The sequence below is a fragment of the Phalangium opilio genome, unplaced genomic scaffold, assembly GCF_054372755.1.
Source record: "Phalangium opilio isolate 3A_F unplaced genomic scaffold, DU_Popi_V2 ptg000209l_1, whole genome shotgun sequence".
Taxonomy (NCBI): Eukaryota; Metazoa; Arthropoda; class Arachnida; order Opiliones; family Phalangiidae; genus Phalangium; species Phalangium opilio.
This window is the reverse complement of record NW_028324217.1, coordinates 16,145,406-16,217,147: the sequence shown is the minus strand read 5'-3', so window position 1 is coordinate 16,217,147 and position 71,742 is coordinate 16,145,406. Positions and strand designations below refer to the sequence as shown.

The 71,742-nt window shown below is 37.2% G+C and overlaps 3 protein-coding genes and 3 long non-coding RNA genes across 8 annotated transcripts; 4 read left to right on the top strand and 2 right to left on the bottom strand.

Annotated features, from left to right (window-relative positions):
- Positions 1–11,203: 11,203 nt before the first annotated feature.
- On the top strand, positions 11,204–13,629 carry LOC149620860 (non-structural maintenance of chromosomes element 3 homolog). The gene is made up of 6 exons (XM_089854399.1): positions 11,204–11,488; positions 11,552–11,615; positions 12,242–12,416; positions 12,483–12,565; positions 12,631–12,851; positions 13,399–13,629. The coding sequence occupies exons 1-6, from the start codon at positions 11,360–11,362 to the stop codon at positions 13,528–13,530; spliced, it is 804 nt and encodes a 267-aa protein (XP_089710525.1). The 5' UTR covers positions 11,204–11,359; the 3' UTR covers positions 13,531–13,629.
- Positions 13,630–22,338: 8,709 nt separating this feature from the next.
- Positions 22,339–32,444, top strand: LOC149620859 (LYR motif-containing protein 1). Of its 3 annotated transcripts, none has more exons than XM_089855702.1 (4): positions 22,339–22,668; positions 28,875–29,066; positions 30,062–30,122; positions 31,887–32,444. In XM_089855702.1, the coding sequence occupies exons 2-4, from the start codon at positions 28,881–28,883 to the stop codon at positions 32,042–32,044; spliced, it is 405 nt and encodes a 134-aa protein (XP_089711828.1). In that variant the 5' UTR covers positions 22,339–22,668; positions 28,875–28,880; the 3' UTR covers positions 32,045–32,444. The 3 variants fall into 3 exon arrangements, with proteins under 3 accessions (XP_089711828.1, XP_089711829.1, XP_089711830.1); XM_089855703.1 differs by lacking the exon at positions 22,339–22,668 and adding an exon at positions 25,078–25,605 and having other exon boundaries at positions 28,873–29,066; XM_089855704.1 differs by lacking the exon at positions 22,339–22,668 and having other exon boundaries at positions 28,860–29,066.
- Positions 32,445–39,844: 7,400 nt separating this feature from the next.
- Positions 39,845–40,666, top strand: LOC149620858 (uncharacterized). The gene is made up of 2 exons (XR_016375316.1): positions 39,845–39,980; positions 40,213–40,666. It is a non-coding gene; the product is annotated as an uncharacterized LOC149620858 (long non-coding RNA).
- Positions 40,667–40,865: 199 nt separating this feature from the next.
- LOC149620857 (uncharacterized) lies at positions 40,866–41,756 on the bottom strand. Its single transcript, XR_016375315.1, has 3 exons — positions 41,641–41,756; positions 41,480–41,567; positions 40,866–41,355 (listed from the first exon to the last, which is right to left on the bottom strand). It is a non-coding gene; the product is annotated as an uncharacterized LOC149620857 (long non-coding RNA).
- Positions 41,757–42,976: 1,220 nt separating this feature from the next.
- On the top strand, positions 42,977–45,438 carry LOC149620856 (uncharacterized). Its single transcript, XR_016375151.1, has 4 exons — positions 42,977–43,088; positions 43,149–43,208; positions 44,740–44,786; positions 45,259–45,438. It is a non-coding gene; the product is annotated as an uncharacterized LOC149620856 (long non-coding RNA).
- Positions 45,439–47,122: 1,684 nt separating this feature from the next.
- Positions 47,123–67,041, bottom strand: LOC149620855 (uncharacterized). The gene is made up of 9 exons (XM_089854630.1): positions 66,952–67,041; positions 65,650–66,843; positions 63,941–65,590; positions 63,521–63,824; positions 63,290–63,475; positions 63,033–63,223; positions 61,934–62,409; positions 48,176–48,252; positions 47,123–47,199 (listed from the first exon to the last, which is right to left on the bottom strand). The coding sequence occupies exons 1-9, from the start codon at positions 67,039–67,041 to the stop codon at positions 47,123–47,125; spliced, it is 4,245 nt and encodes a 1,414-aa protein (XP_089710756.1).
- Positions 67,042–71,742: the final 4,701 nt, after the last annotated feature.

The following is a 71,742-nucleotide window of genomic DNA, read 5'->3' as shown; positions in this document are numbered from 1 at the left end:
CGACACCTAACCTAACCCAACCCAACCCAACCCATCCCAACCTAACCTAACCTAACCTAACCTATACTTATCTAGTTTGAACGTTAGGACATTTCTGTACTGGCCTCGCAATTAGGCCACTTAGGACACCTAGTTTAAAGGCCGATGTGATGCTTCCATTTCGTTTTTAATATTTATTCACGAACGGCAAAGTAGCCGACGATAAAAACATAGATAAGAGACCCATGTATTGTCCCTAGTTTAATTTTGCGTGTTTATTCTCTACTGGCCTCTCAAGTAGGCCACTACCAACGCCTACTTGAGAGGCCCGACATGGAATTTCACCCGCCTCGCCTAAACCTAACCTGGTCTAATCTCGTTTGAACGTAAGGGCATATCTGTACTGGCCTCACAATTAGGTTAAAGGCCAATGTATTATTCCAACATTTCGTTTTGCATGTTCATTCTGTATTGGCCTCGCAATTAGAACACTTAAAACGCCTTGTTAAAAGGCCAGTGCATTACCCCATTTCATATTTCCTGTTTATTCACGAAAGGCTAAGTATGCGCCTCTTTACACGGAAAAAGACATTAATATAGCAATGTTTTGGAAAAGGCGGCAATTTATGGTTAGTGAGAAATAATTTGGAAAAGGCGGCAATTTATGGTTAGTCAGCAATATTTTGGAAAAGGCGGCAATTTATGGTTAGTCAGCAATATTTTGGAAAAGGCGGCAATTTATGGTTAGTCGGCACAATGTAGCAATTCATACTATTTTCTCCTTCATAGGTTCCGCTTTTCCTCGTAGGGGGAATACTACTATTTTTACTACCATCCTACTAAAAATTTTACCACTATGGAAAACGGCCTCTAAAATAGGAATGACCCCAAGATTATCTTAAATATTAAAATGAATATAATTAATATTTAATATTTTCTTCGTTAGTTATTCGCCTTATTGAACGTTACATCGTTTTAAAAAAGAACAATTAAACATTCTTGAGAGACTTGACTAATATTGGCGTTTGAAATGAAGCATACGCCGGTTGCTTCGCCTTATTCAAATAGGTAGTATATAAGGGTGTCGAACTACAGTTAAAAGCAAGAACAACCGCAATTGCGAAAACCTTTGGTGGACAACCCACCCTAGGGAGGCTAGACGTTTCTCGTAACCCTAGCTGATCGCCGCGAATGTCTTAAACCAAACGATGACGATGGAGTAGAAGCCAGGTGTGCAGACTGGTGTCCATGTGGGATGGACAAAAACAAAGACCAGAAGATGGTGGTGTAGAAGCCAGGTGTACAGACTGGTGTCCATGTGGTATGGACAAAAACAAAGACCAGAAGATGGTGGTGTTAGAAGTCAGGGGTACGTTCAGTAACGAAAATCTCAAGGAAATCGCTGTTTTCTTGATGTGTGGTTGATGGGCTCGAGACGTCACAGTGACGTAAAAGGCTGTTGAACGGAAAAGTGACACTTTAAAGTTAGCGCTGGTTTAGAAAATGGAGTTGGGGAAAGGTCTTACTGGGCCTCAAAACGTTACGAAGCACAAATGGCTCTTTTTACCTCTCCGAGTGACGTATGTCACGGAGAGGTATTACACCGGCCGTGTCTGTCTGTCTGTCTGTGTGTGTGTGTCTGTCTGTCTGTCAGACCCCACGTGACCGCGTTCGCAGTTTACAAATCGGAGCAAACAAATACCCGATTTCCGGAACGCGTTCGCGGTTCACGGAAATTTGGTCATTCATCTACCAACACCAGTCTTTACTAACTGGCTTCTAAGGACCACAATCTGCTAGTCTTTGTCCATCCCACATGGACACTAGTCTGTACGTGCTTGCTTCCAAGCACCACCAACTTCTGTTCTTCGTCAATTTCACCTTGACTCCAGCTTCTATGCACCACCATCTTCTGCTCGTCGTCAATTCCACATTGACACCAGCTTCTATACACTACCATCTTCTGTTCTTCGTCAGTTCCACATTGACACCAGCTTCTATGCACCACCATCTTCTGTTCTTCGTCAATTCCACATTGACACCAGCTTCTATGCACCACCATCTTCAGGTCTTTTGTCCATTCCACATGGACGCCGGTCAGTACATTCTGGCTTCTTTTCCACCGTCATCGTTTGGTTTCAAGATATACGCGGCGAGCGGCTAGGGTTACGAGAAACGTCTAGCCTCCCAATGGCAGGGCTTCCACCATCGGTTCACGCGAATGCGTTTTTATCTATTATTTGGTTTTAAGATATACGCGGCGATCAGCTAGGGTTACGAGAAACGTCTAGCCTCCCAATGGCAGGGCTTCCACCAAAGGTTCACGCGAATGCGTTTTTATCTATTATTATAATGGAAACGGATCGTATATATACCCCAAAATTTGAAGAAAGCGGGCAAGAAGGGTACCCTTCACTTTAAACGTCAATATTAGCAAAGATTCGAAAGATATTATGAACAACTTTATTTTAAACGATTTAACTATTTTTAAAGTTATTTACTGGCGATTAAAATAATTAAAAATAATTATATTTATTTAAATATTAAAGATAAACCCAAGTACCGAAGTCGTTAAATCATTGCCTCCTATATCTATCAAGGCCCGTGCATTGCGTTATGTTTCCTACATTGCCTCCTCTATCTATCAAGGCGCGTGCATTGCGATATATTTTATTCATTGCCTCCAATATCTATCGAGGCCCGTGCATTGCGATATATTTTTGAGAACAACAACCAAAATGGGAAGCTCCTCTCAGAACCATAATAATTTGTTTTCTCAGTTATATGAAATGAAAATATGGATAATATTTTCGGCAATTCGATTTGAATGGCTCTTTCTGATGTATCATTCTCTCAGCACTGTTCATAATGGACAGGAACGTAGAGATTCGAGACACTAGGAATTACGATAGTGTTTCAAATCCTCTGTATTGAGGGCTTAAAGGCTTGGAGTGAGTCGAAAGATAAATACACATCCTATTTTTTAGTTGTACCATGCGTACCACAATGTTGCCAGGCGTTTATTGAAGGATGCTTGGGTACTTGGTACAGACTGTTACGTCTACCAAGTTTCCTAGCATCCAAGAATAAATAGGATTCATAGAAGACAGTGTTAAGGGCATGTCATGGGTCAAGTCGTTAAATATATCGACGCAGTTAAATAGCTGATGGCATTATTTTATCCACTTTCCCATTGCCTTCGAGTGGAAGTTCAACTTTGGCACGGACGACAGATGGCGCTCCTAAACTTCTACCCCCAAAAATCGTTGTTGTCTGCTCGTTTTCCCCTTCCGCGTTTTTTCGTTATAAACTTATGATTTAACGAACTGTTAAGATAAAATTTCATATTTCCTAAGACAGATAAGCTTCTACTCCTTTCATATTACTCCCAGTTAGATTTAATGCTTAAAAAATATATTTTCAATAAAAACACCGCTTCCACTAGTGGATTTTTACTCCTTGTTAGATTAGTGTAGGTGTAGAGAGTAATCATTACAAACGCTAAAAAATATATTTTCAAAAATGAAGAACATAGAACATTTATTCTATATCAAAAAATATTTTGGTGGTAAGATTGCTTTAGAAAAATCCAAACGGCTAGATATTGGTAAAAAAAGACATGTGTAAGCTATTTGTAGATGAGATAATTGTTTTACATGTTTTAAATGAGACTAAAACTTCCACTATTGTGTCTAAAAAAGTGTTGGCCATGTATATTTTTTAAATATGACGGAATTGCGGTTGATATGATAGCGCCCTATTTGCGAAAAAAACCTTTTTTTAAACAGTTGAATCATTCTTTGATAGAATTTCGAAGGAAGAAGTTAAGTGTTAGATTTGCTCGATTAATTTTGTTCGGCAAATAATATAATTAAGCCTTACGTATTACTGAAGGAGATTGATTTTGCCAACCTTTGTGAGTATTTAACTGTTTAATAATTATTTTGGTTAAGTGGGAGCCAAGCTTATGTGTGATTGGGTTGTGGCTTCCATGATTTGGGCACATTTGCTTTTTGTGTGGTGAGGTATGATTCAGCTTTGATATGGACAAATGTTACAAATCATACTGGTAGACTAAGAATGCGGTTGAGGTATAGCGAGAGAGTAGAGTTTCCACAGCAATTGAGAGATATTGAAAAGGCTTGAACAATAGACTATTTTAAAATTCAATTCCTGCACTTGCAAAGAATTAAAAAAAGCGATAGATGCATATATTTAGGTTGTTTAAGGGGTAGTGATAGTCATCTCCACTCGGAGAGGTAATATTTTGGCTTTCCCAACTTGTTAAGTATAAACGAGCTTACAAATAATGAAATTGTTTAAGAAAATTATGTCTATTTGAATGGTAGAAGTAGTTTTGTAATGAAAACTAATACAATTACTGTAGGAATAACATTATTGGAATTTAATTTTTAAATCCCGCGCCAACTTTTCGTCTGTCAAGTGTTCATCAGTCAAACGCTACGTCACGCCATCAAAAAAACCATATCGATTAGTTGGTTTTTTTGATGGGCAAGCGCTGAGCATCATGACGTCAAAACCGGAAACGCGAAAAAGCGTACAGTAGGAAAAATCTCACATCGCTTAGTAAGCGCTGTCATCAAAGAGGGTTACTGAACGTACCCCAGTGTTTACAGACTGGTGTCCATGTGGGATGGACGAAGGCCATAAGATGGTGGTGATTAGAAGCCAGTAAGTACAGATTGGTGTCCGTGTGGGATGGACCAAGACCAGAATCTGGTGGTGTGAGAACTCAAATAGAGTAGCCATTTCCGTGACTGTGAAAACAGTTCGGAAATGGCGAACACGTTTGCTCCGATTTGGAAACTGCGAACGCGGTCACGTGGGTGTAACAACAGACACACACACAGACACACACGATCGTTACAGAACCTCTCCGTGACATACGTCACTCGGAGAGGTAAAAATAGTAGTATTCCCCCTACGAGGAAAAGCGGAACCAATTATGGAGAAAATAGTATGAATTGCCGACTAACCATAAATTTTCGCCTTTTCCAAAATATTGCTGACTAACCATCAATTTCCGCCTTTTCCAAAATATCGCTGACTAACCATAAATTTCCGCCTTTTCCAAAATATCGCTGACTAACTATAAATTTCCGCCTTTTCCAAAATATCGCTGACTAACCATAAATTTCCGTCTTTTCCAAAATATCGCTGACTAAGCCTAAATTTCAGCCTTTTCCAAAATATCGCTGACTAACCATAAATTTCCCCCTTTTCCAAAATACTGTTGATAACCATAAATTTCCGCCTTTTCCAAAATATTGCCGACTAACCATAAATTTTCGCCTTTTCCAAAATATTGCTGACTAACCATAAATTTCTGCCTTTTCCAAAATATCGCTGACTAACCATAAATTTCCGCCTTTTCCAAAATATCGCTGACTAACCATAAATTTCCGTCTTTTCCAAAATATCGCTGACTAACCATAAATTTCCTCCTTTTCCAAAATATCGCTGACTAACCATAAATTTCCGCCTTTTCCAAAATACTGCTGATAACCATAAATTTCCGCCTTTTCCAAAATATTTCTGACTAACCATAAATTTCTGCCTTTTCCAAAATATCGCTGACTAACCATAAATTTCCGCCTTTTCCAAAATACTGCTCATAACCATAAATTTCCGCCTTTTCCAAAATATTGCCGACTAACCATAAATTGCCGCCTTTTCCAAAATATTTTTGACTAACCACAAATTTCCGCCTTTTCCAAAATATCGCTGACTAACCATAAATTTCCCCCTTTTCCAGAATATTGCTGACTAACCATAAATTTCCGCCTTTTCCAAAATATCGCTGACTAACCATAAATTTCCGCCTTTTCCAAAATATCGCTGACTAACCATAAATTTCCGCCTTTTCCAAAATATTGCTGACTAACCATAAAATGCCGCCTTTCCCAAAATATTGGAATTTTGGAAATAAGTTAAAACAAAATCAGTAGTTTACTTCTTTTGGTTTAGGAACATTGTTTGCAATACCTTTCACTCTTGTGAATTATACTTTTGCATTATTATTGAAGATAATCTTTGGATTTGGGCTTCCGTTTACCTTTACTTCTAAATGCCTATTATCTGGGGGATTTTCAATAAAATGATCCTTTCGGTAGGATTTTGTTGAACAGTTTTCCTTTTGGGGTTTTTGTCCTGGACGTTTTCTCTGGGGGGATTTTGTACAAACACGTCTAAAATCGGGGGGAAAAAGTCTTGGCAAATCCAAAATAGGGGGATTTTGTCCGGGGGGATTATGTCCAGGGGGATTATGTACGAGACCCATACTAAGCATGGCCTGTTGCACATACTACATATCATGCGAGAATTTCTTAACGTGAGACTGAAGAATGGGGAACTCATGAAAGACTACTTAGGACGTATCATGGACTTTCATAGAAAATTAGAAGCATGTGGCTATGGTTTTAACGATAAAGAGTTGGCAATGATAATGCTCTTGGGCTTATCTGAGTCGTACGAAGCCTTAATTCAAAGTATCGAGCATGATCCAGCTGCTCTAATAACGACGCTGTTAAAATCCAAGCTATTAGTCGAAGAGAAGCGAGAGAACCACCAAGCTAAATGCAAAGACGAAGAATCGACAAGAGAAAATCAACAAGCCTTATTTATCAAAAATCAGAAGATGACGTCAAAATCAAAACAATATCAGCATACTCAAGCAGATCACAGAAGATCGGGATATACCCATAGACGACCACAACGAGACGTAATTTGCTATTCATGCGGCAAATTGGGACACATTGCTAAAGAATGTGAAACTGTTGAAGAACTGAAGAGAGAAGAGAAAAATCGAAAAGAAAGCGAAAGTCGATCCAAAGCGAAAGTGGCTCAAGAAAGTCAACCAGTAACAGTAAATCGAGCTTTATTAGCCAAGAAAAATGAAAAAGAAGAATCTATAACATGGATTCTAGACAGTGGAGCGACAGATCATATGACTCCATATAAAGAAAAATTGCGAGATTTAACGACTATTTCATCATTGGCAGAAACGGCAAATAAGGCGCAGATGAAGGCTATCGGGAAGGGGAAAGTAAAGTTCAAAGTCCGGCAAGAAAACAAAGAAACGAATATCACCCTAGGGCAAGTTTTACTAGCACCCGAGCTAGACTGTAATCTGTTGTCAGTAAGCCGAATGCTAGAGAAGGGCCTTATCGTCACCTTTGATGAGGACGAGGCGAAAGTGTTCGACAAAAACGCCTCCCACCCGTTTAAATAGCTAAACGACGAGACGGACTTTTTATGATAGAGGAGGGTCAATTTATTAACAACGGCACCGACTCAAACCTGAAGGCTATGAAAACGAAACAAGACGAAACATCACTATGGCACAAAAGACTAGGCCAACTTCATTTAACAGCTGTAAAAGATTTAACAAACGAGAAGAAACTTTTTGTGAAGTCCGACGACGAAGAAGATAAAAATGAAATACCAATCGAAGAAGCATGCTCCACCTGTATACGTGGCAAAATGAAACGTAAACCTTTTCCAACTATAAGCTTTAAGAAAACGGAAAAAGCTCTTGAATTAATTCATTCTGACGTATAGTGGGTCCCATAAATCCTATGTCAAAAGGAGGGTCAAGGTATTTCGTGACATTTGTGGACGATTGGTCGAGATATATTCGAATCTATCCTATGAGACGCAAAAGCGAAACCTTCGAAAAATTCAGAGAATATAAGGAAGAAGTAGAGCGATTTCACGAAGGAAAAATAAAAACATTAAGAAGCGACAATGGCGGAGAATATTGCAGCACCGAGTTTGACCAATATTTAGTGGAAAACGGAATTAAACATCAGCTAACCGTACCAAGAACCCCGCAACAAAACGGCATAGCTGAGCGATTCAATCAAACATTGCTCGATATGACAAGTTGTCTATTAATAGAGTCAGGCATTCCGAATACCTTATGGGCTGACGCGGTTTCAACTGCGGCATACTTACGAAATAAATGTCCATCAAAGGGAGCAAATGGATCAATTCCGGAAGAACTGTGGACCGGTCAACCTCTTAACGTTGAACACTTGGATTGTACAGACAGAAAATCTTTCAACGGATACATCTTCACTCTGGGTCAATCAGCCATTAGTTGGAGTACCAAGAAGCAAAGCATGGTAGCCTTATCAACCGTCGAGGCTGAATACATTTCGATGTGCTACGCCTCAAAAGAAGCCATTTGGATGAAGAACTTTATGACGGAAATCGGGCAAGAACAATTTGTCGAAGACCCTATTAAAATTTCCGTGGATAACCAAGGAGCGATTTGCATCGCCAAAAATCAAGTCACGTCGGAAAGGAATAAACATATAGACTTGAAGAAATTCTTTTTGCGGGATCTAGTCGAAGCAGGGAGAGTTAAGTTTCAATATTTGGAAACAGCGAAAAATCCAGCCGATTTGTTGACGAAAACATTGAATGGAAGGAAGACCAAACAGCACTGTGCTTCAATTGGAATCGAGTGAACTATTTTCAATTTGGTTACGAAGTGTATTAATCTATTCGACAAGGGAGAGTGTTAGAAAAGACAGACATATATAGAAAAACATAGAATGCCGAATAGATTGAAGTTATTAACTTTATGAAATATAGTATAGATGGCACCTATGTCGCGTACTTTATAACTTTCAACTGTATGTATGCGTCATAAATAAAAGCCAGTTCTCTTTTTGTTCTTATAAGAAAGACTGCGTAGTTTTTGCCTCCCGTTAATAAATAACAGCGCGCAACCAATGTAACTAGGTGCGCCTGCACGAATCTCCCATCGGAGAGGCCGAAACCTGAGCTCTAAGAACGGGCAGTCGAAGACTCCTTCACCCCTATATCCTCCTAGCTTGAATCTAGTTCGGCCGTCTACCGCCGCGAGCGTCTCACGTTTTGGAGGGGAAATTCTGAAACCGCCACTAGAGGGCCAACCGTTGGTGTGTTATCAAGAATATTCACTTTTGCCGAGTGAAGAATTTGGTTAGCTCAGTACTTCTAGTCTCATCTCACTTCTGGTCTTACCAAACGAAACAAAACCTAAAAAACCCAACCTAACCTAGCCTAACCTGACCGTATACTATTTAGTTGAACTAATCAGCTTTAACCTAACCAAATTATTCATATCTGACCTAGTTTTTTTTGAGTTCATATAACCCAGCTAGGCCAGCTTACACCATAATAAACAACAACCGTTTTTAGCTAGGTGTGGTTATATAATCACGAGCTTGTACCCTGCCCGTGCGAATTTTTGTGACATAAATCATTAATGTGGTTGAAATCGAATTGCCTTGCCCAAGGCTACAGTGATATGACCTCTTCCATGAGACTATATTTTTAATAGGTATACTGTATTTATGGTGTGACATATTATTAGGAAGTTCCATATAATTAGCTTCGCAGCGAGAAGTTGATAATAACCATTACCCCTTAAAACCTTTAATAGTTTATCCTTGTCAATGAACTTCTAAAGACTTGGTGGCTGATTCCAGCCATAGCCTCCGAGTCCTAGAGTCCTAGATCACGCGACTCCGTGAACGCAGGTAATACCATTGAGCGGAGGCTCCGCATTGAGATACAAGAGGAACAGTTGAGAGTCAGTTTTGTGACGGTTTTAAGGCATTCGCCCCTTCGCATGTGTGATGGGGTGAAAGGCTGGTGGCACCCCTACACGCTAAACTAAAAATACGTTTTCAAAAATCCAGAAATTGCAACTTGGATTTCCCGCGCTTTAGTTTTTTTTTTTTATTTAATAACTCCTTTGCTCGTCGATAGGGAGGTGCCACCAGTCAGTCATTTACCCTTTCACACATGCGAAGGAGGAGAAGCGAAATATCCGTCACAAAAACGCTCAAGTGTCGCTTTCCCCAATAGTTTGTCTAGGCTTTAATACATAGTTCCCATGATAGGAGGAACCATACCATTTTCAATAGGAGGCCTGGCTTTAGCCTCACCTAGTGAGGCAGGCCTCCTTGTGTAGCACCATAGATATAGTAAAACTATATATATATATCTATGGTGTAACACCTGAAGCCTGGCCTCCCTGTGTAAATGGTATGGATCCTCCTAGCATGGGAACTATGTATAGTATGTTATAATGTCTATAGGTAACACTTAACAGTCAAGGTTAGTATGTTTAACAGTAGCCACGTCAGAATTTTAAGGCAGTCTGCTGAGTCGCGTCATCTATGAGGCCACGATGAGATAGGAGCAGCTGCATAACATTTATGTTCCTATATCTATGACAGCGCCCTCAAACTCACAAAATCAACAGAAAAATGCAAAAACTGGTTGCGAATACCAAATAATTTGGTCAATAGACTTTTAAAAACATTGACTTTCAAATTTTTTTTATCCACTATAGAATAGTCGGTTTTTCGAAGCTCATTATTTGGTATTCTAGAATTTTGAAAACCATTATTCGATTCGTCGCAGTCGTCGGTGCGAATTATAGTAAACGTCAATTTTGACCAAATTATTTGGTCCGACCGTCCGACCAAATCTCGGACCAGGGTTGTTCCTTTGGAAAGGTACTTTCCCCAATAGTAAAATTTACTGATCCAATGGGAAGCTTTTTACAAAATGTACTTTTCCCCCCTGGGGGTAGGAAAATTTCCATCCCCCCTCAACGAAAGGCTTTTGGCGCCACCTAGTGGCGAAATTTTCGTCCCATAGACGCTAATGCTAAAAATGAAATTTGAAAATGTACTTTAAACAGGCCAAATGTACTTTCGGTACCGAAGACCTTAAAATGTACCGAAAAGGTACAATTGTACTACTCAGAACAACCCTGTCTCGGACCAAAGTCACCAAATAGTAACGAATAGTCTGCACGGCCCTATCTGGTAAAGTGGTAAACTGAATTTCTCTTACCATGGAGTAAAAGTATGGGAGACTCCAGCACGGAGCTGTATTGTAGTACAGCTCCGTGACTGCAGTAAAACTACTCTTATTTTAGTAGAACGGTATATCATTATGTCACTGGAACCATACTGGTGTCTCACTAATAATACTTATTATTGAACCGGATATATGATTAAATTCTTCATTATAATTTAAATATTCACAATAAAAAGACAAACAACTAATACTCAATTTCAAATCATGCTAATTTCCAGAATTTTCCAGAAATACTTATTTACAGTCCTAATTCCTCCATGATGGTCTGCTAGAAGAATTCCTGGTCCTTTAAATTCTGGCGCCTTTTTCTGGCGTATTACTCACGGGAGGCATGTGGATGATTAAAAGCTAACTATTGCAATTATTACTTGTTTAATTATCAGTAAGTTTAAGATTTACCGCGAAATCCAAGGCCCGTAGTTTTGCGGTACTAGGAATATCAAAATTAATTTTCTCTAATTTCCTGATAATGAGTCAAAGAAGGGGTCGAAGTCAGTCTCAAAGAAGTCAGAGCCAGACTAATACTCAGGATGGCACCCAACTTTCACAATCGGAACCTTCCACAAGTGGATACGCGAATCAAAGAATAAAATTTTATGTAAGATAACAAACTTTCATATTATTATGGAAATGAAACTGTCCATTTTCCCCATAATATAAGGCCCAAGATTGTGTGCGTTTCCTTTTAATCGCTGATAAGGAAAAACTACCAATTAAGAAGCCTGGTTAGTAGACTGACCCTTGTTTCTACAGCAGAGCTGTGCTAATTAATTAGTTAGCTAATTGAATTTCTAATTAATTAGCAACATTTACTAATTGAAAATGGTAATTGAATTTTAGTTACCTTAGTGCTAATTGAGAAGTAATTCTAATTAATTAGTATGCATCAAAAAGGTAATTATCTAATTAAATTTTAATTAGATTTAGGATTAACTAATAGCCAATTGGATTTTAATGTCCAATTGCTAATTGGCTAATTAATTAGTTCATAAATATTTACCTAATTGCTAATTGGCTAATTAATTAGTTCATAAATATTTACCTAATTGCTAATTGGCTAATTAATTAGTTCATAAATATTTACCTAATTGCTAATTGGCTAATTAATTAGTTCATAAATATGTACCTAATTGCTAATTGGCTAATTAATTAGTTCATAAATATGTACCTAATTGCTAATTGGCTAATTAATTAGTTTATAAATATTTACCTAATTGCTAATTGGCTAATTAATTAGTTCATAAAAATTTACCTAATTGCTAATTATAATTCAATTATTTGTCAGCTAATTAGCACAGCTCTGTGAATCTACAGTAGTTAAATAATTGTTAATTACCCGTTTTTTACTTAGCTATTGTGAAAGCTATTTTTAACGATAGAGCCACTGAATTCCCCGCTGTTATCAGCGAAGCTGAAAATATCTTGCAAACTGTATACGGTATTAAATTGGAGAAACTTCCCGATAGTAAGGGTTACATATTAGTAAATAATACACCCGTGCTTCATACGGAAGCGGTTCCTTTCTGGTTAGTAAAACAACCAACAAGGCCTAATTTGATCGCACTCTTAATTAATAATTCCGTGTTTTATAGGGATCCATTGGAATTGTCGAAAAAAGGCGTTCTCATGATTGTCTTATCAATTATTTTCATGAAAGGGGGCTCGATCGCTGAGAGTTTGTGTTTAAAATTTAATTACGAACTTAATTTTAACTCTATTTTGATTAAGTTCACGTTATAGATGATCTTTGGCTATGTTTAAAAAAGTTTGGAATTACTAAAACGGGATATCACGAAACATTAGGCAGTGGTAAAAAGCTTATCATGGATGAATTCGTGAAACAACTCTACTTATCCTACGTGCTAACTGGCTTAAGCGAGGAGAAAACCTACGAATTCCAGTGGGGTATTCGAGCAAATTTGAAAGTTAAGAAGAGGGACGTTCTCAATTTTGTTTGCAAGGTAAAATCATGGATAAAGAATGCGCGTGAGGAAATTTGTTTTCACGCTATAGGATCGGCAACTCCCTATCTCGGGCGACAGCTTATTCTGTATATACTCTGTTACAACATCGGTTGTCAGCACGCGTAAAGCTAAGTCTCTATGTAATCTAGCCTTGCGCGTGCTGACAAGAGACAAAAAATCTTCAGGATTTAAAATTTCCTCGAGTTTTTTTGGCTCGAGTGCACGGACCTCTAGGCCTTAGTTTCAAATAGGTGTGAAATTACCTACAGCCTTCTACACGTACTTGAAACTAAGGCCTAGAGGTCCGTGCACTCGAGCTAAAAAACTCGCGGATATTTTAAATCCTGAAGATCCTGAAGTTTTTTGTCTCTTGACAGCACGTACAAAGCTACGTTCCATAGAGAAATATATTTGCGCGTGCTGACAACCGATGTTGTAACAAAGTATATACAGAATAAGCTGTCGCCCGAGATAGGGATTTGCCTATCCTGTAGAGTGAAAACAAATATCCTCACGCGCATTCTTTATCCACGTTCTTAACCAGGTTTATGGTAACGGAATGAAACCAGAGTCTTGGGAGGAACAGTACAAACTGGTGGAAGAGGAAGGGCCAGCTCCTCCTAACGATGACGTCACTATTGCCAGTGATGATGAAAATATGGAGGACTCTGATTAAAATCATAAAATGTCTTATTTTATTACTTTTTAATTCTATAACTATTTTTCTTTTCAAATGTAATAAACATTAAAAAAAAACAATTTAGTTTTTGTGGTTATTTTAACATTTGTGACAATGGATTAATGATATTTGGGGGAAAGCATTGAGTTGAGAAAATTACCCCTAGAGTGGCCTTTGCTCTAACCTGCCTATTGAGGAATTAGTGGTGCTTGGGACACTTTTGAAAACATTGCGGGATGGACAGCTTCCAAGTTTATCACGCGATGGTGTCGCCATCTCGAAGCCTAGATAAGAAATGTATAATTACATGTATTCTTGAAATCAGTCAAATTTCCCGCCTTTTCTTTTAGTTTCCTTGGTTGAACCGGGATGGCGCCACAAGCGCGTGATATAGTTAATTGGGTCTTCCCGCCTTTTCTTTTAGTTCCCTTGGTTGCGCCGGGATGGCGCCACAAGCGCGTGATATAGTTAATTGGGTCTTCCCGCCTTTTCTTTTAGTTCCCTTGGTTGCGCCGGGATGGCGTTACAAGCGCGTGATATAGTTAATTAACTTAATTGGGTCTTATATCGTAGCGGATGGAAGACCACTCTAGTGGTAATTTTCTCAACTCAATGGTTTCACGTGACCTAATTTAGCCAATCATATTATCACAATACATACGTGTCGTCTGCTTCGCATCCTAATTTCCTAAATCATAACTGCGTGCGTCTCGGCTCTCTCGGCTCTCGCGTCTCCAGTTATTTTTGTCCATGCTTATTTCTTGAATGATGATTCTTAATTGGGTCTTATATCCTAGCGGATGGAAGACCACTCTAGTGGTAATTTTCTCAACTCAATGGTTTCACGTGACCTAATTCAGCCAATCATATTATCACAATACATACGTGTCGTCTGCTTCGCATCCTAATTTCTTAAGTTCTTAACTGCGTGCGTCTCGGCTCTCGCGTCTCCACTTATTTTTGTCCATGCTTATTTCTTGAATGATGAAATAATGAATGCGATTTCTCTTGTGTATTCTGCTGCATTGTCTGCTAACGGCGTGAGACGTTTTTGTAGGGCACTCTTATTTTAGCCTTTAGGGCAATCCCTAAATTACCGCCAACTTGGAATCTGCCGAAAATTGCCGAAAGTAAAATAGTACTTTTCCGACTATGCGTCGTCTGCTAGAAAACACCCTTTGGCTAGATTGACTTGGCTTTCGACTTAGGCGGTAAAATAGAGTAGTAATTCGGCAAATCAAAAGACTAGGCGGTAAAATCCAAAAAACCATGATTAAAGCTAAATAACGACTTCATTTGAATATAATAACGCAAGACCATCTAAATACGTTTAAATATTACAAATCAAAGTAATTAAAACGTTTTCTCTCAACAAAAAAGCCTGCGAAACACGGTACAGTAGTGTGTTTATTTTCGGCATTTTTCGAAACATAACAAAATTAAAGCTAATTAACGACTTAAACAAGTTTAAATTAATCTTATAATGCTCTTGCAAAATTTTCGGACATTCAAACATCACTTAAGTGGAAAAACTATACTTAAAATCCAATAAACTCCTCCATTGTCTAACGCAATGCCATTTAAACACGTTTAAATAATACTAATCAACGTAAATTCGAACGTTTACTCTCATAAAATAACAGCGCGAAAACTTAGCGGTAAAATTGTCCCTTCATTTTTGGCATTTTCCAAAAGAAAGAAAGAAAAAACACTAATTAAAACTTCTATTGGTTCTATCGAACCATTTAACGCAAAAAAAAATTAAATTTTGGCAATTTCCAGAAAAACCGTATATATAGCTAACTAACTAATTAAGTAAATTGTTTTCAAATACCAAATCGTTTTGCCTGTTGTACCGAACCACGTAGCACATCAATTGACAACAATGACCATTAAAATAATTTTATAATTAACTTTAATCATTATTAATATTCCAATTTAAACATCAATTCAGTAGAGAATTCGCTTAATACCGATTAAGTTTCATCATCTTCTAATGCAAATGTAAAGACACACCTTTAATCATTAATTACCAAAGTTAATTATACTTAAATGACTTCGTTACGATTTATCTCATTCAAATTACCCGCTACAACAACATGGCTGTCCAAACCAGGCGGTAAATTAGTGTATGGACACTTTCGGCATTTTACAAAAATCACGTCAGTTGCCTACTCTAGAGCCTAGATGGCAACCCCATCCCCAACGCCGTGAAACGAATCAATAGAAAAATGGCTCTCCAAAACCAGGCGGTAATTTAGTGTATGGCCGCTTTCGGCATTTTACAAAAATCACGTCAGTTGCCTACTCTAGAGCCTAGATGGCAACCCCATCCCCAACGCCGTGAAACAAATCAATAGAAAAATGGCTCTCCAAAACCAGGCGGTAATTTAGTGTATGGCCGCTTTCGGCATTTTACAAAAATCACGTCAGTTGCCTACTCTAGAGCCTAGATGGCAACCCCATCCCCATCGCCGTGAAACAAATCAATAGAAAAATGGCTGTCCAAAACCAGGCGGTAATTTAGTGTATGGCCGCTTTCGGCATTTTACAAAAATCACGTCAGTTGCCTACTCTAGAGCCTAGATGGCAACCCCATTGCCATAAAACAATACAAAACAATGAAAAAATTGCTGTCCAAAACAGGCGGTAAAATATGATATCAACACTTTCGGCAATTTCCAGAAAAACCCTATTTAAAGATAACTAACTAATTAAGTAAATTGTTTTCAAATACCAAATCGTTTTGCTAGTTGTACCGAACGATGTGGCGCATAAATTCACAACAATCACATTTAAAATAATTTTATAAGTAACTTTCTTCTATCTCGGCATTTTAATTTCCTAATTTAATCATTAATTAAAATGAGAAACCCCTTAAAACCGATTATACTCTATCATTGTCTAATGCAAAGAGCTTTAAATGCGTTTATTCATCACTTATTAAATTTAATTTTACTTTAAAGTCTTCATTACGATTTCTCGCATTCAAATATCCCACGGCCACTAATGGCTGTCCAAAACCGACGGTAATTTAGTGTTCGGTACTTTACAAAGGGACCTAAGTTACTGTAGAGTCTATACATGGCAAACACTTTGCTGTAAAACAACTCACAAGAAAAATATTGCTGTAGGAAACAGGCGGTAAGATAGAGTAGAACTATTAAAAATATTTGGTGTTCCAAAAAAAACTTACTTAAATAGTTTTTAGGTTTAATTAGGGTGTCTTATGAAAATGCCGAAACCAGGGATAGATTTAATTTTAGAAGTAGGAATGGAGAACGGAGTAATGTGGGCGCGCGTCAAAGTCCCGGACCCCCTTCCACGGGACTGAGGGGTATGAAAGAAGCTAGGCGAGTCATAGTGACAGAGGTAAAAAGGAATTACGTATTTTTCGCCGTCCACGTCAGCAACGTCATCAAAACGTAGTTTAAGTGAGTCAATAAGAAAATTTAAACTTTTCGTTACGTGCTGGAGGGAGGGGCTCTATACTGGGCTATGAGTCGGATAGAAGTAAATACTAACCGTTCTCCATTCCTACTTCTAAAATTAAATCTATCCCTGCCGAAACTATCTTACTGCCTTGTTTGGACAGCCATTTTTAGCCACATCGTTCATTGAAGGGAGAGTGAATGGGAGAGAATTGTGCTGAGGTGATATTTTCCTTTCGTGTATTTTAAGAGGAAATAATAGAATTTTAAGCATAGCATTTAATTATTTTAGTATGTTTAAGTATAGCATTTAATTGCTCTATTAAGGTTAAGCATTGTGAATTATTTTTTACGTTTGCTTAAATGGAAGGTTCAATACTCCCTTTAAAATTCTTGTCACCCGTCAACAATACGGGTTTAACGCTTTCAATCCCGCTCCCCTATTTCAAAATTCAAAGAAATCGAGGAGAATTTTTAAAGAGCAAAAGTAAGTATATTCCGACGTTGGACCCGCGCTTTGATTTAAGGCGGTGTTTAGTATCGGAAGTTGCGTCTATTTTCCCAGAAATCGAGAAACATTTTAAAAGCAAAGGAAAATATTAGGGATATATCGGTATCGGCATCGATACTAGGGATATATCGGTATCGGCACCGATACTAGGGGTTTCCCGACAGTATCGGATCGCTTGGTTTAATATGATTCTAAACCGATACTCGTTTAAAATACGTAATATGGCGCTACATGACATTCTTAGGTCTTTCAGTAATGTATTGATGGTGATATCTTATTTCTATGAATGTCAATCGTGATGATTTCTCATTTAAATAAAAAGCACCTGAATTTAGATTATCTAATAACTAAGTTTAATAGAAGTTTAACGATAAAAGGGCCTCTAGTTAAACAAGACGACCCAAGGGCTCGTAATATTGGCTACATCGTACGAGTGAATAGCCCCTCTATACCCTACCCTAATGAGTGGATAGCGCTATCTTTTACAATGCTTAAATGATTTACCGTGCATAAAATCAGAGTGAATAGCCCCTCGATGTCCAACCCTAAACAGTGATAAAAATTTTACCCTTATAAATTTACTTATGCTGTAATTGTAATATTCCGGCGAAAGAACTCAAGTTGGGTGTTTTACCAAATTCTTTCTCTTTCAAACGCTTCTGGGCATAAGTTCATGTTATAAATTTATAAGATGCGATAAGTGTGCATCGGCATAAGTCTATGCTGTAAACTCATAGAGGGGATAATCACTAAAACTATCCGTTCTTCGATTCCCCGGAATATTACAATTACAGCATACAACAAAATATTAATTGGCACGCACGCGATTTGTCGAGCAAAATTTGTGAGCGAGATAAGATAAACAATGTGCGCAATGTGATAATCGTGGTGCGCGATACTGAGCGTGGCTGAAATAATTTTAGCAGGACGTTACACGATTAGTCGAATCGGTCGGACGTGCTGCCACTGATTAATCGATGAAATGTGAATCAATTTTGATTTTTAAAATCGTTTCGAGATATTTCTTATAAATATTAGGAGAATAAGTTAAAAATTCACTTGATTTTCCTCTTCGCCCTAACTTTTCGAGACTGATTATTGAAATTTTTAAGTACTTAAATCGGTTTGTATTAAAAGATAATAGAATGTAATGCGTTTTAAAATGATTTCTCAACTTAATTGATATTTAAATTTCAAAATAATCAAGATCATAACGAAAATTTAAGTGGTATTATGTTTTGATCTATAATTCGCGACACGGGTAGAGCTTAGTATTAAGTCGTTAACTAGCTTTAATTATTTTCAGGGGCGTGTCAACCACGGGGGCAGCGGGGGAATCGCCCCCCTCTGGTGACTGAGTCTAAATAGTAAAAAATTTCATTGAAAGTGAAATTTTCATTACCCAGTGTATTATTGTTGTGAGAGGAAGTCAGTTTTTGGAAGTGATTAAGAAAATACAGGTCTTAATCATTAACATGTTCGTAATATTTATAAATAAATTATTTGAAGTTCATCAATTTTTACTCCGTGGAGTTATGTAATAACCAATGGAGTTTGCGCTGATGCCCAGTTATTTAGTGTGATGCATGCGAATAGATTCCATAAATATTGCAATCGTAAAGGGGATTGGTAAAAGTGACAGCTTTGATAGTTCAAAAATCGTCGCTCGAGGACGGTTTTGAAGTTCAGTATTAAGCTCAGGTTGTCGTATCTTTGTAGAAATGTAGAATCATTTTTAAACTAGTCCTGGAAATGAAGAATTTCGCATTGTTTGACAGTCTCGAGAATGTGTCGTTCCTGACTTCCACCATTTTTTCTTTACACATAACATGTATACATATAGCAACCACGGCTTTCTATACAGTATAGTGTTGCAACTCTTTCGCATATAACCGTGGCTAATCATAGAGCTAATTAACCCAAGAGAGAAAGGGTGTAGCCGATAGTGCTTCAAATTATTGTAGCTATCAACTTTGGGAAAGAATAGGTAGGCTAAAGCAGAAGTCCATTAAATTAGCCTAGGAAGTAAACAATTACAATAGCTGGTATAGCGTACGTCTCTGCTGGGGTAAGAACTCCTTCTAACTCCATGCATAGGGGGTTAAATTTTCCCCCTTTCCTAACACTGTTAGAAATCTCCTCTCTAGGAAGTCTTTCTTGACGTGAGCGGGGCGTGACTCCTTCAGTCCATGAACGCTGGATCTCTAAAGGGTAGATTGTTTGCTTTATAAAAAAAATAATAAAAGGAACGGCCACGGTCGTTAAATAGTTTTTTTTTCAATAGGTTTATGAAGAGTCATAAAAAACTGAATGACCTTGACTGTTCCTAAATTCACACCCCCATCCTAAGACCATAAATGGTCTTAGCCCCATCCCTTCTCCTGATTCTATGCTAAAGAGGGCTCGGTTTTACAGTGGAAGGGGGTGTTTTCTGTTCCTTTTAGACATACATTGTTCATTTTCAGCCAATAGTTTTTTCTCTCTCGATAGTCGATAGGGCAAATTGTGTCGCCCTTCTTCAGTATTGCTACACAAGAGAGGGGAGTCCCAAACCCTGCTTTTGGTTACTTCCTAGGCTAATTTAATGGACTTCTGGCTAAAGACATATTTTCTTTGCGTTTTTACTATTTTCTACGATTTACGAAAAGAGAGAAATGTATGCTACTCTAGAAATGGCACCTTATAGAATCGTGGCCACTGTATCCCACGAGTATTGAATTGGCCAGGCATTAAATCTCACGTTCATGCGGACCTCTTCGTAACTTTACAGTGCATGCGAGATACTGTATAGCCTTAGATCATTGATGAGTGCTGAACAACATTGAAGTACTGCAAAATAATTTTTGCTCTTGTATGAGTTTGGAAAGAGGTTAAGGTTGCTCAAAGTTGTTTACACAAGTGCAAAATTTTTGCACAACTTTCTCTACCAGTGTAGGATTTTGTCCCCGCTCCAGTAAAAAGGTTGGCACGCCCCTGATTAACATCTTACCGCCTGTTTCCTACAGCAATATTTTTCGTGAGTTGTTTTACAGCAAAGTGTTTGCTCTACAGTAACTTAGGTCCCTTTGTAAAGTACCGAAAAGGTATAGAACACTAAATTACCGTCGGTTTTGGACAGCCATTAGTGGCCGTGGGATATTTGAATGCGAGAAATCGTAATGAAGACTTTAAAGTAAAATTAAATTTAATAAGTGATGAATAAACGCATTTAAAGCTCTTTGCATTAGACAATGATAGAGTATAATCGGTTTTAAGGGGTTTCTCATTTTAATTAATGATTAAATTAGGAAATTAAAATGCCGAGATAGAAGAAAGTTACTTATAAAATTATTTTAAATGTGATTGTTGTTAATTTATGCGCTACATCGTTCGGTACAACTAGCTAAACGATTTGGTATTTGAAAACAATTTACTTAATTAGTTAGTTATCTTTAAATAGGGTTTTTCTGGAAATTGCCGAAAGTGTTGATATCATATTTTACCGCCTGTTTTGGACAGCAATTTTTTCATTGTTTTGTATTGTTTTATGGCAATGGGGTTGCCATCTAGGCTCTAGAGTAGGCAACTGACGTGATTTTTGTAAAATGCCGAAAGCGGCCATACACTAATTTACCGCCTGGTTTTGGACAGCCATTTTTCTATTGATTTGTTTCACGGCGATGGGGATGGGGTTGCCATCTAGGCTCTAGAGTAGGCAACTGACGTGATTTTTGTAAAATGCCGAAAGCGGCCATACACTAAATTACCGCCTGGTTTTGGACAGCCATTTTTCTATTGATTTGTTTCACGGCGATGGGGATGGGGTTGCCATCTAGGCTCTAGAGTAGGCAACTGACGTGATTTTTGTAAAATGCCGAAAGCGGCCATACACTAAATTACCGCCTGGTTTTGGACAGCCATTTTTCTATTGATTTGTTTCACGGCGATGGGGATGGGGTTGCCATCTAGGCTCTAGAGTAGGCAACTGAAGTGATTTTTGTAAAATGCCGAAAGCGGCCATACACTAAATTACCGCCTGGTTTTGGACAGCCATTTTTCTATTGATTTGTTTCACGGCGATGGGGATGGGGTTGCCATCTAGGCTCTAGAGTGGGCAACTGACGTGATTTTTGTAAAATGCCGAAAGTGTCCATACACTAATTTACCGCCTGATTTGGACAGCCATGTTGTTGTAGCGGGTAATTTGAATGAGATAAATCGTAACGAAGTCATTTAAGTATAATTAACTTTGGTAATTAATGATTAAAGGTGTGTCTTTACATTTGCATTAGACGATGATGAAACTTAACTGAATTGATGTTTAAATTGGACTATTAATAATGATTAAAGTTAATTATAAAATTATTTTAATGGTCATTGTTGTCAATTTATGTGCTACGTGGTTCGGTACAACAGGCAAAACGATTTGGTATTTGAAAACAATTTATTTAATTAGTTAGTTAGCTATATATACGGTTTTTCTGGAAATTGCCGAAATTTAATTTTTTTTGCGTTAAATGGTTCGATAGAACCAATAGAAGTTTTAATTAGTGTTTTTTCTTTCTTTCTTTTGGAAAATGCCAAAAATGAAGGGACAATTTTACCGCTAAGTTTTCGCGCTGTTATTTTATGAGAGTAAACGTTCGAATTTACGTTGATTAGTATTATTTAAACGTGTTTAAATGGCATTGCGTTAGACAATGGAGGAGTTTATTGGGTTTTAAGTATAGTTTTTCCACTTAAGTGATGTTTAAATGTCCGAAAATTTTGCAAGAGCATTATAAGATTAATTTAAACTTGTTTAAGTCGTTAATTAGCTTTAATTTTTTTTTGTTTCGAAAAATGCCGAAAATAAACACACTACTGTACCGTGTTTCGCAGGCTTTTTTGTTGAGAGAAAACGTTTTAATTACTTTGATTTGTAATATTTAAACGTATTTAAATGGTCTTGCGTTATTATATTCAAATGAAGTCGTTATTTAGCTTTAATCGTGGTTTTTTGGATTTTACCGCCTAGTCTTTTGATTTGCCGAATTACTACTCTATTTTACCGCCTAAGTCGAAAGCCAAGTCAATCTAGCCAAAGGGTGTTTTCTAGCAGACGACGCATAGTCGGAAAAGTACTATTTTACTTTCGGCAATTTTCGGCAGATTCCAAGTTGGCGGTAATTTAGGGATTGCCGAATTTGGCGGGTTTTGCAAGACTAGGTAATAGTAAGTATTGATGATTTTCATTTTTTATTGCCAGGATTACGAATAAAAAAGTTTTTTTCTGTTAAATTTTTGATGAAACTTGAGTTAGTAATGTTACTGATCAGATACATGTTTTTGCTTTTGATGTCATGTCAGGCATTCCATTCCCATATAAATTTGTTCTAACTTTTAAAATTGCTTTTATCTCAGGCATTCCATATAATTTTGTTCTAACTTTTAAAAATGTTTAATTTAAAAAGTTTTATTAACACGAATATTGAAGTTAGGCGTGGCGAAATATTTATATGGATACACTGGTGTTTAGAATTTAGAGATTCCTCAGCTGATGCAAATAGTTTAACAGCTCTCTAGGACCGAAGCACCATTTTATAGAGTAATGGCACCTACTTGCCTTTGACTGTATTAAGCTCTATGGGTAGTTAACATGGAGTGCCACTACTCTATTCTTTTTATTTTGGTTTCTGGGCCAGGAAACCTAGGTGCAATGTGCCATACAGGGTGCAAGAGCAGCAAGACAAGCATAATGTATCAATTAAGTTAAATTGAGTTTGTTAAATAATTAAATTAAAGATGGAAATGGCATAGTTATATTTTAAATATGTATAGATGACTGGACTTTGTGAAGAAATGCATTCCACTTCAATCCTACCCCCTATAAGCCTGGAATAGGGACTTGGCAGTACTACGTCATGCACCGTCAGGCTACCTTCCATTAGTGCTTAAAACATACCAGGGGGAGGGGCTTATATAGCTTTCATTCCGTTAAAAAAACATACCATAATGGCGCTGGGGGCGGAGTCAAGCCCGAATTGCCAAGTCCCTATTGGTGTTAAATTTTTAACAATTCTTCATTCAATACCGTTTTTTCAATTCAGGGGTCTTTGCGCTTCCACCAGCAGGGTTGCCACGGGTTAGGGAAAAGTCAGGGAATTTGAAAATGGGCCGAAAAGTCAGGGAATTTAAAAAATTTCAGCAAAGTCAGGGAATTTGATTTTAGTGGGTAAAATTTCTGGGTATAAGTCTTTATTGAAAGAGTAATGAAAGTTTTCTCCTCATCCTCTCTTCTTAACACAGAGTGAACTCTTGAGCAATCCTTAAAAATGCTGTCTGGAATTGTTTTTGTAAAGTAAATCCTCTTTAAAAAAATCTCTTAGACTGTTATAGTTAAAATGTTTCTTAATAATTTTGGCGCAAATAACCTTGATAAGTCAGGGATATGGAAAATAGGGGAAAACGTCAGGAAGTTTTTCCTAAAAAGTCAGGGATCTCGTTTGGTATATCAAACCATGCTTCGAGCAATGTTAAATATGAGACTGGTGTGATGAAGTGGGCTCCTTAAACACCTTAAAATGGTCAGGGATGTTGCCAAAATTTGGTCAGGGATAACCTGGAAAAGTCAGGGATTTTCAATATAAAAATTTCGTCCGAACCCTGTTGCTTGGCAAACTTGGCTATCTCAGAGGGTGTATTCACTAAGCCCAGGCGCCAGGCTTATTGAAATAAATCTCAATATAGAAATGTTTTTTCAGAAATAGTACCCTTTTTATTGGATGGCTGGAGACATGGCAGTTAAAGTTTCACCAGCCATAAATATAGTTCCTGCTCTAGGCACAATTAGCTGGCTTGAATCTATTTCAGCCTGGAAATTGAGTTCAGTGTTAAAACAAGTCTTGGCTGTGTAGAGAAGGCATCTGAGGGTTATTTAATGTACATCATAGTAGAAGTCCATTAAATTAGCCTAGGAAGTGAACAATTACAATGGCTGCTATAGCGTACGTCTCTGCTGGGGTAAAAACTCCTTCTAACTCCATGGATAGGGGGTTAAATTTTTCCCCCTTTCCTAACACAGTTAGAAATCTCGAGCTCCTCTCTAGGAAGTCTTTCTTGATGTGAGCGGGGTGTGACTTCTTCAGCCCATGAACGCTGGATCTCTAAAGGGTAGATTGTTTGCTTTATAAAAAATTAAAAAAAAGAACGGCCACGGTTGTTAAAGGGAGGGTGAAGTAGAAAATCAAGTGGTTTTTTATCGATTCTTCTACTAATTATAAAAAGGCAGGGGGTTACGCGATTGGTCGGACCTCCGTATTTAAAATTATCCTTTAAATCTGAACCTAATTTGAATTTTAAAATCATTCGGAAGTATTTCCTGAATGTTTGATTATGCAGACTGGTCTTGTAATTAGTAGAAGAATCGATAAAAAATCACTTGATGTTCTACTTCACCCTCCCTTTAAATAGCTTTTTTTCAATAGGTTTATGAAGAGTCATAAAAAACTGAATGACCTTGACTGTTCCAAAATTCACACCCCCATCCCTTCTCCTATGCTAAAGAGGGCTCGGTTGTACAGTGGAAGGGGGCGTTTTCGGCCAATAGTTTTTTCTCTCTCGATAGGGTAAATTTTGGCGTATGAGTCGCACTTAAACCGGAGATCTGAGAAAAATTACCGCAAGGTGGCGAATGTGTCGCCCTTCTTCAGTATTGCTACACAAGAGAGGGGAGTCCCAAACCCCGCTTTTGGTTACTTCCTAGGCTAATTTAATGGACTTCTGATCATAGGCACTAGGCCTGTGCTGGTAGTGATTTTTGTATTTCGGGTCGGGTAAGTTTAGTTGAAAAACTTTCAATCGGGTCCGGTACCCGGATTTCTAAGGGGTACACGAATGATTAGCCCTAACAAAACTACCATTATTCGGGTGCTTTTCGGGTACCAAAAACTCTTCCTTGAATTTCTGTCTGGCTGTATCACTTAGTTCTTCTCTAAACTAGTGGCTTTGTTCAGTTCCAGTTGGAAGAAGAAAGAAAGGCAGGCGCCTGGCGCCCTCACTGGTGGTTTTACGCGCACCTTACCCCTCCTCCTGGGTGCCAAACCAAAACCCGACTGTCCTAAGCCTTGTCACGAGTAATAAGCAGAAAAATTTAAATATTCGAATAGTTCCGGGAACTAAGAAATTACGTTTTCGGGTTTCGGGTAGGGTACCTGACCGGGTAATTGTCGGGTACCGGGTACTCGCACAGGCCTAATATTCACGTGACTGAAGAAAGACGTGGTTCAAAGAAACTTAGTTTTTGTTTTATTTTGAAAACCAGCAGTTTGGGGAATTTGTGGTGCAAACTCTTAAAATACAAGGACTCCATGTGGGGTCTTTGTATTTAGGCGTTACGTGTTGCCTTTATAGTCGCTTTAAAGGACGCCACCAGAGGCTTGGGAGAGGTTTATTTCAACACGCACAAATGGCGGACCTCCTTTTACTATTGTGAAAGTTACAGTGCTAACAAGCCTCTGGTGTCACCCTTTAAACAAATGCGACTAGAGGCTCATATAGTCAATGGATGGAGTTGACTGGCCCTCTAAGTTTAACAAAGGCTCGTTTAAGCTCCACCCTCGTGGATGAATTCTGATTGGTTCATGCCTTTGTCAAGCTAAAGTTGGTGTGTAATAGATCAGCCAGCATATTGGGTGCTCTAGAAAGAGCTGACATTTACTTTAAAGCAAAGCGCGGGTCCAGCGGATCCCCTACTAGTTTACTTTCCTTACGAACTCCAGTTTTGGCTTGGCAAAGGCAGGAGGCATTTGTGGGCGGGATTTGTAAGTGCACTTATAAATCCCGCCCACTAGCCTTTGCCAAGCCAAAACTGGAGTACAGGAGGAAAGTTACCTTGTAGGGGATCCGCTGGACCCGCTCTTTGCTTTAAAGAACCACCACAACCAAAGAAAACCATGCTAGTTTATTTTTTAATTATGTAATTTTTCAAAGGGTATTCATGAATCCTTAGCTTTCTATGGTGATGCGCCATCGCCGTTCTTAAAATCACACTAAGCCTTGGGTGTCTTGGCCCTTAAGAACATTACCTGATATTCGCAATTAAAGGCGAATTTTACCTAAGATATGTAAATTTTTAAAGTAGGGAAGTAAAATTAACCATAAATCAAAACAAAAGATTTTTTTTATCGTGAATGGTTACAAATTCAATCATTCCAAAAAATTTTGGTGTTTATTTAATCTATAGACTCAGTTTGTATACCACAGGCAGGGTATAAGGACAGTCTATTCTTCATTTTTTAGTATAGTAGATAGCTGGTAGCCCTGCTATAGAAGCGTTGCAGAGGCTACTCATGGATTAACTAACGCTAGGGATTGTTCACTAACAGTGTTTCCCATGTATTAATATCGCCAGCTACATGTTCCGAATTAATCCTTGATTCCCCTCTTCATTCCCCCAATTTATTGGACCAAAACGGATGTAGATGTAGCGCCATCTCTAGGCAACATAAATTCGTTTTGCGGATTTTAAAGATGGCGGCTTCCAATTTAGGCAGAGTTGCCAGTTGGGCGGTTTCCCGCCCAAATTGGGCTTGTTTTTGATCTATGTAGCGGGAAAAAAATGGTTGGGCGGAAGGCGGTTTTTTGGGCTGGTTTTTTGGGCTGGTATTTTGGTAAGGTTTCTGCCGGTCTCGGTCTGCGAGTCGGCGGTTACGGGTAAGCGCAGTGATTCAGTGAAGGGAGGAGGGGTTCGGCCGGCCACTCGGAACTCGTGAGATTCATTCTGTTCTGTGCCACTTTAGCTACCTTCCCCCATTCATCTAACACGCAGTGCCTCTAGGCCCTAGGCTCCTAGCCCCTAGTAGCGGACTGGATTGAAAACTCTAGGCGGGAAATTCGCGAATGGTAGACTGGCATTTTAAAAACGGGGAGCGCTACAATTATAAAATTAAAAAAAAATTATAAAATGCATTTTTAGCATTAGAGGGTTTACGAAGTTAATTTAGGGATTCTACTAGTCGAAATGTCTAAAATCTAATAAAAAATGAACACATTTTTAAGCTAAGAGATATTTGAAAAATGAAAACGAAGTTAATACCGTATTCTCTGGACAGTGTATCAGGGAAACTACTGTAACTAAACAAGTTTATGATATTACTGTCTATTAAATATGTTTATATTGTAAGTTAATAACCTGGCTTATTGTTAAAAAGACTTTCTTTATTGGGCGGAAATTGGGCGGTTTTTTGCAAAAACAAAATTTTTGTTTGGGCGGTAATTTGGGCTGCTTTCCGCTTGGGTTGGGCGGGATCTGCAAAACTTATCTGGCAACTCTGAATTTAGGCTAGATTTTAAATTTGACGTCGTATGACACGTGGTGATATTTGGTCCAATTTTCTTAAAACTTCCTGTTAGGGAAAGTAGCTGCTGCTAGGGGGCGTTTGGAACATGTATACTTTATCTTTTAGGGTTAACGAACAATCCCTAGCGTTAGTTAATCCATGGGCTACTGATACTAGTGTCCTAGTCTAGTCGTTGTTGTACAGAACATTATTAGATTTTCGAAGGGCAAGGGAGTACTCTTATAGAGTATCTATGGGCAGCAAGCGTCAATAGGCCGAAAGTGACGTCAAAGCCCTAATATTATTTTATTAATTTATTTTTTTGAAAAGGAGTGCACAATGTTTCCTCTTACTAGCAATAGGTGGCGTAGTTTTAAACAATTGGTTTGTGTCCACATGATTCATAAAACCAGGCTCGGAACAGAGTTTGAGACTAACATAGTATACAATAATTAAGGCTCTTTCAGACGATCCAACTTTTTGACTCATCTCGATGGGTCTAAAAGTTGTATCAACTTGCCCAACTTTTGAAGGGAAAAGTGAAATGAATCCTTCATATTCACAGGACTAAACTTTTACCGCCAAATGGAACTTTTTAAGCGCCACCTACCTTGGCACTTTAGAAATAAGCCGCGAAAAAGGCTTTTTTTGTAATTCATTTTGATTGGCTGGAGAAATGAAATTAAAAAGTTGAGTCAGCAAAAATTGGATCACTGATCGAAATTTTCCAAGCCAACTTTTTTGATGACTCAACTCATCCAGCGTCTATTCACACGATCCAACTAGTTGATTCAACTCGAGTTGACCCATCAAGCTGAGTCAAAAAGTTCGATCGTCTGAAAGAGCCTTAAGTGGAGACATTATGCATTCTCCATTTCTTTTCCCCAAGGAAATAGGACGTTAACATCATTTGTGTCTTAGTGACGCTAAGTTAGCATTCCACATACGACAAAACTATCGAGGGTGTTAGGGTCGCTTTTCGAAAATCGGTGTACACCATCCAAAGGCAGATGCGACTGTCCTTTAACATCCTCTGACCTACCTCACGTATCTAATCCTATTATCCAACTAAAAATTATGAAACATATTTTTATATTTCAGTTTATTATGTTAGGATTGCGCATGGTCTATCCAGCCATGCTTACACTTCGGCAAGAAGTTCTTTCAGTCTACAGAGAAATTTTGAGAAGTGGACAAAAATGGGTTGCTGCTTCTGGAAAAATGGAAGACACAAAAGCTCAAAAAGAATATATTAAAAATGAAGCAAGATCGTTGTTTAAAAGAAATAAAAATGTAAGAATTGTTGAATTGCAGGTAAAATAACATTATACCTTAAAAGAACGGCCTTTTCTAAACATAATTTAAGGAAAAATATAAAACATAAATAAATGATCTCTTATTACAAACTAATTAGCATTTAATTATAGCGATTTCCACTGACTGCTCCAAAGAGCGCTCTCAGGGGTAGGATGACGTACACGTAACTGCCCTCAATCAAAAATGGCGTCGTGCGGAGACGAAATTGTAATAAAGTGTGTATATCTTGACACAAATTACTTCTATATCAGAGTAATGATCGACAACGTCTCCGAGGCGTAATATCTTTAAACAAATGCGATAGAACTTCGTATTCTTCATCTTCAGAACTTTCAGAAGATGATTCCATAAATAAATAAGCATAAGCGAGAGCCCGTCTTCTATCAGATACCGGCTGGTCCGCCATGTTAATTTTATTACGTCATACTTTTTCAGAGCACGAAAGAGCAGTTTTTGGGGTCAGTGGAAAACGCGATTCTGGGCGAGTGTTGCACTCGTGACTCCGCCATTGGTTTAGTGGCGTATGCTAAATCGAACCTACCTTACCCTTGCCTCTCTCAGCCTATGAGAATTCAACCAATCCTGTAGTTGGTTAGAGGTTCTATTTAGCAGACGCCACTAAAGCAGTGGCGGCCTAGTAGTCCTCGTTTTTAAGACTAATTAGATGCTTGTTATTTTGTAATAAGAGATAATTTATTTTGTTTTTAATATTTAATTCCTTTTATATTTAAAAAAAAGACCTTTCTTTTAAGGTATATTGTTATGGTACTTGAACTTTAACTTTATTTTGATATTTACACTACAAAGATCATAATTGCAAAATATCTTCCAAATTTTAACGCAAGATTATTGAAATATTTCGTCGAATTTCACAACCAATATTTATGTCCATTACATTTGGTGAAAATCTGCGAATTTTGTTTGATTTTTTTAATGTCTAATTTACATTTGTTTTCTTGTTTACCTAACAGCTGTCGGATGAAGTGCTAATTAAGCAACATCTAGAGGAGGCAAAAACGAGATTAACTATGGGTAAGGATTATTAATTGGACCAAAAGTTGGATGAGACTAGAAATGAAGGGTTGTAGCATCGGCAGGGTGACCCGACTTCCTATATTTCCTATTTTTTCCTATTTATCCAATGCCTTCCTATAAATTCCTATAATTGAAGGTTTTCTCCTATATTTTCCTATTTTTTCACTTTGTTAGGTTCATCAGGTTATTAAGTTTCAAACTCGCAAAAAAAATTATTTATCTTCTTCTTCAAAAAAAATAAGTCACGAGGTGGCATCATCAGCTTGAGTTAAAGCTGATATTTACAGTATATCTAATAGACTTTAGTTGTATCTGCAAACAGACATACCTATTCCACCTTAGTCATTTGGTGATTTCGTGGAATCGTAGTTTACATTGTCTGCTAAAACTTCAGCTTCGGGCCTAGTCTCTCTTGACAAACTACAATCTTGAACCGCGTCAAAACTGAGAGAGCTATCAGTTGGAGGAGGAGCTGAATCTCATGACATAATTTACGCTGCCATATTGGTGGGTTTAAAGCAGGAATGAAGCTGAGACCACCCAATAAGACTTGGGAGGGTGTGACGTACTACTATCCCATCGGAAAGCTCTCTATTGACGGAGAAAGCTTTGCTTCAGTGGTAAATAAAACCATAAGTTCATGGGATATGTTGCATAAGTTTGACACTGGTTACTGAGAGCTTGTCATAAAGTGACGTAGGTGAAAGTGTCAAAGACTTAAGCAAGTAGTCCACCTAGCCTTGCGAAACCGTATCGTTACCGTTTTAAGTTCGTAAATCATCCGAAAGAGGGCGCCCATTACCTAAGTTCGAAAGCATCGTTTAAGAAACGTTATCAGATGGCGTTCTGTTCGTATTTGGATACGCGACGTTTCGTTAACGATACGGTTTCACAAGGCTTAGTAGACTACTGGCTTTATTATAGACTAAGATGGATTGCAAAAACGCGTATATTCAATTCTCTCTTGTCGTTCTCGAACTAGCTCGAGCTGTAAGTCTCTAACATTATGAAGTATAGAATGTCACACTTATCCTATAAACTTATGATAAAACTAATATTGATTTGACATCGAGGTCATTTTTGCAATTTTTTATCCTATATTTCCTATAATTTAAAATTTTCGATTCTATTTTTTTCCTATAATTCGCCACTATATTTCCTTTATTTCCTATAAAATTTTCAAAAATTTCCCTGGTCACCCTGCATCGGCAATAGATAATTGCACTGCTAAACAAATTCTAGTGTTTTTGGATGCTTTCCCAAAGCCTAACTGTTTGTGACCCCAAGTCGTTAACTGCCCTTTAATTAGAATTGTATCGATAAATTTTTAAAAAGGTCTTCACCACGTCATAAGTGCGGACTGTTTTAAAATATGTATGCCGAACTGTTTAGAACATATGCATATCCATAAGAAAATAATATATAGCTCCCTATAAGTATGAAACTCTCCATTTAAGTCATGTAAACAAAATTTTCCTCCATTGAAGTTTGTAAAACGTTTCTAACGCCACCTATTAAGAATTTTACGCGGTAAATAAGATAACGTATTTGTTTGGAAAACTTTCCAGTTTTATATCGTAATTAAATTGTTACAGGTCTTGAATTTACCTCCAAAAACACGATTAAAAATGTTTTTTTTTTTTATTAGTTCTCAATTAAAAATTTGTGAACTATTGAAATTTCTCTGACACAAATTTTTTTTTTGGATAAAACTGAATAACAATTTGCACATTTCTAAGTTTTTGACTAATATTTTAACAGCAATTCACTATCGAAATCCTTATCCGCGCCCTGTGAATTTACCTCCACAATCGCTCACCTTTAAACCTCAAGGCAAGAAATGGCATACCCAAGAAAAGCTTCGAAAAATGTCCAGGCCCATCTATATTAAATCCCTGGATGATATTAATGATAAATAAGTTGCTAATATTTATTTACTAAATAGATTATTTGTATCACATTCATTAATAACTGACAAGTTACAAAGAACTCAGGCTTGAATGTAATATTAAAATTTTTATTTAAGTTTAAAATTTGGTTGCAATGAGAACAAAGTAGCCAAGCTGTAATGGTAGAAATTTGAACAATTTACTTCTTTCTGCGTCACTGGAAAAAATAATATTTGCTGAGATAGGCAGTAAACTATGACCGATACATTGCTATAGGCTCAAAATTAGCCAACATTTTGTATATTAAACACTTATGCGACCAATAGATGCCGCAATCTCACTTAAAATAGTAAACCAATCCTAGCGTACAGTTAATAAACTATTGTATTTATGAATGTAAAACTAAATTAATAAAAATGCTACAACAGTTTTATTTTGTGTTATTTTTATATTATCTGAATAACTGGAAAGTATTAATTTATAAAAATTATTGGAAAATACGTAATTATAAGATTTACAGGAACACATGGTAATTATAAAATTCATTTGAAAATATGCGTATTTGCAAGATCTCTTTGAAGCTACGTCATAAGATTTGTATGAAAACACGTCATTATAAGATTTATTTTAAAATACGTCATAGGATTTATTTTAAAATACGTCAGTATAAGATCTCTTTGAAAATACGTCATAAGATTTATATGAAAATACGTCATAAGATTTATATGAAAATACGTCATAAGATTTGCATGAAAATACGTCGTCATAAGATTTATATGAAAACATAAGGTTTGCATGAAAATACGTCATTATAAGATTTATTTGAAAATACGTCATTATAAGATTTATTTGAAAATACGTCATTATAAGATTTATTTGAAAATACATCATTATAAGATTTATTTGAAAATACGTCATTATAAGATTTATTTGAAAATACGTAATTATAAGAATTATTTAAAAATACGTAACTATAGAAATTATCTGAAAATACGTAATTATAAGAATTATTTAAAAATACGTAACTATAGAAATTATCTGAAAATACGTAATTATAAGAATTATTTAAAAATACGTAACTATAGAAATTATCTGAAAATACATCGTTAGGGAATTATTTAAAAATACGTAACTATAGAAATTATCTGAAAATACATCGTTAGGGAATTATTTGAAAATTCGCAATCATAAGCTCTTTTAAAAAAAGTCATTACAAAATTTGCAATCAAACTATTTAAAAAAAACCTATAATAAAATTCGTAATCATAAGGTATTTTGAAAACTTTATTACAAAATTTGCAGTATTTTTAAAAATTTATTATGAAAATGGAAGAAGAAGGGTGTACACCCTTCTTCTTCCATGCCAACACGTGTAATAAATTCATCTCTTCGAGAATATTAAATACAGCAGTGGTTGTGAACTTAAAATTCTTGACATCATTTCTAGACTTTTTATGAACTAAACATCATAGGCAAAATTTTAAAACATTCAAGTCAGTTGATTTTTTTTATTAAAGTATACAACATAAGAGGATTAAAAATAAGATTGTTTGGACGCGAGAGCTCGAATCTTAAATAAGCTTAAAGAGAGTATTGAAATTGAGGACTTACCACAATTCGATACCGTGCTTTAGTTACGTTAACAATCAAGTTATCGCGAGCGTTTTGTAGCAAAAATTTTAGTTATCTTTTCCTTTAAAACCGTGCTATTCGAACTGTCTCCTTAAAATATAATATATACAAGTATTTATTTCACACAAACAAGAAGTTTTTTTAAAAAATACATTGATTGCATGCTCAAGTAACATTTTGAAATAACTAAAAATATTTTAACTTGAAAGTTTTTCTATGACGAATGGATGAATAATTGCAGAAATGTTTATCGTTAAAGTAAGTCTGGTATCATTTTCCTCGTCTTGGCTGCAAAAATATCAGTAATTCTATTAAATCTGCTAATCTTTATGCTGCCAGTCAGTGCCGGATCAAAACCCTCGGGGTCTCCTAGACACTCGAGGGGCTCAATCGGATATGATAACTGATCACTGAGTGATAAGTTTTAGGAAACAAAATATTCGACCCTTTTTGAATATCTCATTTTGTAACTTTACATTTGAAACTATACTAATAGTCCAGATGGTTTAAAATAATGAAATGGTTGTGAGACATTTAACACGATAAATAATGAACATACGCTTTGTAAGATCTGTGTGAACAAGAACTTAGGTTAATTTCGGTTCTTTAATTAAATATATTGAGAATACTCATTTAATTATCTACAGGCTCCTGTAATCCCATACAACATACCCCTTCAACATACCAACAAGTGTGAAGGACTATGAGAACTGGTCTCCCGCGAACGTTACCACACTATATTGGGAAAACCTTTATGTTCTAAGTACTGGATAATGTTTATGCGGTAACGATTTTCTATATCGATCTATAGTTTCATCAAAATCGCTTTGAAGTGGTATTTGTTAATTAATAGATTTTCCCTAACACACATAGATATGATATTACCAAAATGAAATAGAAATAAATATATTTCAATTTATTTTCGATATTACGTTATCGTAATATTTCCTTAAAGTGAGTGGTGTACAATTGAGATAACGTTGCTAACAGAGTTTCGAATGCATGGCTTTACCGATTTCTATAATTTTTATTACAATAGGGAGTTAAAAACTGGCTAGGGGAAGAGATAGTCTTACGATACGCAGCCCCTCTCTGGTTGGCATTTTTGCGCGCAGAATACTGTTTCCAAACGTTAGGGGGGATGAAACTCCAGTAAGAGATAGAAGGGTGTGACGTTTCAGGGTCAGAACTGTTAGCTTATGAAACGCCAAGTGGGAATCAAGCTTTAAAATTAACTGGAATATGAACTTTTTTTTCTTTCATCGTAACTGGAGTGAACTAAAAATACCTTTAATTTTTCCAGCACTCTATGACGTTTCCTTGCCTCCTCTCTTTCTATAAACAAAATAGTAAATTTTAAAAAGACGGCATTTAATTAAGATTCATTTTGAATTAACATTGTCTGACAGTGCCAATTTAGTGAAGAAATGTTTGACAAATTATTCCTGTAAGTTTGACTCTGAAAAATGGTTATTCTAAATAATTAAAATATTTCGAGTCATGAAGCCAAAAGTATATGTATTAAAATAAAAAGTCTCAATCAAGCAGGCGAAAGGATGCCAGGCTATACCGGTTTCTTTCTAAGTTATATTACTGTGCCTGCGGTTTCTAGTATTTTACACATGCTGATGACTAAAGCAATAATATAGTTCGCTTAATTGTGGTGATGGACCAAAAACTTAGTCAAATAATTAAAAAGTTTTAAATCTAATAATTTAGGGTTTAAATTGTTTTGGAGTTGGTTGTTTTTTTTAAATGTTAAAATTACATTGCGTTTCCTTCAAATTAAAGTTACGAGCCTTTCTAAAACCATATTAAATCCCCTAAAATATTTTTACACTATACTCGATGAAATGAACAAAATCAATGCGGGCAGTAATTAGGCAAAGGTGAAAAAAGTAATAAAAAATTAAACCATTTTTTTAAAGGACGTAGCTCAAAATGCCTATGATTTGGCGAGAACTCGACCTTCATCGTCTGCTACGTTAATAGGTTTGCAAACACATACAAAGATGGGAAAGCGAAACTTTTGATATAATTTATATACTTTTGATAAAGCCAAGGACAACATAGAAGCTTCACAGGTAATGCTTGTGCTAACGCTGTAATACTGTGAAATGTGGAAGAAACTTGTATCATATCCCTTTAATGCCCACTTTATGGACCAAGCGTCTGCTATTACTAGAAAACCTTCCACTTCTTCAACTATAATTCTTACACAGTGCAATAGAGGAGAGAACATTTCCTGTGACGCTTCTTTTTTTCCTTATAAATCTTAATTTATAATTAAGTGATTTGTTTATTTATTTACGTGTCGCGGATTTAATACCCTGTGCCCTTCGGTGACGAACGTGCTGTCCTGTAAAATAATTGATGGTTTGCAATTATTTCAACATATTTAAGCAAAATTATTAGAACTTTTCTAAAAATGAATTTTTAACGTGAGTACTACTCTATCGCTGAAAAGCAGAGAAACGCAATTTCTCTAGTGTATTCTCAAATACCATCACACAAACATGCAATCAGAATCAGCACATAAGCAAACCATGATGTTGTGATTAAAAAATTAAAGCCGGAAGCTTATAACAGAAGTGAGATGAGACTAGAACTACTGAGCTAACCAAATTCTTCACTCAGCGAAAGTGAATATTCTTGATAACACACCAACGGTTGGCCCTCTAGTGGCGGTTTCAGAATTTCCCCTCCAAAACGTGAGACGCTCGCGGTGGTAGACGGCCGAACTAGATTCAAGCACCCGCGTCCGTGTTTCGCCGCTTTAGGTTGAGGGGAAGGGGGTAAGAAATGTTTTTGGAACTCGACCAATTTTTTTCTCTCTAGCGTAGAAGCGATTGAAGCGGCGTAAAATCCTCAAATTTGTTCACTAATGCCAGGATCTATTACCAATGGTAGAGCCCTTCACTTCTAGTCTCATCTCACTTCTGCTTATAATAATAGAGTTTTTATTTAGTTTTTTTCTTTTTGTTTGCTCAAAAATAGTTTTATAATTGTGTTATATACAATTTGACATTTTTCGATAGATTAACCTAATCATAATAGTAAAAAACGGTTCCATATGATATAAGAAAATTACATATACGTCCTAACCACAAATTAATTAAAAAAATATCAATCAATCTTATTTACCATTATGAGGAAACGTTAAGGAAGCAGCGATAAGTGACTGTGAACTATTCTCTGCTACAGTGTTTAAAATGCAAGTCCCAAGAATAAAGTAAAGAGCAGCAAGGAAATAAAACACACTCAAAAATATGGTCTTCTTCATAACGAAAACTATGTAAGAATGACACACCATGTAGAGGTAGCAATGACGGTGAATTTTAATGCGGAAACCTGTTATTCTCACAATAATGGTTATTAGATAATATAGTAAGTGATGCTTTAATCTACGGGTTTATTATGTTTAATCTTATAAGGTATGTTGAAATCATTTCAATCATTTATAATATAAGCTAAAAATTTTATACATTACTATTGTAGAAAATCATTTGGAATATAAATATATGGAATCAAAAGGTCTTGCCGTAAATTTTGATAACCCGCCGTTCTTCATTGAGAAAATATTACAGGGGTGCTAGAAGCTGAAGGCTGTAAACCATAGATTAGGTTAACAAGTAAACTGTTATCACTCTTCAAATTTGAATAACGTTTTAGTTATATGCTCTATCGAGAAAAATATGTAAACGCTTTACATTCTAAAAGGTTTTATATTTTTATGCATGTAATTTTTAAACCTCAAAATATACCTGTATGACACTGATTAAAAAAGCATAAAACTAACTGGGTTGCTTGTAAAGTTAGATATCATGTTTCTTTATGGAGTGACGACTACACAATTTTCACTTCATGCAAACAAATTAATTTCGACGGTAAATGATCATTTGGAAGGGTTTGCTCTGAGTCAGTTTGCTGAATAATAATATAAATAATTTCTTGCACTAAACTTGTCCAATTGTGTGAGACTTATTTCGCAAATTTACACTATTATTATTTTATTTTAGACCCAGGCCTTGTAAAACTACTGTTCGATGTTTTTCAGACATAGGTGAAATCGAACACTTTTATTGGTAGGTGAGCATACTTTTCTGAAAGATCCTTAACTTAAAATCCAACCATCTCTTAAGTAACCATGATTTTTACTGCTCAAATAAATTAGGTTGCGTAATAAATATTAACAAGTTGGGAAAACCAAAATATTACCTCTCCGTGTCAAGAAGATTATATAAACTTAAGTATCCAATGAAAACGTTATGTTTCTGAGTTGGGGTTTCCCATTTTTGTTGTTGTTTTGAAAAATATATCGCAATGCACGGGCCTTGATAGATATAGGAGGCAATGAATGAAATATATCACAATGCACGGGCCTTGATAGATATAGGAGGCAATGAATGAAATATATCACAATGCACGGGCCTTGATAGATATAGGAGGCAATGAAGGAAATATATCGCATGCACGGGCCTTGGTAGATATAGGAGGCAATGATAATCTCTCTCTTTGCACGAGAGGTTTATCTTTAATATTTAAATAAATATAATTATTTTTAATTATTTTAATCTTCAATAATTAACATTAATAATAGTTAAATCGTTTAAAATAAAGTTATACCTATTATCTTCTCAAACTTTGCTAATATTGACGTTTAAAGTGAAGGGTACCCCTCTTGCCCGCTTTTTTCAAATTTGGGGTATATATACGATTCGTTTCCATTATAATAGTAAGGAAAAAGCGCAATTGCGAAAACCTTTGGTGGCGATCCCACCTTAGGGAGGCTAGACGTTTCTCGTAACCCTAGCTGATCGCCGCGTATATCCTAAAACCAAACGATGATAATGGAGTAGAAGGCAATGATACAGATTGGTGTCTATGTGGAATAGACGGAAGACCAGTGGATGGTGGTGTTAGAAGCCAGTGTAAGTGCAGACTGGTGTAAATGTGGGATTGACAAAGAACAGAAGATGGTGGTGATTAGAAGCCAGTAAGAACAGACTGGTGTCCGTGTGGGATGGACAAAGACCAGAAGATGGTGGTGATTAGAAGCCAGTAAGAACAGACTGGTGTCCGTGTGGGATGGACAAAGACCAGAAGATGGTGGTGTGAGAACTCAAGTAGAGGAGCCATTTCCGTGACTGTGAAAGCAGTTCGGAAATGGCCAACACGTTTGCTCCGATACGCAAACTGCGAACGCGGTCACGTGGGTGTAACAACGGACAGACAGACACACACACACACACACAGACAGACAGACAGACAGACACACAGACAGACACGGCCGTTACAGAACCTCTCCTGGACTACGTCACACGGAGAGGTAAAAAAAATTATGTGGCATATCGTCGTGAAAGATAATAGAGACAAAATTTAAATTCTACTGAAAATAAAAACAAGTCAAGCAAATTAAGATTTCCTAATTAGCTTGGTGTGGTTGGCGGAGGAGAAGGCGTGTTAGGTGGAGGAGAAGGCGTGTTAGGTGGAGGAGAAGGCGTGTTAGGTGGAGGAGAAGGCGTGTTAGGTGGAGGAGAAGGCGTGTTAGGTGGAGGAGAAGGCGTGTTAGTTTCTTATGTGCTAACTTAGAACAATACTGGTATGTTTTATAGGTTGCTAAGGTAATTACCGAGGGACATTATGTTATTATGGGTACGCGTTTATTTAAAGAAATATATTTAAAGCTCACTTTGAAAAAAATTTAAACAAACCTCAAACACACGTACACCTATTCCGAACCGATTCTCGTGTAGGTTAAAGGGAGGGTGAAATGGAAAATCTAGTGGTTTTTTATCGATTCTTCTACTAATTATAAGGCCATTCTGCATAGTGAAACATCCAGGAAATATCTCGAAATTATTTTAAAATTCAAATTATGTTCAGATTTTATGGATAATTTGAAATAAGGACCTCTGACCAGTCGCGTAACGCCTTGCCTTTTTGTTAACAAAATTCTCGTGGCACGCTCCATGCCAAATGAAATTTATCGCGAGATTTGATAAAATTTGCGCGCGATGTGATAATCGTGGCGCGAGATGTAGAGCATGCAACTGGGGGGGCGGAATAAAGTATAAATGGAATAAAGTATAACGAGAATAAGGTATAATAACGAACTGGAATAAAATATAACTGGAATAGTGTATAACGTCGTATTTGAAAACAGGAATAAGGTATAACAGTCCAATACTGGAATAAAGTATAACTGGACTAGCCTATAACCGCGAAATTCTATACTGGAATAAGGTATAACCGGATTAATGTATAATAGACGTACGTATAACGCCCAGTTTGACAACTGGAATAGCGTATACCGGACTAATATATAATGGACGTAAGTATAACGCCAAGTCTCACAACTGGAATAACGTATAACTATCATAGACTCTGTATAAAATTTCAATTGAAAACCGCATAATACCAAATTAAAAACAATGGTAAAAAATAAAAACAACTGCAGTTATGGGCTGAAAGTCCTGTAAGCTGCTGAGGCGAGGGTCCTGCAACATGGGCACTTCCTATTTTGCACATCATTATTCATGATCCTGTCTTTACATCTTTCGCAGGCGCAAGTATGGCCACATGGAACAAACACAGTATTTCTTCTATTTACCATGCATACCGTGCACAAATTGCCTATTTCTGGGACCTGGATTCGACCGACGGCTAGGGCCGGATCTGGGTCAACTCCTGGTGCCTGGTCTAGAACTGGAACGATGGCCGGGGCTGGGTCGACATCAGGTACCGGCGCTGGACCGGGGAGTGGGCAAGAACTGGAGGAATAGGGTTGGCCGCAGGAATCGGCACAGTGGGACGGTCCAATTCTGCAACTACGTGACTTGCCACGCGTAGAAATTCCCTGACGGTGTACCGATTTTGCTCCAAGTTTTCGTTACAGCTAACGATTCTTTTGTCATTAGACAAATGTTTTTTTTTCCGTGGCCTCGCAATCTGGGCTCCGTTGTCCAATCTTGCGTACTCCTTTTTGTAAATACTTTCAACATCTTTAAGTCGATCTAAAGTGACCAATAAAAAAAGTACAGGAAAGGTCAGAAAATAGGTTCAGCTGGGAAATAAAAAAATTTTGTTCTAAATTCTGATATCTTAATTGTCACCTCTTGGACAGCTTCTATGGAAATTTTACATGGTATCACCCATTTTCCTTGCCCATTAAGGAAGCTGTTAAATTGAGATTTAGAAATCAACCTAATTCCATGGCTCAAACGAACTTTCCTGTACTTTTTTATTGGTCACTTTAGATCGACTTAAAGATGTTGAAAGTATTTACAAAAAGGAGTACGCAAGATTGGACAACGGAGCCCAGATTGCGAGGCCACGGAAAAAAAAACATTTGTCTAATGACAAAAGAATCGTTAGCTGTAACGAAAAATTGGAGCAAAATCGGTACACCGTCAGGGAATTTCTACGCGTGGCAAGTCACGTAGTTGCAGAATTGGACCGTCCCACTGTGCCGATTCCTGCGGCCAACCCTATTCGTCCAGTTCTTGCCCACCCCCCGGTCCAGCGCCGGTACTTGATGTCGACCCAGCCCCGGCCATCGTTCCAGTTCTAGACCAGGCACCAGGAGTTGACCCAGATCCGGCCCTAGCCGTCGGTCGAATCCAGGTCCCAGAAATAGGCAATTTGTGCACGGTAGGCATGGTAAATATAAGAAATACTGTGTTTGTTCCATGTGGCCATACTTGCGCCTGCGAAAGATGTAAAGACAGGATCATGAATAATTTGGTATTATGCGATTTTCAATTGAAATTTTATACATAGTCTACGATAGTTATACGTTATTCCAGTTGTGAGACTTGGCGTTATACTTACGTCCATTATATATTAGTCCGGTATACGCTATTCCAGTTGTCAAACTTGGCGTTATACGTACGTCCATTATACATTAATCCGGTTATACCTTATTCCAGTATAGAATTTCGCGGTTATAGGCTACTCCAGTTATACTTTATTCCAGTATTGGACAGTTATACCTTATTCCAGTTTTCAAATACGACGTTATACACTATTCCAGTTATATTTTATTCCAGTTCTTTATTATACCTTATTCCCGTTATACTTTATTCCATTTATACTTTATTATAGCGACCCCGTGCAACTGGAATTTTGTTAACAGGAAGGCAGGGTGTTATACGATTGGTCAGAGGTCCTTATTTCAAAACATCCATAAAATCTGAACCTAATTTGAATTTAAATCATTCGGAGATATTTCCTGGATGGTTCACTATGCAGAAAGGTCTTATAATTAGTAGAAGTATCGATAAAAAAATCACTTGATTTTCCTCTTCTTCCTCCCTTTAAGAGACACGTGTTCACTACAACACGTTTAAGGTGGGGTGGCGTAGCGGTTAGCGCTTTCGCCTCGCAGCAAGAGAATCCCGGGTTCGATCCCGGACTGTGGCACCGGGTGAAAATCTGGGAACAAATCCTTCTCCGTAGAGTTCGCAAGTTCTCTTCCCGCTTGTTAAAGGAGTTTTCCTCCGCGGTCTAACCCGGTTTCTCCTTTCCATCACAATTTGCAGAGGTTAACGGTAATAGTTAGTATAGGGCGCTGTAGGTTAGCTGTGGCATAGGGGCTAGCCACCACCCCTCTATGCATTGTAAAGGGACCCACCTGTAAATAAGCCCCAGGCTTAGTGTGGAAATCCCTTCGTAGAGAAAGCTTAGATTACAAATTATACATTATGAACTTATAGTGTACAAGAGGGATCTTCGTTTTCATACGTATATATTTATTACTTCTCCATGAATCTCATTCTCACTTTTACTTTATTTCAAATGTGTTTTACCATTCTCAGAATTTAACACCTACATCGGAATCTTTATTTAAAAAAATAAAAGTAATGATATATTTCTACCTACACTTAATTATTTTGTTTTTCTAATATTTTAGTTTTTCTTAAAATATGTTCTCGATTCACCTTAAAAATAATTTTCCTAGTTCATAACAAATTCTCTATTTAATATCATTACTATACTTATTTACTTTTAAATTTCATTATCTTATTTTTATTTAAGAAATGCGTTTCTCAATTCCTAAACCATTTATTTATCGAGGGTTTTTTGGTACTTCCACCGGGAATTTTATAACAAAAAGGCTAGTTCCTAGAAATAATTATTGTAATTGGTTAACGACCTTCGACGTTATTTCACCCACGCGATGTTGATTCATCTAAAACTAGTTCCTTTTCTTTTTCGCTTGAAAAACTCTTATAAAACAGTTTAGCGAGATGTACCCGCTTACTCTGGAAATTTATATCACGGATATATAATTGAATTTTGCTCTTCAAAATGGAGAAGTTTTGCAAATCGAGCTGTCTTCTTTGGATATTTATAGTATTGACGTTAGTCGCGATGAACCATGATGGTGCTGAAGGCTACGCTTTGGCAGAATCAACGGATTGGGTCTCATCTCATTATGGTGAGTTAAAAATTTTACATGAAATAATGCTTTTTACCAGCATGGTATTTTTTATTATAGAAAACAATGCACACACTCTGCAGAAAAGAGCTCTAACTAAACCAAAAGTATCTGCTACATGTAAATATCAAATTTTCTTATATTTCGTATGACTTATATCGATACGCAAGTCGCTTTCTCATTTCGTTGCATATTCTTTCCGCTAGCCAATTAGTTTTGAGCAATTCCTATCCCTACAGTTCAAATTGATCTTCCTACTTAATTTTCACTATTCTAATACTATTTACGTTCAAATAATAACACCAAACATAAACTAAAACTATTTAAGTTCAAATAACCAAACGAACCTAACCTAACCTTCACTGACCTCACCTAATACATTTGGGGTTTAAATAACCTAACCTAACGTTAACTAACCTCATGATATTGGGGTTAAAATAATGAAACCTGAACTGACCCAATACTATTGGGGTTGAACCAAACAAAAAAAAAACCCCGAACATAAGCTAGCCAAACATAACTATTAAGCACTATTGCGGTTCAAAAGAAATCTAATCTAGCCTATTCTAACTTAATACTATTCAAATAAACAAATCGAACCAAACAAACTCGACCTAACCTAACCTAATACTATTGGGGTACAAACATCCAAGTTTAACGTAGCTTAATTAACGATACCTGACCAAAAGCTATTGTGGTTCAAATATTCAATCCTTCAATATCGTTTTTCACTGCTCTTTTTGGGAACTGCTGTAACGGTACGCCGCGTTTACGAAAACCGCTGAATAAAAAACTGCCGTAGGTAAACTGCGTTTTCAGGAAACCGCTATCTCGGTTGCGAACAGTTTTAGTATTATGTATACCCGTAGCTCAAGATAACTGGAACTGAAAAGATACTCGTTTACAACAAATGGTATCTAATTGCCTCGAGGAAAGAACAAAAGTGATTTCCTACCACTTGTAAAAGGACATAGAAATAACATAAATTGAGATGCTGGTGTGGATGAGAGACCATCCCTTGTCATAAAAGGCCCGCTTGCTTCCTAGCTTTCTGGGTCGATCAATTTGCACTCAATGAATTCCTTTTCCGCTTTCCCGCGAAAGTAGTTCGACTTTAGGGTCCTTTCATGATTTAGGATATTTTTGATTCTTGACTATCATAGCTTTTATAGTGCAGACCTTGTAAATGTAATGTGGTTCGCCATTTGTACTCGCAGTAGTATTTATACTCTACGTTTTCCCAGTATAAAGTGAGAGGCAGTGCTGTAATTAGTTTCTTCATTGGCTGAGACTGCCTCTCCTTACTGCCTCATTTATTTTTATTTAAAAGTGCCTTTACCACTTGCAAGCATAGACATTTTTAGAGTTTGGAAAATGTCAAGTGGAAGATAACAAGTGCTGAGGAAAAAAAAACTATTTTTCAAATTCAAAATATGTCAACTCTTGGCTACTAACTGTAATTCAAATTTGTTATATAACTGAAAGAAGTGTAGAAATTGATTTTTAACTATCTATTGATGGTGGATGGTAATTCTATCCGCCATATTGAAAAGAATAAAATTAGCCACTCGACGTTTTTGCTTTCCCCTACTATAAAGAAGCTGATAGAAAACTGTAATTTCATGAAGTAAATGTAATTGTTTATTTCCAGTTAGGGAGGTGTTAAACCAAATGAAAAAACAGCTGGATAAGCTAAGGGTATTATTTTTTATCATTGGTGTTACTGAAAGGAGTGTCACTAATTCAGAGACTTTAATTTGTCGAGAACAAGTGTAAAACCGTCAGACATATCATAAAACTTGTCGGTCAAAAACTTTGCACTGACCTGGAAAGATTTGTCTCACGAAAAAATTGTCAAAAATCTCTTTTAACGTATTTATTTTCGTCATTATATTATAAGCAGTTTTATCCATATATAACTGATTTTTTATATAGTCAGTTACTATGGTTTATGCTAAATCAGGCGCTGGCCACGAAAAGTTTTCGAGAGCTCTTTTTAGAGACCAAATGTATGGGGATGAATAGCCCTTTCCTTTTTAATGTCGAGACATCGTGAGATTAGAGTTTTTATATCTATTGACTTTCGGCTCTACACCCCTGAATTTACGATACACCTTTCTGTTTTAGCACTTGAATTTAATAATTTTTAACATAATTTTCTTAATTTCAGCGTCGAGGATGATAAACTTAAGATGAAAAAAAATTATCTGTTGATTATTTTCTGTTACTTTATTGAACTTAGTTAAATTTAATGAACGGCGTGTTATTGCAACCATTCATATTCCTAAAAGAATTTATGACGCGTTCATACATTCATTTTAAAACGTACTATTAGACAATTTAATGTATTTCCTAGTGACATTTATATGTATGTTCTATACCTGTTTATTATTTTAAGAATGACCTTGATTTACTCATAATAAAGAAACAATATAAGATGTATGCCATGATTGTATGTTTCTACGACGTAATTGAAAAATTTAATTTGAATAAGGAAATATCTTTTAGTGTCAATGAGCTTTTACATGCAGTACATCAAATTTAAGAGTGACTTCGGAAAATGTGTAGAAAATAAAGGGGACGCAAAAATTTAACGATCTTTTGGAAGCCAAGTTGTTTTAAAAATTAAATTTTGAAAGAACCTCACATTAGGTTACTTTGTTGGCTTCACCAATAGCAAAAAGGTGTTATTTTTTCACTGGATTCATATGGGAAAATGGTTTTCTTGCAAGCTGACACGATACTTATTACGGAAAACTGAGTACAGGGTTTCATCGGCGTGTTTTGTCATCTTTTTAATCCTTTATCATACAGTTTCAATGTAATTTTGGCTTTACCATATTTAAATAGGAAACGAAGTTTTAAAGCTTAGATTAGTGCCAATAAATTTATAAAAACCGCACTGTTATTCATAGCATAAGAATTAATTAATAATTATTTGGACTTGACAACTAACAATTTGGACAAATACCTATGATTCCTTACTTTCGAGAAAAACTCCGAGCTTCGCTTAGATCAAAAGTACCATACGCGTCTAGAGTTTCCCAAAGTCCCCTTTGTGACGTCAAATCGGAGAAAACTAGCCAGTTGTTATTTCTCGGCTATAGTTTTAATTTCAAAATATCTAAAGTATTTTCTTAATTTTAAGCGTATAAGTCGAAGCATTTTGCGTGCCACATAATTTGACCAGGGATAGATTTAATTTTAGAAGTAGGAATGGAGAACGGTTAGTGTTTACTTCAGTCCGTCTCATAACCCAGTATAGAGCCCCTCCCTCCAACACGTGACGTTGCTGACGGGGGCGTCGAAAAATACGTAATGCCATTTTACCTCTGTCTCTATGACCCACTTCTTCTTTCATACCCCTCCGTCCCGTGGAAAGGGTCCGGGACTGTGACGCGCGCCCAGATTATTCTGTTCACCATTCCTACTTCTAAAATTAAATCTATCCCTGATTTGACGCACATTTTTCTACCTAAAACTGGTGCAATCTAATACTAGTCGTAAAAGATTAAGAGTATCCTTTTAACAAGCAAGGCGGGAAGCGTGTCATCACGAGTGGTTTGTCCCCAAAATTTGAGTTGTCATTGGCTTTTAAACCTTTATTAGTACTTCGTCTTTTGAATATAATATTGTATACAGGTATTTATTTCACACAAACATAAAGTTTAAAAATAAAATACAAGTAAAACTTTGAAATAGCTTAAAAATTTAACTTGAAAGTATTTTTATGACAAGGGGACGAGTAATTTCAGAAATGTTTATCCTTTTAGACTGTTTTCATTTTCCTCGTTTTGGCTGAAAAATAGCAGTAATTTTATTAAATCGGTATGCTTTCATCTCCTTATCTCAATGGTAAGTTTTAGGAAAACAAAATATTCGACCCTTTAAGCTCTGTTATTATATTAGGTCATATAACTACATAAATAGTTCAGTAGGTTTAAATTAATGAAATGGTTATGAAACATTTAACGTGATAAGTAATGAACATATTCTTTGTAAGTTCGGTGACCAAGGACTTTGGTTAATTTCGGTTACTCAATTAGGCAAGCCCTCATATGAGAAGTTCCCATATGAGCGGGTCTTATAAAAGCGGGAGGACTGTGGTTCTCTAAATAGCGGTTTACCAAAAAAAGCAGTCTACCCATAGAGCATGGTTCTCGTAAACGAGGTATCCCGTGACACCAGTCCCATCGGTACAACTAGGATATGGTGTAGGTTTGGTTATTTGGACCTCAATAGCATTTGAAAGTTATGACTAATTAAGTCACGTTAAATTTGATAATTTAGACCTTAATAGTATTAGGTTTAGGTTTAATTTGATTTTTAAGGATTGGTTTTTGATCTTCAATAGTTTTAGGTTAGCTTAGGTTTGGTTATTGTAACACCAATTGTATTAGGTCAGGTTAGGTTTGGTTAGTTTAACCGCAATTGTATAGGTTATGTTTCGCTATTTCAACTCCAATAATAAAAGGACAGGTAAGTTTATTATAGGTAAAGTAGGGTGAGGGTATGATTATTTATTTGTACTTAATAGGTAAGGCTGAAAGGTTAAATATTGTTGAAAACTTTATTTTAACACAGCTCTCTCCAAAAAACGCGGCCGCCATTTCTAAAACAGAAAATTCTGTTTCGAAATAAGCAGTCTTAAACAACGCCACTGTTTTTTGGGATGTTACTATTTCTGGAGCTGCTCTTCTGGGAACTTCTGATACAAGGTACACTATCTACACTAAATCTATTGCGAATATTCATTTAATTATCTACAGGATCCTGTAATCCCTTACAACCTTAACACTGTAAAACTCCATTAGAGGTGGTATTTGTTAATAGAATTTGCCTAACACATATACATAGATAAGATACTACATAAAAGTAGTAGGTAATCGTAATATTTCCCTAAATTAAGTCGTGGAGAATTGAGATAACATTGCTAGCAAAGTTTCAAATCCATGGCTTTACCGATTTCTATATTTTTTTGCAATTCAATGTCACGCTTATGAAGCGTGAAGTGAGAATCAAGCTTTAAAATTAACTGGAATATGAACTTTGTTTAATTAATAGTAACTGGGGTGAACTACAAATACCTTCAATTTTTCCAGCTCCCTTTGACGTTTTCTCGCTTCCTCTCTTTCTATGAGCAAAATAATTAGTTTTATAAATACTGCATTTAATTAAGATTTATTTAGAATTAACATTGTAAGGCAACGCGAATTTAGTTAATAAATATTTGACAAAAAATACCATAATGTTTGACTCTGAAAAATGTCATTTCTAAATAATTAAAATGTATCGAATTATAAAGCCAAAAGTATATTTACAGGGATAGATTTAATTTTAGAAGTAGGAATGGAGAACGGTTAGTATTTACTTCAGTCCGTCTCATAGCCCAGTGTAGGGCCCTCCCTCCAACACGTAACGAAAAGTTTAAATAATCTTATTGGCTCACTTTAACTACGTTTTGATGACGTTGCTGACGGGGACGGCGAAAAATACGTAATTCCTTTTAACCTCTGTCGCTATGACTCGCCTCTTCTTTCATACCCCTCCGTCCCGTGGAAGCGGGACCGGGAATGTGACGCGCATCCAGATTACTCTGTTCTCCATTCCTACTTCTAAAATAAAATATATCCCTGATATATATTAGAACAAAAAGTTTCGATCAAGCAGGCATGCTGAAGACTAAAGCAATAATGTAGTTCGCTCAATTTTGGTAAAAGAACGAGAAAAAACAACTGTCATACAATGAAAATATTTCAAATCTGATAATTAAGGGTTTAAATTTTCATAGAGCTGGTTGTGTTATTAAAGGGGCTGGCCCGAGCTGTTGGGGTGAAGGGGGGGTCAAACTGTTGGTTGAAACGGTGGCGCCATTCCTTATGGCCAAAGAGCTGGGTGTTTTCCCCCTGAACTAAGGGCGGACTTCACCCCAACAGCGCCGGTTAGCCCCTTTAAATGTTAAAAATTACATTGCGTTTCCTTCAATATAAGTTACGAACCTTTGTAATAGCTATATTAAATTCCCTAAAATATTTTTACGCTAAACTCGATGAAATGAACAAAATCAATGCGGGCAGTTGTTAGGCATAGGTTGAAATGAGGTAAAAAATCCATTTTATTAAACGTCGTAGCTGAAACTGCCTGTGATTGGGCGAAAGCTCGACTTGCATCGTCTGCTACGTTAATAAGTTTGCAGCCATATACAAAGGTAGGAAAGCGAAACTTTTGATATAATTTATATACTTTTGATAAAGCCAGGAAAACATAGAAGCTTCACGGGTAACGATTGTGCTAACGCTCTAATACTCTGATGTGTGTAAGGAACTTGTATCATATTCCTTTAATGACGACATTGTGGAACAAACGTCGTGAGATTACTAAAGTACCCGCCCACTTCTCGAACTATCATTCTTACACAGTGGAAGAGACGAGAGAAAGATTTCCTATGACGCTTCTATTTTTTCCTCATAAATATTTGTAGAATAATAAAAATTTATAATTATGTGGTTTGTTTATTTATTTACGTGACGCGCTTTGAGGAGCCTGCGCCCTTCGATGACGAACGTGCTGTCCTGTAAGATAATTGATGGTATTATTATTTCAAAATATTTTAGCAAGAAATTTCATATACGTCCTAACCACAAATAAATATCTAGAAATATCAATAAAATTTAATTACCATTAAGAGGAAACGGTGGGGAAGCAGCGATAACCAGCTGTGAACTATTCTCTGCTACAGTGTTTAAAATGCAAGTCCCAAGAAAAAAGTAAAGACCAGCAAGGAAATAAAACACACTCAAAAATGAAGTCTTCTTCATAACGAAAACTATGCGAGAATGACACACCATGTAGAGGTAGCAATGACGGTGAAATTTAATGCGGAAACCAGTTATTCACACAATTAGGGTTATTAGATAAAATGGTAAGGTATGCTTTAAACTATGGGTTTACAGAAGGCATATTATGTTTAGAATTACAATTTATTATATGGGGTATGTTGAAATAATTTCGATCATTTTAAAAATGAGTTTAACATTTTATGCAGTGCTGCAATTCAATAGTGTAGAATATGATTTGGAATATTAAGAGATGAAATCAAAAGGTGTCTCTGTAAATTTAGTTACTCCACCGTTCTTCATTGAGGAAATATTACAGAGGTGTAAGATAGCTGTAAACCATAGATTAGGCTTACAAGTAAACTTTTCTAACTGTTCAAATTTGAATATTTTATTTATATGCGATAATGAGAAAAATATGTAAACACTTTACATTCTTAAAGGTGTTATATTTTCATGTATGTAATTTTTAAACATCAAAAATTTCTGTATGTCACTGATTAATAAAGCATAGAACTAATTGTCTTGCTTGGCAAGTTAGATATCATGTGTGACGATTACGTAAGTTTCACTGTATACAATCAGGAGTTCATAATAACCCCCTTTCGGGGGGAAGTATGAAACTGGCCATAGAGCTAATGGTAAAAATCGCGAACAACAAGATTCTGTCGTTGCGCATAGAAAGGATTAGCCTGTTTATGGACATACAACCTTACAGTACATCGTAGTGGTATCTATGCTCCTTGGTTTTCGTTCCAAAACTTCCGTTGGCTGGGATCTCCGTCGAAAAGAAAAATGGCGATATGGTGGACGTAGAAACACGTTGCAATTCTTATATTAAAGATACTGGGAATAAATTTGTCCAAACCGTTTTAAATTAACCACGGAATTCTCACTCACACATATCACAACAACACATCATTGACGATCTTTTAAATGTTTTGTAGAAAACTAGAAACCCCGACTAAAAGCCAACTTCTTAGCCAAGGCTTAATTTACACCGTTCCGACAGAAGCAGACGTGAGCCATTTTCGCTCCCAAAATCACAAGATAAAAATAGTGCTAAACCGGAAGTGTGCAATTTAATGCGCGTGGGCGCTAAAAAATGGGGTAACTATTTCTTTGGGAGTTAAGCGGTGTATGAATCCGCTGAGCTTTACGGCGAAACTTTGTTGTTACGGGCTTTTTAACCAGTTTCGTACTTCGGGTTATTATGAACTCCTGATACAATCAAATAATTTCGAAGTTAAATTATAATTTGAATAGTTTTGCTTAATGATAGTTTGCAAAAAACTTCTGAAACTAAATTTGTCCAGTTTTGTGAAACTTGTTTCGCTAATTTACAGAATTATTATTTTATTATAAGCCAAGACCTTGTAAAACTACTGTTCGATATTTTTCAGACCTGACGTAGGCGAAACCGAACACTTTCCCAGATATTAGATATGAGCATACTTTTCTGATAGATCCTTGACAGAAAACGCAAACCATCTGTTAACTAACCATGATTTATACTGTTCAAATAAATTAGGTTGTATAATATATAAATAGAAAATATTTCTGTAGTATATCGCTGTGGAAGATAATAGAGACAAAATTTAAAATTAACTGAAAATAAAAACAAGTCACGCAAATTAAGATTTCCGTACTAGCCAGGTGTGGTTGTTGGTGGTTTAAGGGTACACTGTAAAAAACCCGTGCTTTCCAGTACCTTTTAAGGTAATTTTCCTTGCAGGTCCCCAGACGTACCTTTAAAGGTACTTTAAAGTACCTTTGTGTAAATGTACTCTAAAATACCTCTTAAAGAAGATATTTTTGAGAAGTACAAGGTTTTTGTGGAACCGAAATGGGTATCATTTAAACGCCAACAACGGTCAGAATAAAACATTTTGTAAAGTACTTTTTATTACCGAAAGGGGTACCTTTTAAAGCAAAGGGCGGCTCCGTTGATGCCCCTGAAAGATGCCTTTTCTGCTACACGTTGGCTAAGCTTGGCAAAGGCTAGTTAAACCAAAGGTAGGAACCAATGGGACCTAGTGCATTAGGTCTGATTGGCAAGGTAAAATTCGTGCCCAGAAGATTAGCCAGCATGCTAGGGGTGATAATGGAGCCGCCAGTTACTTTAACACTCGAAAAGGTTCGAAAATATACTTTTAGGTGTCATATAAAACCCACAAACAGATCGGAAATATTGGCGGAATATTTCAAACTGGTAAGCCTTGCCTTAATTTCCCTGGGCTTGAAGCAAAGAGGGTATAAAGAGGGGAGTAAAAGACTTGGTTGGAGTATTCGCGCTTTGAAAATTTACCTCTAAGCTTCCGGTGTGCTCGCACATCTTTCTCTGCCCTCTTATTGGTTGAAATACGGTGAACCAGATATTAGGAGGAAATATATGAAACAAATAAAAAAAGAAAGGCGAGAAGACCCAAAATCCCTTGCCAAAGCCGCTAGCTTCAACTCCCCCTCTTTCTACCCTCTTTAGCTTAAAGCATTTGCAGATAAGGTTGAAATAACTCTCACTTTAATTGTGTGGGAGACGCCGAGTTAGTGGACCAAAGTATTTTTAACGACAACAAAACTATTTTATTATCCAAAAAAACTCCAAAAAAATTACAAGCTATTCGCTTATCCTTTCGCTACGAAAACTAAATTGACACTGAAAAAGAGAGAACGCGAGAGTCGTTCTTTTCGTTTGAAGAGGTGATTTCCCCCTTTTTACGCTACCTCCCGTACAAAAATTTTAAGCTGTAATTCATCTGCATACGCGCTTTTTTATCGCTACCACGCTGTAATAGGTATAAACAGGAGTTCATAATAACCCCCTTTCGGGGGGGAAGTATGAAACTGGCCATAGAGCTAATGGTAAAAATCGCGAACAACAAGATTCTGTCGTTGCGCATAGAAAGGATTAGCCTGTTTATGGACATACAACCTTACAGTACATCGTAGTGGTATCTATGCTCCTTGGTTTTCGTTCCAAAACTTCCGTTGGCTGGGATCTCCGTCGAAAAGAAAAATGGCGATATGGTGGACGTAGAAACACGTTGCAATTCTTATATTAAAGATACTGGGAATAAATTTGTCCAAACCGTTTTAAATTAACCACGGAATTCTCACTCACACATATCACAACAACACATCATTGACGATCTTTTAAATGTTTTGTAGAAAACTAGAAACCCCGACTAAAAGCCAACTTCTTAGCCAAGGCTTAATTTACACCGTTCCGACAGAAGCAGACGTGAGCCATTTTCGCTCCCAAAATCACAAGATAAAAATAGTGCTAAACCGGAAGTGTGCAATTTAATGCGCGTGGGCGCTAAAAAATGGGGTAACTATTTCTTTGGGAGTTAAGCGGTGTATGAATCCGCTGAGCTTTACGGCGAAACTTTGTTGTTACGGGCTTTTTAACCAGTTTCGTACTTCGGGTTATTATGAACTCCTGGTATAAATTAAGGCTACATTTTCTGCAGCTCGAAAAACGCGAAAATTTCACAGAAATTCCAGAACTGCAAATTGTCTGCCGTTTCTACATTTTCTGTTTATTATCTGTTAATTGTCTGTATTGGCAGAAATATGCAGCGCGATTCTGCAAACGCGATGCAAAAGTAGAAATAACAGCTGCTAGTTTAAAACTGTAATTTGACCACAGTTATAGACATGTTACAGTTCTGCAAAAGTGATGGAAAAGTAGAAATCCAGCTGCCAATTTAAAACTGCAATTTGACTATAGTTATTGACATGTTACAGGTCTGCAAAAGTGATGAAAAAGTAGAAATACCAGCTGCTAGTTTAAAACTGCAACTTGACCACATTTATAGACATGTTACAGGCCTGCAAATGTGATGGAAAATTAGAAATCCAGATGCCATTTTAAAACTGTAATATGACCATATTTATAGACATGTTACAGGCCGGCAAAACTTATGGAAAAGTAGATATTCAGCTGCCAATTTAAAACTGTAATTTGACCATATTTATAGACATGTTACAGGTGTGCAAAAGCGATAGAAAAGTAGAAATACCAGATGCTAGTTTAAAACTGTAATTTGACTACATGTATAGACATGTTACAAGTCTGAAAAAGTGATGGAAAAGTAGAAATCCAGCTGCCAATTTAAAACTGTAATTTGACCATATTTATAGACATGTTACAAGTCTGAAGAAGCGATGGAAAAGTAGAAATCCAGCTGCCTATTTAAAACTGTAATTTGACCATTTATATAGACATGTTACAGGTCTGCAAAAGTGATGGAAAAGTAGATATCCAGCTGCCAATTTAAAACTGCAATTTGACCACATTTATACACATGTTACAGGTCTGCAAAAGTTATGGGAAAGTTGAAATCTAGCTTCCAATTTAAAACTGTAACTATTCAACATTTATAGACATATTGCAGGTATTCAAAAGTAGAATTTCCTACTTTTGAATACCTGCAATATCTCTCTAAATGTGGTTAAATTACAGTTTTAAATTGGCAGCTGAATTTCTACTTTTCCATCACTTTTGCAGACCTGTAACATGTCTATAAAAATGGTCAATTTAGGTCAAATTAAAGTTTTAAATAGGCAGCTGTATTTCTACTGTTCCATCACTTTTGCAGACCTGTAACATGTCTTTAAATGTAGTCAAATTGCAGTTTTAAATTAGCAGCTGGATTTCTACTTTTCTATGACTTTTGCAGACCTGTAACATGTCTATAAAAAAGGTCCAATTACAGTTCTAAATTGGCAGCTGCATTTCTGCTTTTCCATCACTTTTGCAGATCTGTAACATTTCTATAAATGTGGTAGAATTGCAGTTTTAAATTAGCAGCTGGATTTCTACTTTTCTATCACTTTTGCAGACCTGTAACATGTCTATTAAAACGGTCAAATTACAGTTCTAAATTAGCAGCTGGATTTCTACTTTTCCATCACTTTTGCAGACCTGTATCATATCTATAAAAACGGTCAAATTACAGTTTTAAACTAACAGCTGGTATTTCTACTTTTGCTTAGCGTTTGCAGAATTGCGCTGCATATTTCTGCCAGGCTAGACAGTTAACAGTTAACAAACAGAAAATGAAGAAACGGCAGTCAATTTGCAGTTCTAGAATTGCTGTGAAATTTTCCCGTTTTTTGAGCTGCAGAAATGTAGCCTTAATGTATACCTATTACAGCGTGGTAGCGATAAAAAAGCGCGTATGCAGATGAATTACAGCTTAAAATGTTTGTACGGGAAGTCAACTTCGAGCGCACCCTAAATTTTTATCTGCTTCTGTTAGGCATTAATATTACTGCTTTTATTTTTCTAAAATTTGAATAAAGAATTGGTTAGGCCTAAAAAGGCATCTTAAAAAAGCTTTACTCATTCATCTTAATAAAATCTTTTGATCTAATACTGTCACGTCTCGATCCTAAAAATATTTAAACCACCATAAAAGATACAAAATTGAAACATTTTTTGGTCATAAATGGGCCAGTATTGTATATACAGTTATCATAAGTTTATCAGATATGTTTCAATTTCAAGTATGACACTGCCTATACTTCGTAATGCTAGAGACTTACTGAGAGCTAGTTCGAGAATGACGCGAGAATTGAATACACTCGGTTTTGCAGTCCAACTTCCTATTTAGCCTTATTAAGCCTTTGACAATGGCTCAACAGGCGTCGCTTTACGAGAATATGACGTTTCACCTACACCACTTCATGAAGTAACCAGTGACAAACTTATGGAACACATCTTACGAACTTATGCAGTTATGTTTAAGGTGTATCCAATACTAACAACATAAGGATTCCAAGCTTTCAAAGGTGTTGGCAGTCAAGATCTATAGATTCAAAACCTAATAAAATAAGAGGTAAAAAGTCGTAGAAAAACAATTTTTCATCCAAAAAAAGTAAATAAAATTAATTTCAGTTTATTTTAGTGATTTTATTCCAGTTTTTGAGACCAGACCTAGCTTTCTGTGTGTGTGCATGTGTGTGTTTGTGGCCCCGGGTACACGAAAAACAAGCGTGGATAGAAACCGATTAAGACAAGATCTACTATCACCATGGCGCTCGAAATGTGAAGGAAATTGCGAACCAAAGTACTTTAGCGTTATCATTTAAGTTTACAGCAGTTTTCCTGGTTGAGGATAGACGGAAAACAAGCCTGTCGGGACCCTTCCCTTCAGTTGTAATCGGTTTTTAGCTATAAGTTTGAAAGAATTTTTCGATTACGTTCTGTGAGTGTGTATGTTGTGGATGTTAGATAGACGAAAAGACCTTCTTATCTAGATGTGGTGAGAACTTAATGTACATGTACCTAAACAGTTGGAGCATCTCAGATATTACTTTAGCAAGTCAGAAAAGCGTGTATTCAGATGAATTACAGCTTAATATTTTTGTAAGAGATGAGTACAAGTTGGGAATCCAAAATAAACCTCTCCAAGTCGAGACGCAATATAGAGGCTATTTTTAAATATTTAAATAAATATAAATGATATTTATTAATTTAATCGTCATTAATTTACCTTAATTCTAGTTAAATCGTTTTAAGAAACTTTATTCCTAAAATCATTTTAAACATAGCTATTGTTGACGTTTGAACTCAAGCGTAAGCCTCTTTAATTGTTTTTGGAAATTTAGGGTATATAAGGCTACTGATTCACAATATTTGATAGGAAAACCCGCAATGACTCTGCAAACATATGAAACGCGCCTGCAATGATCCTGCAAAGAATCTGAAATGCACCTGCAATTATCCTACAAAGTATCTGAAACGCACCTGCAATGACCCTACAAAGAATCTGAAATCCACCTGCAATGATCCTGCGAAGTATCTGAAACGCGTCTGCACTTATTCCACAAAGTATCTATATCGCGCCTGCAATTATCCTTCACAGTATCTGAAACGCGCCTGCAATGATCCTACAAAGTATCTGAAACGCGCCTGTAATTATCCTACGAAGTATCTGAAGTGCGGCTGCAATGAACCTAAAAAGTATCTGAAAAGCACCTGCCATTATCCTTAAAAAGTATCTGAAACGCGCCTGCAATTTTCCTACAAAGAATCTGAACCGCACCTGCAATTATCCTACAAAGTATATGAAAAGAGCCTTCAATTAATCTAAAAAGTATCTGAAACGCGCCTGCAATTATCCTACAAATTATCCGAAATACGCCTGCAATGATCCTAAAAAGTATCTGAAACGCGCCTGCAATTATCCTACAAATTATCCGAAATACGCCTGCAATGATCCTAAAAAGTATCTGAAACGCGCCTGCAATGATCCAAAAAAGTATATGAAAAGCGCCTGCAATATTCCTACAAAATATATGAAAAGCGCCTGCAATTATCCTACAAAGTATATGAAAAGCGCCTGCAATTATCCTACGAAGTATCTGAAATGCTCCTGCAATTATCCTAAAAATTTCTGAAAAGTACCTGCAATTATCCTACAAAGTATCTGAAACGCGCCTGTAATTATCCTACGAAGTATCTGAAGTGCGGCTGCAATGAACCTAAAAATTATCTGAAAAGCACCTGCCATTATCCTTAAAAAGTATCTGAAACGCGCCTGCAATTTTCCTACAAAGTATATGAAACGCTCCTGAAATTATCCTGAAAAGTGTCTGAAATGCGCCTTCAATTATCCTACAAAGTATCTGAAACGCGCCTGTAATTATCCTACAAAGTATATGAAAAGCAACTGCAATTATCCTACAAAGTATATGAATAGAGCCTGCAATTATCCTAAAACGTATCTGAAACGCGCCTGCAGTTATCCTAAAAAGCATCTGAAAAGCACCTGCAATTATCGTACAAATTAAAGTATCTGAAACGCGCCTGTAATGGTCCGTAAAAGTATCTGAAACGCACCTGCAATTATCCTACAAAGTATATGAAAAGAGCCTTCAATTAATCTAAAAAGTATCTGAAACGCGCCTGCAATTATCCTACAAATTATCCGAAATACGCCTGCAATGATCCTAAAAAGTATCTGAAACGCGCCTGCAATGATCCAAAAAAGTATATGAAAAGCGCCTGCAATATTCCTACAAAATATATGAAAAGCGCTTGCAATTATCCTACAAAGTATAAGAAAAGCGCCTGCAATTATCCTACGAAGTATCTGAAATGCTCCTGCAATTATCCTAAAAATTTATGAAAAGTACCTGCAATTATCCTACAAAGTATCTGAAACGCGCCTGTAATTATGCTACGAAGTATCTGAAGTGCGGCTGCAATGAACCTAAAAATTATCTGAAAAGCACCTGCCATTATCCTTAAAAAGTATCTGAAACGCGCCTGCAATTTTCCTACAAAGTATATGAAACGCTCCTGAAATTATCCTGAAAAGTGTCTGAAATGCGCCTGCAATTATCCTACAAAGTATCTGAAACGCGCCTGTAATTATCCTACAAAGTATATGAAAAGCAACTGCAATTATCCTACAAAGTATATGAAAAGAGCCTGCAATTAACCTAAAAAGTATCTAAAACGCGCCTGTAATTATCCTACAAAGTATATGAAAAGCAACTGCAATTATCCTACAAAGTATATGAAAAGAGCCTGCAATTAACCTAAAAAGCATCTGAAAAGCACCTGCAATTATCGTACAAATTAAAGTATCTGAAACGCGCCTGTAATGGTCCGTAAAAGTATCTGAAACGCGCCAGTAATGATCCTGAAAAGTATCTGAAACGCACCTGCTATTTTCCTACAAAGTATATGAAAAGCGCCTGCATTTATCCTGCAAAGTATCTGACATGCGCCTGCAACTATCCTAAAAATTATCTGACATGCGCCTGCAACTATCCTAAAAACTATCTGAAACACGGCTGCAATGATCCTGCAAAGTATTTGAAACGCGGCTGCAATTATCCTACAAAGTATCTGAAACGCGGCTGCAATGACCCTGCAAAGTATCTGAAATGCGCCTGCAATTATCCTGAAAAGTATCTGAAACGCGCCTGCTATTTTCCTACAAAGTATATGAAAAGCGCCTGCATTTATCCTGCAAAGTATCTGACATGCGCCTGCAACTATCCTAAAAATTATCTGACATGCGCCTGCAACTATCCTAAAAATTATCTGAAACACGGCTGCAATGATCCTGCAAAGTATTTGAAACGCGGCTGCAATTATCCTACAAAGTATCTGAAACGCGGCTGCAATGACCCTGCAAAGTATCTGAAATGCGCCTGCAATTATCCTGAAAAGTATCTGACAAGCACCTGCAATTATCCTACAAAGTATCTGAAACGCGCCTGTAATTATCCTACGAAGTATCTGAAGTGCGGCTGCAATGAACCTAAAAAGTATCTGAAAAGCACCTGCCATTATCCTTAAAAAGTATCTGAAACGCGCCTGCAATTTTCCTACAAAGAATCTGAACCGCACCTGCAATTATCCTACAAAGTATATGAAAAGAGCCTTCAATTAATCTAAAAAGTATCTGAAACGCGCCTGCAATTATCCTACAAATTATCCGAAATACGCCTGCAATGATCCTAAAAAGTATCTGAAACGCGCCTGCAATGATCCAAAAAAGTATATGAAAAGCGCCTGCAATTATCCTACAAAGTATATGAAAAGCGCCTGCAATTATCCTACGAAGTAGCTGAAATGCTCCTGCAATTATCCTAAAAATTTCTGAAAAGTACCTGCAATTATCCTACAAAGTATCTGAAACGCGCCTGTAATTATCCTACGAAGTATCTGAAGTGCGGCTGCAATGAACCTAAAAATTATCTGAAAAGCACCTGCCATTATCCTTAAAAAGTATCTGAAACGCGCCTGCAATTTTCCTACAAAGTAAATGAAAAGCGCCTGCAATTATCCTACAAAGTATCTGAAAAGCACCTGCCATTATCCTAAAAATTATCTGAAAAGCACCTGTAATTATCGTATCTGAAACGCGCCTGTAATGGTCCTTAAAAGTATCTGAAACGCGCCTGTAATGGTCCTTAAACGTATCTGAAACGCGCCTGTAATGGTCCTTAAAAGTATCTGAAACGCGCCAGTAATGATCCTGAAAAGTATCTGAAACGCGCCTGCAATTTTCCTACGAAGTATATGAAAAGCGCCTGCATTTATCCTGCAAAGTATCTGACATGCGCCTGAAACTATCCTAAAAATTATCTGACATGCGCCTGCAACTATCCTAAAAATTATCTGAAACGCGGCTGCAATGATCCTGCAAATCATCTGAAACGCGGCTGCAATTATCCTACAAAGTATCTGAAACGCGCCTGCAATGATCCAAAAAATAGTATCTAAAACGCGCCTGCAATTTTCCTACAAAGTATATGAAACGCGCCGGCAATGATCCTGAAAAGTATATGAAACGCTCCTGTAATGGTCCTGAAAATTATATGAAACGCTCCTGCAATTTTCCTACAAAGTATCTGAAACGCGCCTGTAATGATCCTGAAAAGTATCTGAAACGCGTCTGTGATGATCCTGAAAAGTATCTGAAACGCGTCTGCAATTATCATAAAAAGTATCCGAAACCCGCCTGCCATTATCCTACAAACTTAGCAATTTCTGACTGTAACATGCATACAATATATTTGGAAGGTACAGTACTTGTAATGAGCCTACAAACATCCTGATATCTTACGGGAGTTACTATTTCCCCTCTGTTTTCTAGCTGTAAGGTAACTATTTTATGACTCTAGAGTTGCTAAATTTTGTATACTGTTGTACTGAGTTTTCCAACGGAAGATATTTTTTCTGCAAAACGTCTAAAATGTTCTGCATTGCTCTCTGGAATCACCTTAATTTTGTCTGAAATTGAACATTTTTCAGGTTTATTCCAGTATTTTTCCAGAATATTCCAGTTTATTTGCAATATATTGCAGATTCTAAAAAATCTAATTAACAGCAAAAATGCAGCCGTAAATTTTTGTACGGGCTTTTCCTATTTTTAGGGGGTTTAAAGCCCCAGGGGCTGGTTACTTTCCTTCTTTTGGGCTCTAACGCTCTCAGGTTCTCTCTCAACAAAATTGAAATACAAATATAACGAAGTTTCTTAAGGACAGAAGTCCATAATTTTACATTTTAAGTATAATTCCTTACACTCCCCCCATGAACGTTTACGTTCATTTATTCATTTTAATACTTTTTGTTTTTCTTTTTAATTAATTTCAAGGGGGTAAATCAAATTTATTGCGCGCCTTACTATAGCGCCTTTTGCCAATTTTAGAGTACAAGATCGTATTTTTCCGTCCCTCCCGGGAAATATTTCTTTAATCACTGCCAGTTTCCATGATTGACGAGGCATATTTGAATCGCTCAGAATCACGATTTTTCCTTCTTTAATTAGATCCTTATTGTCGCCAATGTTACCCGAGTGGGTCTTATGGGCAGATCTTAATTCTAAGAGATACTCCCTCGTCCATCTCTTCCAAAAACTAGTTTTCAAACTATCCTGGTACAAAAACCTTTTTAGTACCATATCTCTTGTTTTAATTTCTACGGTTTTGTCCTTAGCCATCGGCGGTAGTGAGGTCAATCTTTTTCCAACCAAGAGATGCGCTGGGGTTAGAGGGACGGGTTCTAGAGGGTCGCTACTCTGATATGTTAATGGTCGTAAATTTGTTATTGATTCGATTTCCGATAATATAGTACTTAATTCTTCGAATCCTAGTAACGCATTTCCTAAAGTTTTCTTTAGGGCGATTTTTACCGTGCGCATCATTCTCTCATAAAACCCCCCCCACCAGGGGGCACGCTCGACAATGAACTTCCACGTGATTCCGTGGCGACCAAAAAACTGATGTACCTCTTCTTTCTTTATGTTTTTCCACAACCGCTCTAAATCTATATTGGCCCTTTTAAAACTCTTTGCATTGTCTGAATAGATAGTTCTACAGATTCTCCTTCTAGAAATGAAACGTCTTAGCGCTAAAATAAAGGCTTCCGTACTAATTTTTGACACTAATTCCAAGTGCACCGCTCTTGTTACCGTACACGTAAACAAACAAATATAAGCCTTATAGTCCCGTCCCTTCTCTTCTCCTCGAACGTACAATGAACCCGCAAAATCGACTCCAACTACCTCAAAGGGTGGGGACTCAACTACCCTATCTTCTGGCAAAGGGGCCGTTACTTCATGAAGGGGTTTGGCTCTCCAAAATCTGCAAACTAAACAATGGTTCAATCGTTTCTTAGTTATCTGTCTGCCACCTAAAAGCCAGTAGTTGGAGCGAATTTCGGCTAGGGTTCCTGCTAAACCAGAATGGTACAGCTTTTCATGCACCTGGTCAATTAACAATTGCGTAAATCTATGGTTTGGTAAAATTACAGGATGTTTTTCTTCTCTAGTTAACAATGATTTTTGTAATCTACCCGCTACGCGTAAAAGATTGTTCTCATCAAAAAATGGTTTCAAACTCGCTAAATTAGAAGATTTTCCAATTTTTCCTGTAGTATTTAGTTCTTTGATTTCCGCTGGAAATTTCTCCGCTTGAACTTCCTTTAGCCAGAATGTTTTCGCTTCGCTTATCTCGGTGGTTGTTAAAGTGTTAGTGACATAATTTTCGTCATCCTCAAACTTAAAATGCGAAAAAAATCCTTGAAAAATCTAGTTTATTATGATATGTTTACTTTTTTATTTGGTTTCGTAGCAATTTATTAAATTGCAATCAAAGTTTTGTGTTTGGAAAAGGCCTAGTTGAGATTTTCTTTCGTTTGATGACGTAGTAAGGAGAAATTTTCACTCTAGATGTCGCTCACGTGACGCGCCTGTTAGTGTCGCCGCGCCGCGTTAAGCCTAATTTATTCAGATTCGCGCGCGCGCCGCATTAGTAGACTCGGGAGTCTCGCGCTTGGCTTTTCCGCGAGATGCCGTGAGTGACGTATCAAGGAGAAAAACCCGCCAAAAATCTTCTCCGCAAATTTGCCTTTGTCCCCCAAATTTCAAGTTTTCAAAGTGTTTTTTCTGTGTTTTCCCTCATAATTAAATATTATTCAAGCATATTTTTGGAATCAAAAGAGGTTAAACTCTCAAAAAAGTAAGGTTTTCTTTAGATTTGAGATAATTTTTAAATCACGTCGCTATTCCTTTAAGGGAGAAAGTACTCTTTCCGACTTGTCGTTTTTTCGCGCGTTTTTACAAAATCTAAATACCCACGCGGTCACTCTGAGCACGTGATGAAGACAGCTATGGTTGTCTAAATTTAAAATTGGTTCCGGTTGCTTTATCGCGCACGCTAATTGATTAACTTCAACGAGTTGTGATTTTCTTGTATAAGCGGTCACAGTTTCTTTTTCTGCCTCGGTAAGCTCTTGTTCAGCCTTTATTGGCCATTCGTCGTTCGCTAATGATAATCAGATCGGCCCATGCCACCAATGATCGCTCTCGATTAACTTCTCTACGGTTGTACCGCGCGTGAGCACGTCAGCTGGATTGTCATTTCCCGCTACATAACGCCAGGCTTTAGGGTCGCTTATGGTTTGAATTTCGTGTAGACGATTCGCTACGAAGGGTTTTCTTTTTCTCGCTAGATCTCTAATCCAGTAAATGGTAACTTGCGAATCGGACCACATGAATACCTTGTCATCGTCGAACTCTATTATTTCACGTATTCGTTAAATTAATCGTGCGACTAATAAACCCGCTGTTAATTCAAGCTCTGGTATAGTCCTTTTGTTGATGGGCGCTGCTCTAACTTTCGACACCAACATTCGACTTTCGAATTTCCCGCCAATCGCGAGTACCCGAACGTAAACAACCGCGCCGTACGCGCTCTCACTGGCGTCGCTGAAACAGTGCAACTCCTTTTTATTATCTCCCCCTTTTTTAGTAGTCCGCAATAATGACGTGGGGCTGAGATTTTCTCTAGTTGTTTTAGCTCGTTGCACCAATTTTGCCACTTTATGACGTGGTCGCTCATAAGCTCTTCGTCCCAATCTTTTCCGCTGAGCCAAATTAATTGATATAGCATTTTAACTCGAACTGTGAAAGGCGTGATTAACCCGAGGGGGTCATATATTCGGCTTGATAATTTTAGGACTCCGCGCTTGGTATTCTGTACTTTTGGTAGGTCGCTAATGATGGGTTCGACGTTGAACGTGAATGTGTCGCTGTCGGGTATCCATTTCATTCCTAATATTTTCAAGCTTTGATTTTCGCTGGAAATTAGGGATTTTTCGTGTTTTTCGCTGGTATCCCAATTTTCGTTTCTGAACATTTCATTAAGTTCTTTTGAACTACTCTGCCATTTCCGTAAATTCATATTCGCTTCGCTTAGGATGAACTTGGCAGCTTTCGCTAATTTCAAGGCTGAAGCATCGTCATCCTCGCCTGAGGTCAGGTCATCAACGTAAAGCTCAGAGTTTAAGGCTTCGACTACTTCCGGATATTCCTCTTTGTATCCCCGAAGATGGTATCTGATTGTCGCTGCAAATTGATACGGGCTGGATGTGACCCCAAATGATATTCTGGTCCATCGGTAAATGATTGGCTTTGGGTTTAGGTGGTATTTTGATGGTTCGTCATGCCACAGAAATCTGACTGCATCCCTGTCTTTGGGCGCTAGTGATATTTGCAAGAACGCTTGCTCGATGTCTGCCACTATTGCGACACGCTTGAATCGAAATCTAATTAGAACTTCCAGCAAGTCGGGGTTCATGTTTGGTCCGGGAGGTAGGCAGTCGTTTAACGATTTCTTTTCCTTTTCATGTGACGAGGCATCAACCACCATTCTAACTTTCGTAGTGGACTTGACCTCGTTAACCACTGGTTGATGGGGAGCGTAGTAAACTACCTGTCCCTCACTCATAACTTCGTTTTCCCCTACTTTTTCAATCATCCCTTTACTCTCATAATCCCTCAAAACGTCTCTATACCTAACAAATAATTCAGGGTCTCTTTCAAAACGTCTTAGTAGCCCCTCTAATCTATTTTTTGCCATATGATAATTCGAGTCTAACTCTGGCTTCTCATCTATCCAAGGGAGCTGAACTTCATATCGGTTGTTTTCAAACCTAACGCTCTTCTCAAACTTTTCGTTTGCCAATTGACCCAAGGGGTCCTTAACCTCTCCCGCTGGTTCGCTTATTCCTATGCTTTCTAAATCCCAAAAAGCCTTAAGTCTTTTGTCTAATGGATCCTCTTCCGGATCTACTAAGGTTATTTTCATGGCTTGCACCTCGTAATTGTTATAACCTTCGTTGATAATGTTGGCCATGTTTGCGGAGGTACTAATAGGTCCTTGGACCACCCACCCAAACAAACTATTTGTCGCTACCAGTGATGGACTTAACCGCTCGTTTTGTGTATAAATAACCTTCCAGTAGTAATCAGAGCCTATCAATAAGGTTATATGGTCATTTTCTTGACCTTCGCTATCAGCCTCATCCGCTAATTTTAAATTCCTTTCGTTTAATTTACTTCTGATCTCTGAGTTTGGTATTTTTATCTTCGCCACGCTGATCAATGGTGAAGTTATAGCTTCTATACAAATACTACCCTCATTATGTACGCTCTTTACTTCCAGTTTTACTCTTTGAGATTGCAATACAGTGGGGTTACTATTTCCAAACGTGTTAACTTTTATCTCTCCCCTACTTATTTCGTCCAACTCTAGTTTTTGGGATAGGTCCTTGTCAATGAAACTAGCCTCGCTCCCCCATCTATTAAACATCTCGCTTTTATCCACCCATTTTTTCCTTTCACTAGAACTCTAGCAGTTTGAAGTAAAATTCCCTTCTGAAACCCTTTATTTCTGGACACCATGCTAACTTGAACAGCAGGTGTTTCTACGGTAGCTACGCTCTCCTGTCTTTTCTCGCTGTCATTGGGTTTGCCGAGTGGTTTTTCGCACATCGCGACATGATGTCGGCCATTACAGTCAGAGCATTTAATCCTCGCCCAACAATCTTTCGATAAATGTGGGCCTCGCATACAACGAAAACACCACCTCTTTCTTTTCAGTAGCTCTTTTCTCTCTGCTAGGTTATACTTTTTGCAATCTTCGGGCCTCTGCCCATCCCTTTCGCAAAACAAGCAATTCGGATACGGTTTTTCCCGCACCAAGGTGGTCAGTACTGACGCTGAAGAAGGTCTACTTTTGTATTCCTTGTTATTGTAACGCTCTGTGGGGCCTTTCCCTCGTAGAGGTTCACGTTCCCTCGCTTTACTTCTAGATGATGAGTCATCAATATGGAGCCTTGACAATGCTGCACTGCGTTCGCGGCTTTGTAAATCTTCTCTAATGAATTCTAAGACCATTTTAATATCCCAGTTTTTGCTTGATTTATTCGCTTTCGTGTACGCTAATCTAATCTCGTTCGGTAACAACCGTATAATCATGGGACAGAGGAAATTTTGAAACGTGTTGGGATTTACTCCCATGTTTTCCAGGCTCCTAGTTTCTACCTCTAATGAGGAATATAACTTCCTTAGGCCTACTATGTCGTCGGCATTTTCCACCGCCGTAACTGTTAATAATTTATCTATGTGCGCGTTAATCAGGGCGTCTTGGCCAAAATTTTCTTTCAATATCGTTATGGCCGCGTCGTAATTGGCCTCCGTGGGTGTAAAACCCGTTATTTTTAAAGCCGCTTCGCCCTTCAGATAGCTCGTTAGATAGTTAAATTTGTTTACCTTGCTCATATTTGCCTTGTTATGAATGGCCGATTCGAATTGGGTCCAAAATTGAAGCCACTTCGCGCTGTCTCCGTCAAATTGTTCAATTTGTAACGTCGGTAGGTTGACTTGAATTTCGCAGGTACCGCTCGCTGAGTTACCCGTTGATGAAGTTTGGACAACCGCGCTTGTCTTGGTAATCTCTTGTTTTATCTTGGCTTCAAGTCTTGTCGAGATGGTGGTAATCCTATCCTCGAAGTCTTCTACGCTTTCTATTTCGGCTTGCAAATCAGCAAGAGGGGTTAAGGCTTCAATCTCCTCGTTTAACGGCTCAAGATGACCACGTTTCTGGTTAATAATCGCTAATGTGGTCTCTAATTGAGTAATATCCGCTGGCGTTGTCCATAGCAATTGATCCGTTCAGTCCTCTAGTTTGACTATGACTCTTCTTAATACCTCTCTTTTGAGTTTCGCTCGGTTATACTTCGCTTGATCTTGGGGATTCATTTGGCCCTCGCCATAGCTGTTTTCTCCATTTTCGCTCATTTTTACGCTAATTTTCTTTCTTTAGCTAATTATTACCGTTCACGCTAATCCAAAGGTCCCGGGTTTCGGCACCATGAAATAACTCTCACTTTAATTGTGTGGGAGACGCTGAGTTAGTGGACCAAAGTATTTTGAACGACAACAAAACTATTTTATTATCCAAAAAACTCCAAAAAAATTACAACGCTATTCGCTTATCCTTTCGCTACGAAAACTAAATTGACACTGAAAAAGAGAGAACGCGAGAGTCGTTCTTTTCGTTCGAAGAGGTGATTTCCCCCTTTTTACGCTACCTTTGTCCTATTTTTAGGGGGTTTAAAGCCCCAGGGGCTGGTTACTTTCCTTCTTTTGGGCTCTAACGCTCTCAGGTTCTCTCTCAACAAAATTGAAATACAAATATAACGAAGTTTCTTAAGGACAGAAGTCCATAATTTTACATTTTAAGTATAATTCCTTACAAAGGTAAGCAATGGACTACTTCGATGTTACTGAGAGCGAGAAAAACGAGGGCAAAATTTTGCCTTCCGTCTCACCTTTTTACCTCTCCGTGTGACGTAGTCCAGGAGAGGTTCTGTAACGGCCGTATCTGTCTGTCTGTCTGTGTGTGTGTGTGTGTGTCTGTCTGTCCGTTGTTACACCCACGTGACCGCGTTCGCAGTTTGCGTATCGGAGCAAACGTGTTCGCCATTTCCGAACTGCTTTCACAGTCACGGAAATGGCTCCTCTACTTGAGTTCTCACACCACCATCTTCTGGTCTTTGTCCATCCCACACGGACACCAGTCTGTTCTTACTGGCTTCTAATCACCACCATCTTCTGTTCTTTGTCAATCCCACATTGACACCAGTCTGCACTTACACTGGCTTCTAACACCACCATCCACTGGTCTTCCGTCTATTCCACATAGACACCAATCTGTATCATTGGCTTCTACTTTATTATCATCGTTTGGTTTTAGGATATACGCGGCGATCAGCTAGGGTTACGAGAAACGTCTAGCCTCCCTACGGTGGGATCGCCACCAAAGGTTTTCGCAATTGCGCTTTTTCCTTATTATTATAATGGAAACGAATCGTATATATAACCCAAATTTGAAAAAAGCGGGCAAGAGGGGTACCCTTCACTTTAAACGTCAATATTAGCAAAGTTTGAGAAGATAATAAGTATAACTTTGTTTTAAAAGATTATTAATGTTAATTATTGAAGATTAAAATAATTAAAAATAATTATATTTATTTAAATATTAAAGATAAACCTCTCGTGCAAAGAGAGATTATCATTGCCTCCTATATCTACCAAGGCCCGTGCATGCGATATATTTCCTTCATTGCCTCCTATATCTATCAAGGCCCGTGCATTGTGATATATTTCATTCATTGCCTCCTATATCTATCAAGGCCCGTGCATTGTGATATATTTCATTCATTGCCTCCTATATCTATCAAGGCCCGTGCATTGTGATATATTTCATTCATTGCCTCCTATATCTATCAAGGCCCGTGCATTGCGATATATTTTTCAAAACAACAACAACTCAGAAACATAATAACGTTTTCATTGGATACTTAAGTTTATATAATCTTCTTGACACGGAGAGGTAATATTTTGGTTTTCCCAACTTGTAGTGTCTGCGCTGTAGGCTTGGGAGATCATGAGAGTTCGTAGAGTCTGCAAGAGATTAACCTCCATGTATGTCCTGAAACTAAGTTTGCCTACCCTTATTTACATCGATCTAATTTACAGAAGGTCTAATTCACAAGCTTGGGAAGATGTGATATTGGTAACTGATATAGTGTAAGAACAATTGAGGGTTACATATACGAGGATATTTTGGGAACGGCGACTGACGGCGTACGTTCGGATTCAAAACTTTATATGAATTATATAGACCTTATATCATAATTCTATTATCTTTAAATGATATAACGTACGCTAAGGTACATAATTGTCGAAGAAAATATTTAATATTAATTATATGTATTGAAATATTTAAGAATAACCACAAACTAGGATACTCAGATTGAAATTTATCTCACTTTGATGTTTGACCTCTCCAGTATCTACTTGACGCTAGATTTAAATCTCGGGTAGATAACCGCTACCCAATTAAGTGCGAAAACCAAACCAAACCTGTGATAAAGTGGTCCATGTGGTTTCGTGCACTGAACGCATTGGAAATTTTTTAGTGCAAGAGTACTAACTCACTAATTCCCAAAACAGTCTTGCCATTTCTGATGTGGTTGCATAGTTTCGGAATACAAAAAATTGGTCCTTTTTCAAAGAAATATTTACTTCCGCATTATTTCTATATTTTACTCTTGGATCCCTGATATAAATGTTTCCGAACTTTTGATAGCTTGTCTATGAAGATGTGACACTATTTTTGCCCAATCCAGTGGAAAAGGTCCTGTGAATTTATCAGTCAAAAGAGGGGGGGCTCACTCGACATATGTCCTATAAGAAATTGTTATTTCCGGCCCTGATACATAAGCCGATAGTCGAAATGCGAAGTTAGCTACAGCATGGGTACAGGGATAAGACTTTTTTCAAAAAGCAAAAAATAGCGAAACGTTGCTTGTCTATTTTAGAAGTAAATTTTTAGTCTTTGTCAACTGTTACAGTTTTCATACCCCCAATAATGAACGGTACATTCAGAAACAGATTAGATGAATATCATGCATCGGAATCGGTGCACGTTCCGTTGAAAACTTCATTGAAAAAAAAAAGGAAATAATGATATATTTCTACATCTCTTCTTACACTGATTTTTTGTGTCAAACAGGGATAGATTTAATTTCTAAAGTAGGAATGGAGAACAGAGTAATCTGGGCGTGCGTCAATGTCCACGGGAAGGGGGGGTGTTTGAAAGAAGAGGCGGGTCATCGCAACAGAAGTAAAAAGGAATTACGTAGTTTTCGCCGTCCCCGTCAGCAACGTCATCAAAACGTAGTTTAAGTGAACCAATAAGATAATTTAAACTTTTCATTGGGTGTTGGAAAAAGGGCTCCATAGAGTAGTGTCGAGGGGGCAGTATACGGTGTATCCCTCCCTCTAGGCGCGCTTTTGTTAGAGGGGGTACTGTACGCGCCTGGTAGGGGGCATGACACTTAGCTAAGAGATAGAAGGGCATGACGGTTGCATACGTAGAACTGACATTACTCTATACTGGGCTATGAGTCGGACTGAAGTAAATACTAACCGTTCTCCATTCCTACTTCTAAAATTAAATCTATCCCTAGTTCAAATTTATATTTTTATTTTGTAAAAATATTTTTTTGAACTTCCACCGGGAATTTTGTAACGAAAAAGCCAGTTCCTTGAAAAAAATTTATAACGACCTTCGAAAATATTTAATTCACACGATGTTGTTGATTCAACTTAAACTAGTTCCCTTTCCTTTACGCTTGAAGATCTCCAGTTTAGCTAGATGTACGCTTACAATGAAATTTAAACCACGGATATATTAGTTAATTTGGCTCTTCTAAATGGATAGGTTAGGCAAATCGAACTACCTTCTTAGGATATTTTTACTATTGACGTTATTCGCGACGCACCACGAGCTTGCTGAAGGCTACAATTTGGCAGTTTCAACGGATTGGGTCTCATCACAGTATGGTGAGTTAAAACTTTAACGTGAAACAACGCTTTTTAACTGCATGGTATTTTTTCTTAAAGAAAACAATGCACACGTCCTGGAAAAACGAACTCCACTTTTAAAAGCGGAGTCTGCCATAAGTAAATAACTAATTTTCATATATATTGGATGACTTAAAGGGTTACACAACTCGTTTCGGACTTCGTTTTATACCCTCCCTATTGGCCAATCAGTCTTATACTTACTGGAAAGTTCGTCGTACAGTAAAACCATTTCCTAAGCCTTAGCAGGCGACTTTTTATAACCATTTAACTCTGAACTACCAAGTGTTGTAGGAAGAGACCCACAAATACCTTATTAATGTCGGCGAGTTTAGGTCATTGTGACTGGAATTCACATTTCCCGTATAGGTAAAAAATTATATTGTACCACTGAGAAAATTTTGCCAAAGTCCACGATAACTGAAACTAAATTATGTTGTGCTTGAATAATCATCCCGTATTGCCCAGTATATCCTATGATGCTATCTATGATATGGCAAAAGCCTCGCTTACTCTCTAGCTTCCTTGGTCGACCATCTTGTATTCTACGTTATCATTTTCCGCTTTCCTGCGAAAGTATTCTGTTATTGTTTAGAATAGTTTTCTATCTTGATTATCATAGATTTATTGGTGCATACTTGTAAATTAATTACGATTTGCCATTGTACTGGCGGTAGTATAGGTGGTTTTCACACACGGAGAATTCATACCATTTACACCAGGAGACCGGGCTACCTGGAGGACAAAAAGTAGACGGATTTCTGTCCTCCAGGTAGCCCGGCCTCCTGGTGTAAATGTTATGAATCCTCCATGTGTGAAAACTATCTATTTACACTCTAATTTTTACGAATATAAAGTATAGGGAAGTGCTGTAATTAGTTTCTTCATTGGCTCAGACTTCCTCTCCTTACTGTCTCATTTAATGATATTTAAATTTGCCTTTACCTGTTGCAAACAAAGACATTTTAGGAATTTGGAAAATGTCAAGTGGAAGATACAAGTGTTTTTTTTAATTGTTTCCCATATTCAAAATATGTCAGCTCTTGGGCACTAACTATAACTAAA

What these genes read in the sequence shown, in the direction of transcription:
- LOC149620855 (XM_089854630.1), bottom strand. Translation starts at nt 67,041, where the DNA reads ATGAGCGAAAATGGAGAAAACAGCTATGGCGAGGGCCAAATGAATCCC. An exon ending in AGAGCTTGAATTAACAGCGG is followed by an intron (nt 63,476 to 63,520) that starts GTTTATTAGTCG and finishes GTGAAATAATAG; the next exon opens with AGTTCGACGATGACAAGGTA. An exon ending in TGCTCAGAGTGACCGCGTGG is followed by an intron (nt 62,410 to 63,032) that starts GTATTTAGATTT and finishes ACAACCACCGAG; the next exon opens with ATAAGCGAAGCGAAAACATT.
- LOC149620859 (XM_089855702.1), top strand. Translation starts at nt 28,881, where the DNA reads ATGTTAGGATTGCGCATGGTCTATCCAGCCATGCTTACACTTCGGCAA. An exon ending in TGTTTAAAAGAAATAAAAAT is followed by an intron (nt 29,067 to 30,061) that starts GTAAGAATTGTT and finishes TTTACCTAACAG; the next exon opens with CTGTCGGATGAAGTGCTAAT. An exon ending in AAAAACGAGATTAACTATGG is followed by an intron (nt 30,123 to 31,886) that starts GTAAGGATTATT and finishes ATATTTTAACAG; the next exon opens with CAATTCACTATCGAAATCCT.
- LOC149620860 (XM_089854399.1), top strand. Translation starts at nt 11,360, where the DNA reads ATGAGTCAAAGAAGGGGTCGAAGTCAGTCTCAAAGAAGTCAGAGCCAG. An exon ending in ACTACCAATTAAGAAGCCTG is followed by an intron (nt 11,616 to 12,241) that starts GTTAGTAGACTG and finishes TTTTTTACTTAG; the next exon opens with CTATTGTGAAAGCTATTTTT. An exon ending in AGGGGGCTCGATCGCTGAGA is followed by an intron (nt 12,566 to 12,630) that starts GTTTGTGTTTAA and finishes TTCACGTTATAG; the next exon opens with ATGATCTTTGGCTATGTTTA.